The following is a 72,089-nucleotide window of genomic DNA, read 5'->3' on the forward strand; positions in this document are numbered from 1 at the left end:
AACGCCTCGGCCAGTTCTTCCACAGTTAGGTCAGCCTCGGGGAACCACGAAAATTTTACACCCCAAAACTTTACAAAAAGCACACAGGTTGATGAATCAGAGACAGCGTTAAATCTCAATTTCATGAGAGAGTTTATCCCGAAGTAAGGTTCCTTCCAACACATCAAAATACAGTTAATTAAGTAACTCAATAATTGGTCTAGATCAGGGGGATAAATGCAAGAGTTTTATTACAAAAATTCTAAATTCTTGCAACACAGATTCAGCATGATCGTTTTTGCCATGAAGGAACTTATTAATCAGACCATTCAGAAATCAAATTCATAATAACTTTAAGTCCAAAATAAACAGCAAATCAATAGAGACACAGACAACATCCCAGTAAGAACTGGAAAGTCTTCTCACTTACCCCGAAAATCTATTGTTTATATGGGAAATCTTCCCACAAAATAGCATAGAAAGTGCAAATTCATCTTGGTATGAACAAAAGTATAATTGTATCAACAAATCAGAACACAATTGTATTAAATGTTGTTGTACCGGGCCCGCTCGGTATGGTCACCCCAAGACATTTTGCCTTCGGCACTCCTGTTTTACTGAATTCGTTTTTGTTGGCCTTAGGACTCTGCATACTTTACTACTGCTAACCAGTGCTAAAATACTTGTGCTCACTTCTCTATGTATGGTAAAGTTGGCTTACACCCACTTGGCACATTTAATTTACTTGTAAGTCCTTAGTAAAGTGGTTCTACATGTACTCAGGAACTGTAAATGTATGCTACCTTGGATCTGCAGCATCCATTGTGTCTCCCTTTTAGGCAGCCTTTCTAAACATGTCTTGGGCTTGCAATTGCAGCCTGTGAGCAGTTCTGAATTGCCATTTCACCTGGCAAATTAAATGTTTTGCCAAGGCTAAAATTTCTTTTTTGATACATATTAGTCAACACTAGGGTAGGACCAAAACAGCTCATAGAACAGGGTGCAGTGTATTTAAAAAGCTGGACATGTACTTTCAAGATTTACATGTCCTTTTAGTGAAAAGCTCCTAAATTTGTTTGTCACTACTGCAAGACCTACCCCTCTCATATAACAACATTGTGTTACCTTATTACATTAAGTAAGTGCTTGTATTTGTATTGGAAGCAGTTAGGAATGTCAAGTTTGGTCTCAAATTAATTTTAATTTAAAACCCTATTAACTGGTAAGTGGGATTTTGAGGCCCAATTCTGAAAATGCTGCTTTTAGAAGCCTGTTTCCTGGGTCACATGTCTATGTATAATTGGTAGTTGGCTTTTGTGTATTCCTCCCAGGCAGTGATAAAATGGGGGAACTAGTTGCTGTTAGGATGAGGAATATTGTCAAGATGGGAGAGGGAGAGCTGTCACCTATCACATTTGCACTTCAAAGGGGCTTCCTCAGGCCATTCATATAAGTCTTCACACTAGTTTGTTGTGACCCCAGACCCATTGGAGCCTTGAGCAGGCAAAGGAAGGACATTACATAACCAGATGTCTGGGAAGTCTAGAGGTTTCTTACACTTCAAAGTTGGGACCAGGTATAAATATTGGATCCAGAGACTCTTCAGTATACTCCAGGACCTGTGGATACTACAGAAGAAGGACTGCCCTGCTGCCAGAGGACTGCCCTGCATTCTGAGAAAGAAGACTGGTCCTGCTTCATTTGTCCCAGGCTACCTGAAGTGACTCAAAGAGTTTTATTAAATAAATTCAAAAATGTTGCGACACAGATTCAGCATAAAGTTAGTGCCATGAAGGCATTTCATATAGACCAAATAGAGCATACAGAAAAAGTGCACATTCAGAATAATTCTAAGTCCAAAATGAACTGCAAATCAATAGAGAAACTGCCGATAGAGAAACTGAGAGCCTCCCTAGTTTCTGACTGCCATCTTGTTCAGAGCTACAGGCACATAACAAGCTTCAGTCAGAGGCCTCCCTGCAACCATCCTCCTGACCTGCTGCAGCTCGACCTGTCTGGAGTTGCAACTGGGCCTGCCTGAGCCCTGAGAGGAGTCTCGCCAGGTCCTGGGCCCTTGGTTGGCATCAGGGTGCATTGCTCTGAAGACATAGGAGTAAACCGGAAGTTTGGGGGTCTTTTTAACCTCAAATGGGCCAGTTTGTGCTGAGACCTTGCTGTCCACAATGATTGCCAAAGCGAAGCTCTGGTGGGCCCGACTCCTTGAGCTACAGTTACTTGCAGTGACGACCGGCAATGCGAGATCTGCACTTTGTGCTACAGCACTGACAGCTCAGGTGGAGAGAAGTTCCTAGGCAGAGCACCGTACAACTCCTATGCCTAAGACTTTTTTTCTTTTCACACTTGGTGTGGATGGCACTGTGCTAATCCCATGCTTATAAACTTTGCTAGAAAAACAGATATTTGAGGTAAGCAAATGTACAGTGTCGCTGGTGTTGCAGGGTGCTCTATATAGATGCTATCCTCCACCTAAACCTGGGAACTACCCAGAGCTCTCTGCTTCTTTTTTGCATAATTTATGTTTCACTCTAAGAGGGCGGACCAGTAGAAACCATGATGTAAATGTAAATGTAAGTGTACTTGTAAAGCACACTGATACTCCGGAGTGTCCTGGCGCTGTACTCATACCGCTAGGGAACTCTTCCTTGTTTTTCCCCATGAAATGTCCACTCCTGGGCATCCCCAGGGTGCAACCAGGCATCACTAGCGCTGTAGGGGGCCGTTGTGGAGACTAAGCAAGCTATTGCCCAGAGTTGCAGCGTGGGACCCATGCTTAAAGTAGGCACTGAGGCGAGAAATCAGGTCCGAGGAATTATGAGCCGAAGATCCACCGAGACCAGCCGAGGCAGGAATTGAAACCTGGTCCCGGGCCAGACCTTTGCATCAGGGTCTGCCGCTCTAACCATTGAGCCACACTTCTCCACAATGGCAGGAAGAGATACAGAACAAGAACTAACAGTAATCAATTTGTCTGACCAGGAACTTATGCCTCTTAAAAATGATATAATTAGATTGGGGCTGTCTTTTTGCCCAAGTATACCTGATAATTATGCCCAGTTGCGGGATGATTTGTTTAAATTCATGCGCAATTTAAAACTGCACAAATACCACTTACTTATGATTTTTTTTTTTTAAATAGGGAGTCACTACCATTACCCAAAAATCTAATTTACTAATTGACTACATTGAGACTTTGTACTCATTGTATGATTTGAATAAAACTTTGGACATTGCTAGCATTACTGATATGGTGGTCACCATTGATCCCTGTGATACTACAATATTAGGGAATCTCCAGAGGGAGTTTGGTATCATTACTGACATATCTGTAGAGACTCATTTCAAGCCACCATCATAGTTTATTCCACAGACTTGACATATTGTGTGATCTGGTGGCTAAAGATTGTTAAATCACATAATTTGAGTCAGGAACAATGGAGGGCTAGCAAGAGTTTACAATGTGATGAGAGTATCATCATTGAACCCTCTAACAAAGGGGAAAATGTGGTACTGATGTCCAGAGTTGATTATGTAAATCAAGCCTTGCGTCAATTGGACAATACAGAATGTTATACTTGCATTGACATAATGTACTAATTGAATGTTCGAAAGAGGTTCGCTGAACAGTTGAATGAATGGTACATTGGGCAATTGCTGACATGGGAGGAAATGCAATTTTGAGGAATGGTTTTCCGGTGTTACCAACACTGTATTTACTTCCTAAAATTCATAAGGCAGGACACGACCTCCAGGTGGACCAATCATTTTGTCAAAAAAGAGCCTAATTGTAAATACCTCTGTGTATGTAGACCTTTTTTTTCTCTTTTCTTTGTGAACAGTTTAACATGATATGTACGTTACACCAAAGATGTACTTTTTTTAGTTCCAATATTCTTTATTGTCTTAATAAAGGAATACAGATAATTAAGGTTATATATAATACAATACAACAAGTCTTATAAACCATACCAATATGAGCAATTCATAAATAGAAGTATATTTCATGTAATAACTAAGTTAAATGTAATACCCAAATAATTAATTAAGAAGAAAAAACAATTTCATGAAAGTGGTTGTATTGCTTAGATAAATAAATAATGCGAATAAAGAAGAGAGAGAAAGAGGAAAGAGAGAAAACGAAAGTAAAGAAGAAGAAGAGGAAGGGAGGAGAATAATCAAGAGGATAAGCATGAGATGGGGATGCCTGCTTCTTTGAGAGAAATAGCTTAAGAGGAAGACACAAAAGAAAATTGAGCCACCAGCCCTTGCGAAGCCAAATCCATGTATCTATCCAAAGACCTCCAAACCACACTAGAAATAGACGGCGTATAGTGCCCATCTTCAATCAAGGTAAGAGCCCCTCGAAGAAATTATACCCAAGCCCACCAAGTATGGTACGATACTAAATTAAAAGATTTCCACTCTGTTAATATAATTTTAACAGTAATTGATATAAGCTAAGCTAGCAATTGCATATCCGTATCATCAAGCTGTAACGGGGTAGGTGCAGCCCATGGGCCTAATAAGATTAAAGCTATTGAGAGCTCAAAATGATTACCAAAAATTAGCAGTAAGTGTTTGTGGACCTACTTCCAAAAAGGTTGTAATATCGAGCAGTCAAAAAACAAACGTTGATGGGTTCCAGCAACTAGTTTGCAACTCCAACAAAGATCGTTATCTTTAAGTTTTAGTTTATGTAGACGAACCGGGGTCCAGATTAGGAGATTCAGAGTAAAACATTTTGTTTGAATAAGAGAAGGAGCAATCTTATTCCGCAGCGAAAACTTCCAGATGAGCTGCCAGGTTTCCTGAGAGATATGTTTAAAAGTATCATTTTCAAAATGGTGTAGCCATTTCTCCTGTGTAATAGTAGACTGTAAGGGTGGCGTAGCAGATAAAAACCTATAAATCTTGGAAGCAATATGACCTGATCTGTGAGGATGACGCCCTACTGGACCACAACACTTTTGTGCAGATCACTGGAGCTCCACCACGCCTATACTTGCTACATGCCACGGTGACACACTATATTAGGACCACTTGGGCACCACAATGAACCAAACCCACACAGCATGAACTAGTACACCTATTATATTACATGGGTCCGGGAGGCCATCTGGTGCGTTGGTTATATACAGGGATAAGGGCCCATGCAACGATCCCGCTTTTGACCCTTAGAACACGCTGGGCAGAGGACACAGACACTGAAATCACGGACAGAGCATGGAATACCATATTAGAACACCCCAAAAGAGTATCACGTAATGTCAGAATTAAATTTATTCAAACGATGGTGCTCCATAGGGCATATCTTACCCCCAAGAGAATGCATCGTATGTCCCCAGACTCTCCTCATTGTGGCCCTCGCTGTGGATGAAGCGGATTTTATCCATATGATGTGGTCCTGCCCTCGATTACGGGGAAACTGGGCCGAGGTCTGCCAAACCCTCATGACTCTGACACAACTGCTGGTCCCTTCCGAGGCATTGCCCTGCCTTGCTGGACTGCGGCACCGCTCGGTAAGGCAAAAAGTCAAGCTAAAATTCCTAGATCTGGCACTCGTTTTGGCCATAAGAGTCATTACGATGAAATGGAAGTCTCCCAGATCCCCTGCAGTGACTGCGTGGCAGGCGGGCTTAGTGCAGTGGGGTCGGGCAGAAGGGGCGGCCCTTCCGGAGGGAGGAGGAGAGAGGCCTACGAAAACACCCTATAGCACTGGAAAAGGAAGCCATGCTGATTGAACTAGAAACACTCGACTTAATCCCAACGCAGGCGGCTGGCTCCCAGTAATGTGCAGAGGCCCCCAGGCACTTTGGAGTTAATGACCCTTTCTGCTGACACAGGCGATTTCCTTCGGTCCCCTGTACCCTATAGTTTGAGAACTGCCCGGGATTATCCACGGGTAGTGAAAGGCCGGGAATGGGAAGACCAGGAGGGGGAGGGGGGCGGGTTGGGGTAGGATTGATTAGAAGAGTTTGTAGACTTTCTTGTTTAATTGTAAATATTGCACCGATAGTTGAATTGTACAGACAATGCTCCTTAAATGATAAGCTGGGTCATGGCTACGAAGTAATGATTTGCTTCTGACAAGAGATACACTGAATTGTACATGAGACAATGATACGATCTATGTGTCCAACAGATTAGGGAGGGGGAAAACTGAAAAGGACTGTATAATGCTTTCATGACTCTGTGATTCACCATGTCAATTTTGCAGTCAATAATAAAGTGTGTTAAAAAAATATACATATGACCTGATCTGTACCTCATAGAGAGAAGCGAAATGGTAGTTGACTCAGGATAAAAGGGTATTTTAGATAAAGCTACCTTCAGTTTCAGAAAGGAATAAAAATCCATATTACTGAGAGTATAGTCTTTAGCTGAAGAGGAAAAAGGAATTGTGTCTTGCTTAGAATCATAAAGGTCTTTGAGCAACGTAATACCCTTTCTCACCCAGGAAAACATCGTACCAGAGTCAATATCAGTCAAAATTTTAGGATGATGCCATAGAGAGGACCACCTGGATTTATGAATTGGTTTAGAAACCTTTTTGTCTATGCATTTTAATGCATTAATTGTATCTGAGATAATGCTAGTTGGGAACGGAGGGGTCAACGTAGATGCGGTCATAAAAGTAGAAGTGGGAAGAGGAGAGCACAACTCTCGTTCAATATAGATCCAAGGAGGGGTGTGGTTCGAATCCGGTGCAAACCAGAGAGCCCCTTGGGATACTAAAAAGGCAGTTTGATAAAAGTTCCAGTCCGTAAGATTGCATCCCCTCAGGGCATAGGGTTTCCTAAGATGTTTATATGCTGTTCTAGCTCGTTTATCACTCCATAAAAATGTTGAAGTAAGAACTTCAATCTCATGGAAAAAGGATGAGGATAGCTTCATAGGCAGCATAGACTAAACACAATTATAATGGGAGTAATCATCATCTTCATGGTTTGAAAGCGGCCCCATCAGGCAATGTATTTAGGCGACCAGTAGGTCTTCAACCTTGGCTATGATAAGAGATTCAATATATGAAATAGTATCTGACATATTTTTACAGAACCAAATCCCTAGATATTTAATACGCGTCGATTGCCATTTAAACCCTACATTCCCCATGTGAGAAGGGAAGCATAACGCGTTCAGGGGGAAATATCCGTCTTATCCTTATTCAGAGTATACCCTGAAACAAGAGAAACATTTTCAATAGTGTTGTAAACGGCACGGATCGCCTTCCCGATGTCTTCAGAAAAAATAAGCACGTCATCTGCATAAGCGGTCGTTTTAATGGTCTGCGAACCAAATTGAAAACCTCTAATGTCCTGATTGAGGTTAAGTAACCAAAGAAGTGGGTCTATAGACAGAAGAAAAAGAAGAGGAGACAATGGACAGCCTTGTCTAGTGCCCTGGCAGAGATCAAAAAAGGAATATGTAGCCCCATTGATCCTAATATTAGCTTTAGGTTGAGCATATAAGGACATTATCATATTAATAAATGAATCACCAAGATTATGAGAGTGAAGAACTGCTTGTAGGAAAGGCCAAGAGACTTTATCAAAAGCCTTCTCGGCGTCGAGGGCAATCGCTGCTGAAGGAAGGTTAGAAAGTTTCGCTTTTTCCAGAATATGACAAAAGGTTTGAACATTATCTCTAGCCAACCTTCCTTTAAGAAATCCAGTCTGGGAGGAATGGATAAGACTAGGGATATGGCCCTCCAAGCGTTTGGCAAAAATCTATATTTGGAAGGGAAATTCGTCGTACATTTTTAGGGCCTGAATGATCCTTTCCCTCCTTAGGAATTACAACAATAGTGGCCTCTGCAGCTGAGCCGGAGACCTTACCAGACGAGACAAAATTGTCAAAAACATCTTTGAGATCATTTATAAAAGAAGATAGAAAAGTCTTATAGTCGGGAAATAGGGAGCCCGTCAGGTCCTGGAGCTTTCCCTGACCTAGTAGCCCTAAAGGCCTGAATTATTTCTTCAGCATCAATTGGTTCCCCAAGTCAGCCATGTCTGAATCGGAAATAGTTTTTGTAGGAATAGAGCCCAAGAATTGTTCACATGTAGCTAGGTTACACTGAACTGTGGAGTATTTAATTTTGTATAAAAATCACTGAAAACCTCAAGAATGTCCTGAGTATGAAACTTCCTGGAACTAGAAATATCACCGATATAAGAGATCTGAGCCATTTTTAGACAGATAGTTTAGTGTAGCAGCTAGCATCTTACCTGCGCGGTTACATAGCATTAAATGTTTAGATTTTTGTGCCTGAACCCCAATGTGAGCCCTTTTGGTAACTATGGAGTGTAAGAATATTTTAGGTTCTAGATCTCTTGTAGGAGCGATTTGTCCTTAGAGCCTCTATATAAGATCCCTTTCCTTTTAATTTCATCACCCAAGGCAATGAGTGATCTTCTAATATCAGCGTTCCTTTTCGCCATTTTTTTTATAATATGACCTTTATAAGTACATTTAAAGGCATCCCACAAGACTACTGGGGAGCTTACTGAAGACACGTTGTCTTTGAAAAAATTATAAATATCCACATTCAATTGTTTAACCGCCTCATTATCATCTAAAATTTCTGTGTTCAGGCGCCAAGACCGCAATCTATGATTAGCTGTAAAGTTAAGAAGAGTAAACAAAACTGCCGCATGATCAGAGCAAGAATTGGATGGATCGTCACATTAGTAGTATGTTTCAAAAATGCTGCGTTCACTAAGAGATAATCAATGCAAGAAAAAGTAGAATGGGGGAGGAGAAATAGGTGAAATCACTACCATTGGGGTTATGCATTCTCCATAAATCCAGAAGATGATGAGAAGAGCACATATCCAGCAGTTGTTTTACACCAAAGACTTTTAGACTAAAATTGAGAACTTGAATTGGGAAGACTCTTACATTATCGCATGCTTTGATGTTGAATGTTTTTATACCAGTATTTGACACAAAGATGGTCTCGCAGCACACAGATATTTTTTAAGAGCTCATGGGATTAATCTCTGGCCCACACCCATATGCTCTTGGACATGGTCAACATTTGCCTTACTGAAAATATCTTTCTGTTTGACAAGGTGCTACACAAACAGAAACAAGGGTCGGTGATAGGCACCTTCTTCACCCCCAGCTTTGCCAATCCTTTGGGTAGCTGGTAGGAGGAGCAGGTTCTCTGGGAGGCAGGGATGCCCTGATGGACCAACAAGGTAGCTATGTGGCCTCGGTACATTAATGACATTTTTTGTGCCTGGAATGGTCAAGAGAAATGACCAATATGATTTTGCTAAGGCCCTAAATTCCAATAATCTGAATTTGTGTTTTACCATGACTTACAGCAGGAACACTGTTGAGTTTTTGGATCTCAAATTAATACTGCTAATTAATACTGCAATCTACTAATGCAATCTAAATTATTTAGATAAAATACTGCAGGCACTTAAATTCTTCATGCACTTAGTAGTCATTCCCCCAATTTCAGATGGATCATTCACTATGGAGAATTTCTCAGGGCAAAGAGTAGCTGCAGTTAGGAAGAAGATTACATTGAGATCTGTGAACAGATGAAAAGGAGGTTTACATTGAACTAACCTCTCAATGTAAACCTCCTTTTCATCTGAGGTGCCAACAAGCACCTCAGTATCACCCTCAAGAGGGCAGATCAGATCAGCAGGGAAAAAATTCAGTTTGAACCAATTAGAAAACCACATACCTGTTAGTACTCTATCCATTGTATTACAAAATACTCAAAAGGGTCACAGGAACTGTGTAAGATTTTGAAGAAATGGTGGGACATCATAAAACAACATCCATTTCTGAATATTAGTATTGGTACTCGCCCCGTGGTCACTTTTTCAGAGGAATACCTCACTCAAAGACATGCTAGGGCATAGTTTTTCTACATCCTAAGGTGGACATGGCTACTATGCCCAAAGGGTTTCAAAACCTGTGGTCGCTGTAAAGCCTGTAAACACAGCAATAATGTAGAGCAAGTGACATTAACTGTCATACACAAACTATGGAAAATCACAATTATTATGACTGGTAGCACTGACTATGTTGTATACTCCACTGTCTGCCCATGTGGGAAATCGTATTCTAGATCTACCACTTTTCCAGTAAAAAAGCATAGCCTTGAGCATTAGTTAGAAAAAAACAATAATTACATCATATTCAGCACTGCCAAACACTTAAATGTTTGGTGTGGAGTGGTGTGGCTCACTGGTTAGAGGTGGCAGACCCATAAGCAGAGAACGGCCTGGGACCAGGGTTCAATTCCCGACGCGGCAGGGTTGTGGACCAGGGTCAAAACGGACTCGATAATTCTCGCCTTGGTGCCTACTCTAACCAGGGAACACACTCGGCAACTCTGGGCATTAAGCTTGCCTCATCTCTACAATGGCCCCCCACAGATGCCGGGGATGCCCGGTTTCACCTTGGAGAAACCCAGAAAGGGACAATCTCACAGGGAAAACCAGGACGGGTTCCCCAGCGGTCTTCAGCGCCAGGATACTCCATGGAGTCGCAGTGCGCTTTACAAGTACACCCACATTTACATTAAATGGATATCATGCAGGTGACTGGAAGTTGGACAAACTCTTTTGCCTGGACACTGAACCCAAGCACACGAAGGGTGAAAACTGATAAGTCACTTTCAAAAGGTAGGAATCTCATTTAATTTAAAAAGCAGGCAGTATGGCCTTTACATGCATGAATATGGATAAGGAGTAGTCTGTACATTGGTTAAAACATGATTTGTAAAAATTGATTTCTCTGAGGATACGTGTCTCTCACCTGTGATGTGAACAGGGATTTTTAAGTGACTGTAGTTTGTTTCTAAATTAGTATAATTTTGGTGATTGTGGAATTATTCTTGTTCATCACATAATTTAATTTTTAATTGTTTGGGTTTTTCAACTATTTATGTACACACAGTACCCCCGGCAGATGGTCGGGAGTCCTGAATACATACGAAATTGTTGGATGGATACTCTGTTGGAAATGGGAATCTGTGAATTTTTGATGATATAGGGTAAAGTGTCTTTTGCATGATATGACGTGTGAATACAGCTACTGAAGCCAATTAATTGAGTATTGTTCTTTCTTCAACTGTGTGTAAGGAGAACATCAGTACTGATAGAGCGTGCAGGTTACCCGACTAAAATATTTTTACCATATGCACATTTGGGCCCATAAAATCAATTTACCATATTCATTAATCAGGTAACCTACACACTACTACCAGCAACCCAGTTCCTTCCTATTTCTTTACAATGTACCCGACTTACCAATCCTCATTACGGGTACCTAAGATCACAATGGATCAGGGAGCTAGCTGAAAAAGATAAGCAGTCACCAAAATACTATAACATTTATTATAGTTGCACTCTTTATAATAACCACAGACTCAGGAAGTTTTGAAAACCTTTATCTAGTTTTCGTCAAATTCAGAAAGCATAAAATTCACAGTTAGTAAACTATCAATAACCAAGATCATGAAAATCGTGTAGACATGCAGGAATAAAATAAGGCCAACCATTTAGAAGTCTAAAGGGAAGGTAAGAACAGGGAACATTCTATAATGAACTCATCGAATCTTTATTTAGAAAGGTGTTTCTAAAGGACGGGAACATAAGGAGCATGCTAGAATGTCACAGTTTATTGTTTCCTACAGGATGGGTAAGAAAAGGGAACACACTAATAATTCAGAATGACCACTTTAGTATAATAAAAGGAAGGGTAAAGAAAAGGAACATCTATTTATTCAGAGACAGTACCTTTTTGTATTCAACCTAAAAGGTAATGGAAAAATGGAACATGCTAATAATGGCACTTTCACGACTTCCGTAAAGTTGTCACAAGGGAAGGATAAAGAAGGAACATATGCAATTATAGCTTTTAGCACGATTTCAGGAAAAGGAAAAGATAAAGGACGTAAGTGTTTCCCTCACAGATTTATATTTACCTAGAACGGTGTGGAGACCAACCCTGGCCATGGGTCAGTTAAGGACAGAAGGAACCCCAAGGAATGCAGTCGCCAGTAGGCCAGCAGGTGCAGAATGGAAACCCAGGACAGGAAAACCAGATTAGGATCAGGACAGGACCACCAAAGTTGAGACCAGCACCCGCAGTTCAGTTGCAATGATGAAGCAAAGCTTCGCATATTTTGCGGCTTGCCGAAGTCAAGAACCTCGTTTATGTGTAATAAGGTAACAAATGTATGTTTTACTAACGTTTATGTTAAGTTTGAACATAGATAGTGAAGCTTGCACATGTGTTTTACTAAAATAATTTACCCAAGTCACCTAAAATGGCCGCCGCTTGTATTTAGTTACTGCGCATGCGTCAGCCACACTCACGTGTCCTGACGCGTCTGCAGAAGTGGAGGGAAAGTTATGCGCATGCGTAATTCATAGCTGTGCTTATCATGTGGTACTGCTCGTGCCACTGCTCTTGTGACTGTGTCAATGTAGCTAACATTTTAATGCAATAATTTTATTTCTTGATGATGAGTCAAAAGTACAAATCCTGTGATGTATTTTCATAATGACATTATTATGTATTAATTTGTTTTCGCTTACTTTTTATGTACCGCGGGGAATGGGGTTTGTCTGTGCCGAGAACCATTTTGGAGGTCCTTCTGCGCCTGCGCGACCTGCCAAGCCAGAGCAGACCTTGAATGATGGAATTCAGCCAGTTGGCAGTGATGAGCAAGATGCTCCTGAGAACGACCCGAAAACTCGGCTGAACCAATCACATGTGCTCACAGAGCAACAATGTTAAAGTTGCCATTGTATTTCTGCACCAGTTCTCATGAGAACCCCAATCTAGTTAGGCGGTACCCTATTATGCAAATGTAGGCTTGAAACTCTATGTCGTGATTGGTGTGCTACCCAAATCCTACCTTAGGACCAATCCAAATTGAAGGATTCTGACACTTTGCAACATTGGGGGGTGGTACACTGACCCCAAACTGTATATCTAACCTGGGTTCACCTAGTGAACCGTCCGACTTGTCTGGTTTAGCTGACCTGTCACTGACCCAACGCACTCAATAGGTGACTGAAGATACAGAGCGCTGCGAAGCACTCTGTCCGAATTTGACCATAGACTGAGGTTCTACTGAACCTTAAAGTGCTGGCAAGCACTTAGCTGGGAGTTCGCTGACCCAATCGGGGTCTTGATCGATGGCTGCAGAACGGGTGGAGCGCAGGCGTTGCTTCCGAACTGTGGGTTCCGGTCCTGTCCTGAAGAGGGTCCTGTCCTGAGGGTTTGCTGTCCTGTCCTGAGGGTTTGCTGTCCTGTCCTGAGGGTCCTGTCCTGATTCCTATTCCGAGGGTATCCTGTCCTGTCCTGGGTGTCCATTCTGCACCTGCTGTCCTTTGAGGGGTATCCTTCCTTGAGGGTTTCCTGTCCTTAACTAACCCGTGGCCAGGGTTTGGTTTCCACACCTTTCTAGGTAAATATTGCTCTGAAAACTCTTTAAATCTTGCACCTTCTGAATTTCTGACTTTTGCTTTAATAAAGTTCATCATTGCATATGTTATATTTTCCATGCCTTTCCGCAACTATTGAAAGTCAACTACATGTTTTCCATAAGGTTTTGTTCCTATGTCTTCTCACTGGTTAGAAATTATATTTTGCATTGCAGTCTGTAATTTTATGATATGGTCTAGAACTTCATTGCCTAGATTGTTCAAAGGCCCATTCACCTTAAGTGAAGCGTGTTACTCTTTATAGGCCCTCCCATAGTTATTCATGCATAAACTGTCCATGCTTAAACATTTCTGAGATTTTATAGTATTTTCCATCTGCATTTCATATTACATTTGAATGATTACCCTGTCATTATTTCTTTATGCCTATATAATTTACGTTATCTTGGTTATTGATTTGCCTTATTTTACTGTACCTCATGCAAGGAAATATTGAATTTAGATAAACATTTTAAAACTTCCAGTTGTCCGTGGTCATTTAAACAGTATTTGAATGATATTGTTTGGGTTTGCATTTTGCTGCCTTTCTTTTACAGCTAGCTCCCTGATTCATTGTGGTCATTAGGTACCCGCATCGGTGGATGGTAAGTCGGGTGCACTGAAAATTATTAGCAGGGAACACACACACATCAACTTGGTAGAGCTCGTGAAGTCACCCGATCGATGTATATGGTGGTTTGAAAGTATATGGGCCCTGAAGCCGGAAACGGCGAAAACTATTGGTCGGGTGGCCTCGCGCGCTCTATCAGTTTTTCTGGTAGCTAGAGGATGGTTAGGGACTAGTTGAGAGTAAGGCAGGGATTAGTTGGACTAGTTGAGTCGGAAGCTGCTATTATATTGATGCTGCTAGAAGAGCGGCTGTTCTAAGAGACCTGATCATTCTCTTGTGAATACGCCGCTGAAACTCATGAATTTTTGCATTTTATTATTCTTGTTCTTATATTGTTATATGTACTAATCCATGCATTTGTCAATCGTTTAGTTTCATGTTGTCCGAACTCCCCGGGGAATTGAAAGGGCAAGTGGTGAATAGAATCCATTGTCCTGAGGTCACAGGTTCGAGGAAAGTTAGGTGCAGGTTAAGATAACCGGGAAGCACTAACTAGGGTTTTCTGAATACATGTGTGAATAAATGACAGTAACGGGGTTCATTGGCAAAATTCCCATAGTGGCGTAACCTAGTAAGGGTCACATCGGAAGAGTAGCAGGTTCCTCGGAGCTAGCGTGAAAGCAGAGGGGTCCGCTGAGAAACCTTAAACTCGGAATATATCCCGGAAAGAAGTGGATGAGTTTAGGGGAATAACAGGTTCACCGATGCTAGAGTGAAGGGTAGGCGGAAGAGATCTGCCCGCAGCGAGTGAAAAGTAAATGGAAGTAGTTTACTTGCAGTAAAACAATTCTTTCTCTGTCTAGACACTTGAGCACTGTGGCGAATGTGTATTTGTTGTAAAATAACCAAGCACTGAGCACTTTAAAAGAAAGAAAGTTTCCGTTACCTTGTGAAGGGAGGGAGTCAGTCGCGAAGCGCCTCTGACGTCACTCTGTGCCGCGCTGGGATTGGTAGAAGCAGCGGGCGGGTAGCGGAGCTGGAATTGTAAAGGAGGGGTGAGCGCCGGAGCGTGGGAACTGTCTCACGAAGGGGCCGCGCACCCATTGGCGGAGCTTATTTAGTGTTGCGCACCCATTGGTTGCACGAATTTCTAAAGCGCGTTCTGATTGGAGGTAGTTTGTAAACAAAGTTTAGCGCAGAAGTCGTATGTGGCACTCGCAGACTACAGGAACTCGACCTGATCCAAGGCACCTAGGGTTTGAAAGGGATCAGTGGAAGACTAATAGATACGATAATATGTACGGAACAAAGAGAAAAATGTCACTTATAAGTAAGGTGAAAAATTATTTTAAAACGGACAAACCGATTAAATCTAGGGAAGGTGTTCTTGTCCCACCACCTAATACTCCTGCCTCATTCATGATGTTTGACCGAGGGTACAATACCTGTGTGTGGTTGGAGAATTGGGTGAAATACACAAAAGATGACGGAGTATTGGCTTTTCCGTTAGATGATACTTTCAATGGTAGGATCCTATTTAATTTAAGGACTCGGATGAACGAATTGCATCCCAGACCGAGACTAACGCAGTATGAGGCATTAGAGGAATGGGAGATTGAGGCTTTTGAAAGAGAAAGACCCCGAATGGACAAGGGTTTGACCAAGTGGTACCCCAGGCAGAAACAGGAGTCCAGGGACAAAAGGATGAAACAGTGGAGGCAGAGCATGATTGTTGAGGGTCTGTTTCCCATGATGCCGGCATGTCATAACATTGGAGCGGGTGAGAAAAGTACTGAAAAATGTAAGCATTGGGGGCCCTGGGGGAATCAGATGATGAACTAATAGATGACATCTGTACCAGAAGTCCGCCACCTTACAATGAGGGAACCCGACCTTCCAGTGTAGGAGATGTTCCCCGACGCCACTTCCTAAAGGAAGAAGACAGGTCCCTGGGACTGGGAGGGGGTGGTCAAGTATTGCCCTATCCTGAAAAACCCGAACCGACGGAAACAAGGGATATATATCCCAAAGTGCCCGCGAGCCAGGAAGAAAAATATTCACGTACGAAAATCTTTTTTCCCAGACCCTTGTATGAAAACGAAGAGAAACCATCGAATTCAGGACTGCCTTTTGTTCAACCTCCATATGGGGAAGAGCGCAGGTCCTTTAATACTGGAACTTTATTCCCGAAACCAAATTATGGGGGAGGACCAAGTGAAACGCATCCTACTGCCCCGAGTTTTACTCCTCCGTTGACCCCACAGATATTACATGACACAACTTTAAGAAGGGTACTAGTGGAAAAGGAGCAAGAGGCTCTAGCTAGACAAAGGACAGAAATAATTCAGAAAATTTCCCAGTTAAATACCAGTCCTGAGGCATTGACTATTCCAGTAACTATTGGACCGGTGGTCCCGTTATACGGAAATGGTCAGGGAAATCCGATTACTCCAGTTATGAACCCAGTCATGGCAACCCCGAGACAGGAACCGATCATCATAGATGATCAGTCCAGTGAGTGCGAGTCTGAAGTTGCGTTCTTGGAATTACCAAACAAACAGACTGGAAAGGGAATACAGCAGAGGCATAACCCTTTTAATACAAAAGAAATTAAATTAGAGACAGCAACAGGTACTAGGAATGTCTCTCTGGTAACTCCGGATGAAATTGAGAGTTGGAGTCGTGAATTAGAGAAACAGACTCCGCAAACAAAACCTTTAGACCTCTACAAGCTGAGGGTCGAAATAGAAGAATTAATGGCAGGAAATGTGGGGTTGGATCGATTGAATACCTACTCTGAAGAAGAATCGTCGTTCATATGTAAAAGCTTTACAAGGAACACCAGAGTGCTCCACGAAAAACTGACCGAAACAGCAGTTAGTATGGGGGTAGATATCTCAAAATCCAAGCCCTTACAGAAACCGTACAGAGCAGACTTCTCAGACAAAGATATAGAACACCTGAATGTGGCAGGGAAGAAGTTGCAGATTAAAGAATTAATGGGGGTACTGCAGAAATGGGGAGATGTGGAAAGATGGAGAAGCAGGTGGGCGAAAAAGAGGGAAGAGGTTCGCTCCCGACAAGTGACTCCTGAGTTTGCTTTAAGGGAGGTAGAAAAACCTGAGCAGTTATGCCCCATGCGCGAAGTTCCAGGAGGGAAATATGTGCATGTCCCCTGGTCTAGGCAGGATATTGTGTCCTTCACGAACGATTTTCCAAAATTACGAGAGAAACCAGTTGACTGGTACAGGCAGGTGGAGAGGTTCGTGAAGGTACAGAAATGTCTGTGGAAAGACCTGGATGGGTTTTTCGACATTGTGGTTCCAGTAGATTTATGGACCCAGTGTAAAATAGCCATAGACTGGCCCAGTGAGGAGTATCCCAGAAACAAGGAAACTGGGGAGCCATCAAAGGATGTCATGCGAAAATATGAGCAGGTAATTCAGCATTTGAAAGAAAAGGTGCCCGCAAAAGAAACTGATTGGACAAAAATAGATAGAACAACTCAGGAAAGGGACGAGACAGTGCACTCCTTCTATGAGAGGTTATTGCAGGTATTTAAAACATACAGTGGTATTGATAACATCGATTTGAAGGACATGACGCACTTTATTTACAGGTTTGTAAATGGTTTAAGACCTGAAATTTGTCAGTGGATAAAAGATAATAAAATCTGTTGGCATACTAAGAAAATGGATGAGGTCCTGCGGTACGCTAAGTACTGCGAGGACGAGATGGCAGAGAAGAAAAAGGCCCTCAAGGAAAAGGTGATGTGGGCTCAGGTGAAGCTCGCAGAACAGCAGGAAAAACAATTGAGTAACATGGTTAAGAATGCTGAGAACAAAAGTCCTGGGGGAGGGGGTGGAGGAAAGCCCCGGCCCAAATTTAGCAGGGAAGAGGCTATGAAGAAATTTCCCTGCCATCAGTGCGGCGAAATTGGACACTGGCGAAACGAGTGTCCCCAATTAGTAGATGCTAATGAAAAAACTCCTGATTTAACTCCACAGACGCAGAAAGAAAGACCAAGAAAGACTCAACCCCAGGTAAAAACAGTCCAGGTGCCTCGAGCACCCAAGCAGGTATACAGGGGAAGACAGGCAGAAGATGAAGAGATAGAGGTTTGGGAAAGCGGGGAGAACAGAAATACAGCAACTTCGCAGTATCTGCTAAATGATACCTTCCTTTGTAATGATCAGGACTGACGGGGCCTGAGAGGGGAGGACGAGGAGTGCGTACTTGGCGCTTCCTTGCCGGTAGACCAGTCTGGACCATATATTGAAGGAAAGGTTGACGGAAATGATGTCACCTTTCTGTTGGACACTGGCGCTACCCGTTCTACTGTAAGAACAGTGGACGTTCCAAACCTACCCCTCTCGGGAGAAAATATCCAAGTAGTGGGTGTATCTAATCAATTGATTAGTACTCCTGTTACCGAACCAATGGAGATTTCAATTGGAAATTTTAAACAGATGCATAGATTTGTTGTCTGTGACACCAGTCCAGTGAATCTACTGGGTCGTGATTTGCTGTGCAAAATGAACTGTACCATCTTTTGCACACCAAAAGGTGTTGAAATACAGACCCCAGATGAAGATGGCATTTATAAATTATTGTTACTTAGACCTGACTCAGAAATTAAAAGATTGACCCTGCAGGACTTGCCCCAAGAACTTCAGGAAGCCGTAAAGCCAGAGGTGTGGGATTTCACTGGAAAAGATGTGGGGTTGATGAAAGATGTGGACCCCATACAGATAGCCATCAAGGACAATGCAGTATATCCTAACACTAGGCCCTACCGAATGAATGCTGAAGTGAAAGCAGGTGTCACTCTGGAAATACAAAAATTATTAGAAGGAGACATCATACAGGAAGTGATGAGCAGCCCATGCAACTCACCGATTATGGGCATCAAAAAGCCTAGTGGCAAGTATAGGGTAGTGCAGGACCTGAGAAAGGTTAACAAAATTGTAGTCCCTTGCTGCCCTATTGTCCCGAACCCTGCAGTGATATTGTACCAGATTCCTTGGGATGCTGAATGGTTCACTGTGATTGATTTATGTCATGCATTCTTTTCGATACCTCTGCACCCCGACAGCAAATTTCTTTTCTCATTTGCCTTCGAAGGTCACGTGTATTGTTGGAACCGGGTCCCTCAAGGGTATACAGAGAGCCCCTCTATCTTTAATCAGATCTTGAAAAAATGTCTAGAGACTTTGATCTTACCTGGGAACTCTGTGTTAGTGCAGTACATAGACGACCTTCTACTGGCGTCTAAAAGTCATAGGGACTGTGTAGTTGACACCATTGCCCTCTTAAATCATCTGTGTGAGAAAGGGCATAAAGTGGCCCCTGACAAACTACAGTTCTGTGCGAAATCAGTGAAATATCTGGGACACCAAATAGAAAAGGGTGTCAGAAAAGTCACATCAGAGAGAGTGAGAATAATTCAAAAGATGCAGTTGCCCCGTACTCAAAAAGATTTCAGAATGTTCCTGGGTGTATTAGGGTACTGCAGGCAGTGGATTCTGGGATTTGCAGCCTTAGCCAGGCCCTTGATAAAAATGACCACGAGAGGAATGCCAGATGTTGTAGAGTGGGACGATGAAAGCCTAATGGCTTTCACAAGACTGAAAAACTGTCTGTGTACAGCCCCTGCGTTGGGAATGCCAGATTATTCCAAAGAGTTTGCCCTATTCTGTGACACTCGCGATAATTGTGCATTGTCAGTCCTGACTCAAGAACATGGCACGACCAGAAGGCCTGTGGCCTATTTCTCTGCCACTTTGGACCCAGTAGCTGCTGGGTTACCAGGCTGTCTGAAAGCAGTAGCTGCTACCTGCGCAAGTTTGGAACAGAGTGAGTCCATTGTCATGGGACATCCTGTGACCGTGTATGTTTCACATGGAATGGTAATTCTATTGACCAGAACTAAAACACAGTATCTCACCCCTAGTCGGCTGACTAAATACGAGAGGATTCTTGTGGGTGCAGCAAATGTAAGCATTGTTAGGTGCGGTATTCTGAACCCTGCCACTTTACTCCCCGACCCCTTGGAAATAGAAGGTGGGGATGATGATGAACATGATTGTATTGACCTGACAGAGTTCAGTACTAAACCACGCCCAGACATAAAAGAAGTGCCATTGCCTGAACATGATAAAGAACTATTTGTGGATGGTTCCTGTCTAAGACATGAACTCGGAGGCTTGAGTGCTGCTTATGCAGTAGTCTCTTTCACAAAAATTGAAGAAGCAGGTTACCTATATAACATCAAGTCTGCACAAGTAGCCGAATTAATAGCTATGATAAAAGCTTGCAAAATTGGGAAGGACTTACGCATAACAGTGTATACTGACAGTCAGTACTGTTATGGAGTTGTGCATGACTTTGGCCAATTGTGGCTGCAGAGGGAATTCATGACTTCCTCAGGTACTCCCATTCGGAATGCAAAGGTTGTTCATGACCTTTTAGAGGCCATCCAGTTGCCCAAAGAACTGGCAGTGGTAAAATGTGCTGCTCATAAAAAGAGCATGGACAAAGTATCACTGGGAAACGATTATGCTGATCGAGTGGCCCAATGGTGTGCCAAAGATCGGTATATTGTAAATCCAAAACGAGGGGGGCCAGGAACCAGCTGCCAGCTTCAGGTGTTTGAAGAAGTGCCTACATGGGATGAAGTGAGAGAGTGGCAGGAATCGGCTCCTTGGCAAGAAAGAGAGAAATGGAAGGAGGATGGGTGTAGACCGAGGCGTGTGGATGGTGTGATTTTGGGCCCAACTGGTATGCCTGTGTTACCCCGACACTTGCTTGGCGCAATGGCAAGATTAATACACGAAGGATCACACATTGGTAGGGATGCCATGATTCTGGTATTTCAACAGACTTGGTACAGTAAAAAGTTCAGGAAGGTAGCAGAGTCCCTCTGCCAGAGGTGCCTGTCATGTCAACAGATGAACCCAGGCAAGAGGACAATGGTTGAACTGAGCAAGATTGGGAGATCAGGGGGTCCCTTTATAAAAATACAGATTGATTTCATCACCATGCCCCGTTGTGAAGGAAAGCGATATGTCCTTGTCATTGTTTGTGTATTTTCAAAATGGGTAGAAGCGTACCCTACTCCCAAAAGTGACGCACTGACAGTAGCGAAGTGTTTACTAAAAGAACTGATACCTAGATTCGGCATACCATACATTATTGAATCAGATAAGGGTGGACATTTCCAGAATGAGATACTGGCTGAATTATGTAAGGCCTTCGGAATAAGGCAAAAATTGCATTGTGCATACCACCCAGAGGCTTCTGGAATAGTGGAACAAGTAAATGGAACTATCAAAAACAGACTAGCAAAGCTGACAAATGCTACTGGCATGACCTGGGTGAAGGCCCTGCCCCTGGTCCTGATGGGACTGAGAAGTGTTCCTGACCGCAAGACAGGCCTAAGTCCCCATGAAATCATTATGGGAAGAGTGATGAGACAAGCATGGGTGCCAGGAAGCAAACTGTTGAATATTACTGATGATTTGGTGCTTGAATACTGCAGAAGATTGGGTGATCAAGTGCGTTCTATCTCTCGCCAGATTGGAGACGACGGCATCCTCAATCCAACGACTCCTCTCCACAGCTTGGTTCCAGGAGATTGGGTCAAAATAAAGAAGCACACTCGATCAAGCTGTCTGGCACCAAGGTGGGGAAAGAAACGCCAAGTAATCCTGGTAACAACCACTGCAGTGAAAGTCGCAGGTGTTCCCCAGTGGATCCACGCTGGACACACCCAGAAGGTATTACCAGACAGAGGATTTGAAGAAGAAGGGCAACCAGCAGAGGACCCTGAAGGAGCCAGACCAGAAGCAACTGACAACGAGCAGCCCAGCACCAGTCAGGTTGCAGGAACAGCAGACGTTGGCCCAGGAGTAGTTGACTACGAACTGCCAAGAATCCAGCCTGCTGAAGGGGTCCAGGAAACTGAGCCAGGAGTAGCTGAAGACGAGCTGCCAAGCATATGGCCAGAAGAATGGATACCGATGATTGATCTGACCGAAGATCCTATCAGAACAAGAGAGCGACTTAGTGAAGGTAGAGAGTGGACTAGTCAGGAAAAGCAAGGCACAGGCGAAGAACCTCAGCCGCTTGAGATTCACATCAAAACTGAGGAAGGAGAAGGTCAGACAGGGACAGAGCAGGTGTTCGATACACCACCGCTAACACCTGATGCAGATAAAGGAGAGACTAGAAATAGAGTGATAGTTCGAGCAGAAGAAAATCAAGAGATCGAAGTGCTTGAACAGGATCAGAGAGGGTTAGAAGAACGGGTTCAGGAAACAGAAACAGAAACAAAGACAATCGAAAGCCAAAAACAAAATATTCCTGAACAAGGCCAGATTAGCAACCAGGAAGAAGAATTTGATGCTAGCCCTGGAACTAGCCAGATAGGGGAAATAGAAGAAGAAAGTGGAGAAGAATTACCACAAGATAAAGAGAACAAGAGAATAAGAGAAGAAAGTGAAGTCCAAGTACCGACTAAGAGACTAAAGAAAAGAAACAACCTTGAGCCTAGGTTTGTAAAAAGATTGAGACTAAGGATAAAGACAGTGGAAGAAAAACGTGCAGAAGCAAGAAGAAGTGCTCGGATAGCAGAGCAAGAAGAAGACTCTTCCAAAAGAAGGAGTGAACGAATAAAAAGACAAAACAAAAAGTACAAGTCTCCTGAATGGACACTGGTTTTGGAAGAACTTGAAGATCTTGATATAACTGACGTGAGCGACGGAGAGCCCGTCCCTGAGTACTCAGCTGAAGAAGAAGACGAACCACCGTGAATTTGCACAAAGTAAGCTAGTTGTGTAAAGCCAAAAAGAGGGGTTCGAGAAACTCCTTCTGAGCCAAAATGTCTGATTCAACAGTGAATGGTAGACCTAGTTACAGCCGTTTTAAGACGTGTTGCAAGGTGTGTATATGTAGTGTAGTAGTACTGATAGTTATCTGGATAGGATTAACAATTTTCATTCCCTTTGCTGTAAGTAAAGATACTAACATTGTCCCTACTGAAGTTGTAAATACTGACAGTGAGGAGCTAACAACACAGATTGTAGCACGACATGAAAGAGCCCTGAGACAAACAAAACAGAACTTAGAAGCATCAGATGAGGGAGGACTACATTATCATGGAGTTAAGAACAAGACACACTTAAATGTTTTCGCAAACTTATTAATACACTATGTAGAGACTATGGAAATTGAAGATTGCTATGTCTGCATGAAGCTACCTACTTCTGTGGCTGAAGGCGTGACATACCATCACCTGCCATTGACATATGGAATCTCCTGTAGCATTTTAGCTAGTTTATTTTACAAAAGGGGACCGTTACAGTATTATTACTCTAACAATGACGTGATCTTTTCTGAACTTCCTATACGTGGGAACTTGAATCCTGTACATACCAAAAGTGACACCATAAGATATATGGGAGACTACTTTCTGACTATAGGTAACATTGACATAGCAGATGCACACAGAGATAACTTGACTTGTTCTTTGCGTGAGCAGGAAAAGATGTTCCTGAACATGGCAGAGAAAAGAAGAATTAAAATTCAAAAGAAGGCTAATGACGAAAGTCAGAAAAAGCCAAAGTGGGCAGAGAACATGGAAGGCACCTCATCTGGTGGAGCGGGTCCTGCTCTGTTGCTGGATTTTGAAAAGAAAGGCAAGCTATGTCTTCACCGCGAGAAGACTAGCTATTATAATAATGTTTTCATTGGTTCCAGTGAATGCGAACATAATTACAAGGTAATTGGAGGTTGGGGTTTCAAAAATGGGTCAGAGCCTGTGTTTCCTGGAATTTATTATATTTGTGGGGACAAGGCTTATTTCAAATTGCCGGATCACTGGTATGGAAGCTGCTACTTTGGCATTGTCTTCCCGAAAATATACCATGTGAATGGGAAAGCTGGAAGCAATGAAGATACTAATGGCTTAGTGCGTAGTAAAAGAGAAAGCATAGGTGAAATTATGGGTAGTATTTTCAGTGCACTGATACCTGGAGTGGGAGTGGTTCTGAACACTCACAGAATTTGCAAATTGTCTACTATAGTAGATGTACTGTCTACTGAAACAGCTCATGGATTTCTGCTGGTCAATACTGAAATGGTTGCGATCAGATCAATGGTTTTGCAGAATCGACTTGCTCTTGACACCTTATTAGCGAAAGAGGGCGGAGTCTGCCGGATGTTGAAGGCGCAACATTGTTGCACTTATATTCCGGATAAAAGTGTACAGATCAAAAGATATGTGAAAAACATTACTAATTTGGCAAAGGAACTCAAACCACTCGAGGTTGATAGTGCCTGGAAGAGACTGGTAGATGGTCTCTCAAATGTAGGTCATTGGCTTGCTAGCATAGGTAAAAGCTTATTGTTCAAAATTCTGATGCCAATTGGTATTATAGGTCTTATTATACTTTCCATTTTCTTATGCTGTAAATGCCGCAAGCGCACCAAAAAGCACGAGGTAAATGCAAGAGGAGTGAAACGAAGTGTGGATGAGATTGAATTAGAGGAAGTGAATGATCAGATATACAAAAAGGTGAAGACTTCTCACCCTACTAAAACTGAGAGAGAAAAGTTAGAACGGTTGCTGGAAGAAATAGAACTTTATAAAGTGTGAAAGAAAGTTGGCATCTGGTTCCATTATAATTTGTGATGATAGTAAATATCATCAAAGAGGGGATTGATGAAGCAAAGCTTCGCATATTTTGCGGCTTGCCGAAGTCAAGAACCTCGTTTATGTGTAATAAGGTAACAAATGTATGTTTTACTAACGTTTATGTTAAGTTTGAACATAGATAGTGAAGCTTGCACATGTGTTTTACTAAAATAATTTACCCAAGTCACCTAAAATGGCCGCCGCTTGTATTTAGTTACTGCGCATGCGTCAGCCACACTCACGTGTCCTGACGCGTCTGCAGAAGTGGAGGGAAAGTTATGCGCATGCGTAATTCATAGCTGTGCTTATCATGTGGTACTGCTCGTGCCACTGCTCTTGTGACTGTGTCAATGTAGCTAACATTTTAATGCAATAGTTTTATTTCTTGATGATGAGTCAAAAGTACAAATCCTGTGATGTATTTTCATAATGACATTATTATGTATTAATTTGTTTTCGCTTACTTTTTATGTACCGCGGGGAATGGGGTTTGTCTGTGCCGAGAACCATTTTGGAGGTCCTTCTGCGCCTGCGCGACCTGCCAAGCCAGAGCAGACCTTGAATGATGGAATTCAGCCAGTTGGCAGTGATGAGCAAGATGCTCCTGAGAACGACCCGAAAACTCGGCTGAACCAATCACATGTGCTCACAGAGCAACAATGTTAAAGTTGCCATTGTATTTCTGCACCAGTTCTCATGAGAACCCCAATCTAGTTAGGCGGTACCCTATTATGCAAATGTAGGCTTGAAACTCTATGTCGTGATTGGTGTGCTACCCAAATCCTACCTTAGGACCAATCCAAATTGAAGGATTCTGACACTTTGCAACATTGGGGGGTGGTACACTGACCCCAAACTGTATATCTACCCTGGGTTCACCTAGTGAACCGTCCGACTTGTCTGGTTTAGCTGACCTGTCACTGACCCAACGCACTCAATAGGTGACTGAAGATACAGAGCGCTGCGAAGCACTCTGTCCGAATTTGACCATAGACTGAGGTTCTACTGAACCTTAAAGTGCTGGCAAGCACTTAGCTGGGAGTTCGCTGACCCAATCGGGGTCTTGATCGATGGCTGCAGAACGGGTGGAGCGCAGGCATTGCTTCCGAACTGTGGGTTCCGGTCCTGTCCTGAAGAGGGTCCTGTCCTGAGGGTTTGCTGTCCTGTCCTGAGGGTTTGCTGTCCTGTCCTGAGGGTCCTGTCCTGATTCCTATTCCGAGGGTATCCTGTCCTGTCCTGGGTGTCCATTTTGCACCTGCTGTCCTTTGAGGGGTATCCTTCCTTGAGGGTTTCCTGTCCTTAACTAACCCGTGGCCAGGGTTTGGTTTCCACACCTTTCTAGGTAAATATTGCTCTGAAAACTCTTTAAATCTTGCACCTTCTGAATTTCTGACTTTTGCTTTAATAAAGTTCATCATTGCATATGTTATATTTTCCATGCCTTTCCGCAACTATTGAAAGTCAACTACATGTTTTCCATAAGGTTTTGTTCCTATGTCTTCTCACTGGTTAGAAATTATATTTTGCATTGCAGTCTGTAATTTTATGATATGGTCTAGAACTTCATTGCCTAGATTGTTCAAAGGCCCATTCACCTTAAGTGAAGCGTGTTACTCTTTATAGGCCCTCCCATAGTTATTCATGCATAAACTGTCCATGCTTAAACATTTCTGAGATTTTATAGTATTTTCCATCTGCATTTCATATTACATTTGAATGATTACCCTGTCATTATTTCTTTATGCCTATATAATTTACGTTATCTTGGTTATTGATTTGCCTTATTTTACTGTACCTCATGCAAGGAAATATTGAATTTAGATAAACATTTTAAAACTTCCAGTTGTCCGTGGTCATTTAAACAGTATTTGAATGATATTGTTTGGGTTTGCATTTTGCTGCCTTTCTTTTACAGCTAGCTCCCTGATTCATTGTGGTCATTAGGTACCCGCATCGGTGGATGGTAAGTCGGGTGCACTGAAAATTATTAGCAGGGAACACACACACATCAACTTGGTAGAGCTCGTGAAGTCACCCGATCGATGTATATGGTGGTTTGAAAGTATATGGGCCCTGAAGCCGGAAACGGCGAAAACTATTGGTCGGGTGGCCTCGCGCGCTCTATCAGCAACGCCTGCGCTACACCCTCTCTGCAGCTATCAGTCAAAACCCCGATTGGGTTCTCGAATTTCCCCAGCAAAGTGCTTTGCCAGCACTTAAGGTTCTCAAAACCCCGAATGGGTCTGTGAGTCTGTCTGACAGAGTGCTCCGCAGCACCTCTGTTTCTCGATCAGCTATTGAGTGCGTTGGGTCAGTGACAGGTCAGCTATTCGGACAAGTCGGACAATTTCTCTAGCTAAACCTAGGCTAGTTATACTGTTTTCGGGTCAGTGTTACACCCCCCATATATTGCAAGTGTAAGGATCCCCAATTTCGATTGGACTAGACAGAGGACAGGTCATCACACTTCCTAGGATTTGACTTTCTCAAGCCCATAATTTACATTTTTATACACGCCCATCGAACTCGAGGTTCACATGACATATGCTCTACACATAACAATGAAGAATTTATCTTCAAATACATTGTATTACATTGGGTACAACTCTGCTTCTTCAACTAGGTGAGAAAACTTCTTCCCAGGCGCATCTTGGCTTGGACTTCTGTGTTGGCTCGGGTTCAATGTCACAGAGTTCATCTTCTGGCTGAAAACTGTCATGCGCATTAGGGATTTCAACATGGCGTATTCCTGTCCCTCATGCCCAAGGATTTATGATACATGAAAAGTAAATAGAAACAGTTTTAAAACATATGAAAAATTATTTCACTGTATACCATGAATCTCTATACTACTCCCCTTACTTTATAATAACTATAGCATTAGGATTAATGCAGAACAAACAGCATAGCAAAAGCGGCAGTGCAAGCTTCAGGCATGTGAGAACATAAAGCAGCCATTTTAACTCTACTGCGCAAGTGCAAAAGGTTTCCCACCAGAACTGCGAGTACGTCATGTCACATGAGTATGACCGACGCATGCGCAGAAGAAATTCCCGCTTAGCAGCAGCCTTCTTAATAGCAAGCGTATTACGATTTAGAAAACACATAGGCAAGCGTCACTGGGATACTCCGTGTAAAGAGAAAATATGCAAATTTAGTAAAACAAACATGTTGGTTACATTTTTAACGTTATTCGAGGTTCATGAATTCACGCAAGGCGCTGTACGTGCGAATCCTTGCCCCATCAATCCCCTCTTTGATGATATTTTATATCATCACAAATTAATGGAACCAGATGCCAACTTTTCATAATTTACCCAGTTCAATCTCTTCAAACATTTGGTTCAACTTTTTCTCAGTATCTTTATCAGGGTGAGAATTATTCACCCTTTTATAAATGTGATTATTTTTTTCTTCTAATTCAAGCTCATCAACATTTCTTTTCACTCCTCGCTTATTCACAGTATATTTCTTGTTGTGTTTTCGACATTTGCAGCAAATTATTATTATGAAGACTACTAAACCTATTCCTGCAATTGGCATCAGTATTTTGCTTACAAGACTTTTACCTAAGTTAGAAAACCAACTACCTACAGCGGAGAGACCATCAGTAAGTCTCTTCCAGGCACTGTCAACCTCAAGTGGTTTAAGCTCTCTTTCCAAATTAGTAATGTTCCTCACATACCCTTTGATCTCCACACTTTTGTCAGGTATGTAAGTGCAACAATGTTGCGCTTTCAACATTCTGCAGACTCCGCCCTCTTTTGCCAATAAGGTGTCAAGAGCAAGTCGATTTTGTAAAACCATAGATCTGACCGCAACCAATTCGGTATTGACCATCAGGAACACTCCAGCAGTGTCAGTAGATAACCGATCCACTACTGTTGACAATTTGCAAGTTCTGTGTGTGTTCAGAGCCACTCCCACTGTAGGTATCATTGCACTAAAAATATCACCTACTATTTCAGCAACACTTTCTCTTTTACTACGTACTAATTCATTCTTCGGACAGGAAGTTCAGAAAAAGTCACATCAAGGTTTGAATAATAATACTGTAAAGGTCCTCTTCTATAAAATAAACTAGTTAGAATGCTACAGGAAATTCCATAGGTTAAGGGCAAGTGGTGGTAAGTCACACCTTCAGCTACTGAAGTGGGCAGCTTCATACAGACATAACAGTCATCTATTTCCATAGCTTCTACATAATGTACTAACAGGTTTGCGAAAACATTTAAATGAGTTTTGTTCTTGATCTTATTGAAATGTAGTCCTTCCTCATCTGGTGCTTCTAAATCTAACTTTGTTTGCTTAAGGCTAAGTGGTTTTTCTGGTGCATCTACTCTTCGTGGTGTATTTCTAGTGTGTGATTCTACAGTGTCTTCTGGTAAGTGATTATTTGGGTACAGGTTCGGGTCTTTACTCATCATCGAAGGAATAGCTATTGTTAGTCCTATCCAAAGTATTAGTACTATTGCTACACTACATAAACATACTTGGCAGCATGTTTTAAAACAACCTCGTCTTGGTCTTCCATTCACAGAAGAATCAGACATTTTGACTTAAAAGAAGCTTCAACCCCTCTTTGTAACTCTGCACAGCTTGCTTACTCGAGGTAACTTTTCAGGTTGGTTTCGCTTCTTCGCTGGTCTGGTCTGTAATCAATTCTTCATCACTCTCGTCACTTATTTCCAAATTTTCAAATTCCTCCAATAAGAAGTAAGTCCATTCAGGACTCTGATACTCATTATTCAATTTCTTTATACGAGCACTTCTTCTTTTGGCTTTTATCACAGTTGGGTCAGTGTGACTTGAGACCTCATTTATCTGTTCAGGTTCTTCGTTTATTGTCTTTAATCTCAATCTCAGTCTTTTCACAAATCTAGGTACTGAGTCACCTTTTCTGAGTCTTTTAACTGGCACTGTGTCTTGACTTTCTTCAAACACTCTTTTATTTTCGTTCAGTTGTGGCACATTTGGATCAAGTTCGTCTTCTGTATTTTCCCCTAACTGGCTAGGTCCACGTCTTTCATCAGTTTCTTCTGCCTGGCCACTAAACTGGCCTTGTTCAGGTGTATGCTGATTTTGGCTTTGACTTGTTTCGATTTCTTCTTCCTGAACACAATTGTCTATTTCTATCTGATCCTGTTCAAGCACTTCGAATCCTTGATTTTCTTCCGCTTGAACCTCCGCCCTAATTTCTATCTGTCCCTATTCTGGCTCAGGAGTTCTTGGTGGAGTGTCCTTTACCTGTTCTCTCCCTATCTGGTCCTCCTCAGAATCAGATTTGACTTGGATTTCGATGATCTGAGTATCTTCCTCTTCACCTATCTCATCCTCACTATCCCACTGTCTATCTAGATACATTTTTCTTCTGGTTCTCACAGGATCTATAGTCAGGTCGACTATTGGGACCCAATCTTCTTGACTGGAGCTCGGTTGTTCTTCTTCAGCTACTTCAGGACTGATATCTTGGGACCCCTCAGCTGCACAACCTTCTGCCTCAGTTTCTTCAGGTTCAGTCACTTTCTTAGTATGGCTGGCATGAATCCAGCGAGGTACTCCTGCACGCTTCACAGCTGTGGTGGTTACTAGGATCACCTGTCATGGCTTTCCCCACATTGGTGCAAGGCAACTTTTCCGAGTATGTTTCTTTATTACAACCCAGTCACCTGGATTCAGGTCATGTGCTGGAGTCGTCGGCCTGGCGACGGCGTCTCCCCCAACCTGGTGAGAGAAAGAACGCACTTGGTCAGCCAGTTCTTTACAGTATTCTAGTACCAAATCATCAGATATGCTAATCAGTTTGTATCCTGGCACCCATGCTTGCCGTATTGCTCTTATCTTCAATATCTCATGGGGGCTCAAGCCCGTGTTCCGGTCTGGAATACTTCTGAGTCCCATCAACACAAGTGGCAAAGCATCAGGCCATTCCAATTGAGTGTATTCACACATCTTTCCCAATCTTGCTTTAATTGTGCCATTCAGTTGTTCTACCACTCCAGAAACCTACGGGCGATATGCACAGTGCAGTTTTTGCGTGATTTTGAATGCTTCACAAATCTGTTTTATTATTTCATTTTGGAAATGACTTCCTCTGTCTGATTCAATTGTGACAGGAAAACCGTACCTAGGTATGAGCTCTCTAAGTAATAATTTGGCTACTGTAATGCTGTCAATTCTACGTGCAGGGTAAGCTTCCACCCATTTTGAAAACAGGCAGACAATGACAAGTAGGTATTTCATTCCTCGACATGGGGGCAACTGAATGAAGTCAAGTTGTAGTCTAATAAAAGGGCCTTCTGCCTTTCCAATCTTTACTGGTAACACTACAGTTTTCTTTCCTGGGTTAAATTGCTGACAAACCAGGCACCTCTGGCAGAGTGCTTCTGCTACGTTTCTGAATTTCGAATTGAACCAGGTCTGACGAAACATGCGAATCATGGCGTCTCTGCCTAAATGTGTATCTCCGTGTATCAATCTAGCCATAGGAGCAAGCAGACAGTCTGGCAACACAGGCATACCATCCAAGTAAACAATGACACCATCTTCTGCCCTTCTCTAACAACCAAAGTTTTTCCACCTTTGTTTTTCCTGTGGCTCTGCTGTGTCCTGTAAGTCTCTCACTTCCTCCCATGTATTCACTCCCTCTAGCATCATTAGTTGGCAGCTGTTTCCGTTTCCCCCAACCTTTATATTGATTGCTATTCGGTATTTTGCACAATGTTGGGATAACTGGTCAGCATACCGATTAACTGCTGTCACTTTGTCATCGCCAGATTTGTGAGCAGCACACTTGACCACAGCCAATTCCTTTGGTAACTGGATTGATTCCAGTAAATCTTGTACGTATTTTCCATTTCTGAAAGGGGTGCCCGAGGAAGTCAGGAACTCCCTTTTCATCCACAATTGGCCAAAGTCATGCACAACCCCATAACCATACTGACTATCAGTATATATGGTTATCTTCGAGTTCCTCCCAAATTTACAGGTTTTTGTCAATGCAACCAATTCAGCTATTTGTGCAGACTTGACTCCATGTAAATAGGATGCTTCCACTGGACCTCCTAATGTACACACTGAGTAGGCAGCACATAGGCCACCTTCCTCATGTCTCATGCATGAGCCGTCTACAAACAACTCATAATCTTCATTAATTAAAGGGTTTTATTTTATGTCTGGGCGTGGTTTTGTACTAAACTCGGTCAAATCAATGCAATTATGTTCAGTTTCCTCCCTTACTTCTGCTGTGAATGAACTTGGCAGTAAGGTAGCTGGATTCAGAATATTACATCTAGCATTGGTTACGTTTCCTGCACCTACAAGGATTCTCATACTTAGTCAGCCGACTAGGTGTGAGATACTGAGTTTTTGTTCTCGACAGCAAAATTACAACAGAATGTGGACCGTACACAGTTACTGGATGTCCCAAACCTATGGACTCACTCTGTTCAAAACTCGTGCAAGTTGCAGCTACAGCTTTCAAACATCCAGGTAATCCAGCTGCGACTGAGTCCAACGTGGAAGAAAAATATGCCACTGGACGTCGAGTCAAACCATAAATTTGGGCAAGACTGAAAGTGCACAATTATCTCGCGTGTCACAGAAAAGTGCAAAATCTTTTGAATAGTCAGGCATTCCTAATGCAGGAGCTGTACATAGACACTCTCGCAGTTTCACAAAAGCAGTCATGCTTTCGTCATCCCACTCCACTGGGTCCTTTGTCATCTTTGTCATCTTTATCAATGGTCTTGCTAGGACTGCAAATCCCACAATCCACTGCCTACAGTATCCTACAACTCCAAGGAACATTCTAATTTCTTTCTGGGTATTGGGCAATTCCATGTTACGAATTATTCTGTTTCTTTCTGTGGTAACTTTCCTGATACCGCTCTCTATCTGGTGCCCCAGATATTTCACAGATGAGGTACAGAACTGCAGTTTGTCTGGTGATACTTTATGTCCTCCTTCACCTAAATGGTTCAGCAAGGCAATTGTGTCAGTCACACAGTCTTTTCGACTTTTAGACGCCATCAAGAGGTCGTCTATGTATTGCGCTAGAACTGATTTTCCGGGCAATACCAGCGTTTCAAGGCACTTTTTCAGTATCTGAATAAAAATCGAAGGGCTCTCCGTGTACCCCAGAGGAACACGATTCCAGACATATACATGACTGTCGAATTCAAATGAGAAAAGAAATTTGCTGTCTGGATGCAGCGGAATTGAAAAGAATGCATGACATAGGTCAATGACGGTAAACCATCCAGCATTCCATGGTATTTGGTATAGAATCACTGCAGGGTTCGGCACGACAGGACAGCAAGGAACCACAATTTTATTAACCTTGCGCAAGTCCTGTAGGACCCTGTACTTACCACTAGGTTTTGTTATGCCAATTATTGGTGAGTTACAAGGACTGCTCAATACCTCCTGCAAAATACCTGCTTCTAGCAACCGTTTGATTTCAATAGCAACTCCAGCTTTCACTTCTGCACTCATTTTGTACTGTTTAGTATTTGGGTAAACTGCATCTTCTTTTATTGCTATTTTAATGGGGTCAACATTTACCATTAATCCTACATCTTTTCCAGTAAAATCCCATACTTCCGGTTTCACTGTCTCTTGAAGTTCTTCAGGTAAGTCTTGTACTGTCAGTCTTTTAATTTCTGAGTCAGGTCTTGCTAACATTAATTTGTAAATTCCATCTTCGTCTGGGGCCTGGATGTCGAAGCCATTTGGAGTGCAAAAGATAGTACAGTTCATTTTGCACAACAAATCTCGTCCTAGCAGGTTTACAGGACTGGAATCGCAAGCAACAAATCTATGCATCTCTAAAATTCCCAATTTTAATTTCCATGGGTTCTGTAACTGGGGTACTAATTAGCTGATTAGAAATGCCCACTACTTGGATCGCTTCTCCCGAGAGGGGTAGGTTTGGAACGTCTGCTGTTCTCACAGTAGAACGGGTAGCACCAGTGTCCAACAGAAAGGTGACGTCATTTCCTTCAACCTTTCCTTCAATGTATGGCCGGCCCTGACTGGTCCACCGGCAAGGAGGCGCCAAGCACGCACTCCTCATCCTCCCCCCTCAGGCACCGTCAGTAGGTGTCATCACAGAGAAATGTGTCATTTAACAGAAATTGTGAAGTTGCTGCATTTTATCCTCCCTTCCTTCCCAACTTTCAGTGTTTTCACCCTGTTGTGCTTTGCTCCTATAATTTGGCCTAGGTGCACGAGGCAACTGATTCTGTTTTAACTGCTGCTGGGTCTTCTGTGGTGTTTCATTCTGCGTTTGTGGATTTAAATAATTAATTTGCACATTACCATTCTGCACAGCCTTACACTCGTCTCTCCAGTGACCTATCTTTCCGCACCCATGACATGGAAATTTCTTTCGTGCCTCTTCTCGGCTCATTTTTACTCTGGGCTTTCCTCCACCCGCAGGGCCCTGATTCTGATTATTAGTCATTTTGTTTAACTGCTGTTCTTGGTGTTCTGCTAATTTTACCTGTGCCCACATGACTTTTTCTTTCAGTTCTTTTCGTTTGTCTACTAGCTCATCTTCGCAGTATTTTGCATACTTCAGGACTTCATCAATTGTTTTGCCTGCCAGCAGATTTTATTGTCTTTAATCCACTGTGAAATTTCAGGCCTTAACCCTAACACAAATCGATAAATGAAGTGGGTCATGTCCTTCATCTCAATGTTATCCAGTCCACTGTATGTCTTGAACACCTGTAACAGTCGTTCATAGTATGAATGCACAGTTTTGTCTCTATTCTGGGTAGTTCTATCTATTCGGGTCCAATCAGTCTCTTTTGCAGGTACCTTTCCTTTCAGATATAACATTACCTGGTTGTACTTTTTCATCACATCTCCTGAAGGAGCCCCTGTCTTCCGGTCTCCAGGGAACTCTTCACTAGGCCAATCAACAGCAATTTTGCATTCTGTCCATAAATCTACAGGAGCTACAATGTCAAAGAAGCCATCTAGATCTTTCAGGAGGCATTTTTGAACTTTCACAAATCTCTCGACCTGTCTGTACCATTCTACAGGTTTTTCTCGTAATTTTGGGAAGTCATTTGTAAAGGACACAATATCCTGTCGAGACCATGGAACATGTACATATCCTCCACCTGGCACTTCCCGCATAGGATATAATTTTTCCACCTGTTCTATTTCTTTTAAAATATACTCAGATGTCATTTGCTTTGATCTACTATCCTTCTTTTTCTTGGCCCACCTGGTTTTCCATTTTTCCAAATCTCCCCATTTCTGTAACAGGTTTAATAATTCTCTGATCTGTACCTTTTTCCCTGACACATTCATGTTTCTAAATCTTTGTCTGAGAATTCTGCTCTGTAAGGTTTTTGCAACACTTTAGATCGGCTAATGTCTATTCCCATGTTAGCTGCAGTGTCCATTAATTTCTCATGGTACACTCTGGTATTACGGGTGATACTTTTGCAAATGAACAACAATTCTTCTTCACTAAGGGTGTTCAGTCTGTCCAACCCCACATTCCTAGCCATCTCTTCCTCCAATTCTATTCTCAGTTTGTATATATCTAATGGTTGTGACTGAGGATTTGGTTTCTCTAATTCTCGGGTCCATCTGTCAATCTCTTCAGGAGTCACCACCGTGGCACTTCTCGTACCTGACGGTGACTCAATCTGAACCTCTCTTGAACTAAAAGGAGTGTTCTTTCTCTGTGAGCTCCCTTCTGGCTCCCTTATCGGTAAATCCATCAAGGAAATCACAGATTCACATTCACTTGCCTGATCATCTTCTATTAAGGGCTTTTTTCTCGGCTGTACTACAGATGGGGTTATAATTGGAGTTTTCGGACTCCCCTGCTTATCCCCGTACAAAGGAACAACTGGTCCAATAGTTACTGGAATTGTCAGAGCTTCAGGACTGGTATTCAGTTGGGAGATTTTCTGAATTAATTCTGTTCTTTGTTTAACTAAAGCCTCTAGTTCTCTATCCTGCTGTACTTTTTCCATGGTGGTTTCATGTACTACCTGCGGAATCAAAGGAGGGTTATAACTCGGGGCACTGGGATTTGTCATACTCGGTCCCTCACCATAATTAGGTTTCAGGAATGGATTTCTCGTACTTAGGGATCTAGGGTCCTCATTATAAGGTGGTGGATTTTTCATTAATAAGTCCTCCAGATAATCATCGTCTGAATCACCACTGGTCCTTAAGTGCTTTGTCTTCTCTGTCCTTTTCCCTCCCATGGGCTCTTCTACTGTTATTACAGGGTACAGTCCTTCTACCATCATGTTATGTCTCCAGTCTTTCATTCTTTTCTCTCGGGTCTCTTTCGGTACCTTCGGATAAAATTTAGCTAACCCTTTGTCCATTCTGGGTCTGTCTCGTTCAAAAGCCTATATTTTCCATTCTTCTAATGCCTCATGTTGCGTTAGTCTGGGTCTGGGATGTAAATCATTCATTCGGGTCCTCAGATTGAACAGAATTCTGCCATTAAATGTACCTTCCAAGGGAAATGCTAAAATTCCGTCATCTTTAGTATATTCCACCCAATTTTCCAACCATACGCAAGCATGGTAACCTCTGTCAAACATCATAAATGATGGGGTAGTATTAGGTGGGGGAATAATAACTCCTTCTCTAGTTTTGATGGGCTTGTCTTTCTTAAAATAATTCTTTACTTTGTCTACAAATGTCATTTTTCTCTTGCTTCCATACATAGGGGCCGATTATAATGGCGGACGGACCTGAGTCCGTCCGCCACCATAGAGTAGGGGGGAACATCCGCATGGGCAGCGGCGTTCCCCCCGTGAAAATTAGGATGTGACCGCCAGGGTGGCGGTCACATCCTCTATCCTTAACATTGCGGCGCCGCAATGTTAAAAATGCATACTTTGCATTTGTATGCAGAAAGCGGCAGGCACCGCGCGGTGCCTGCCGATCTCTGCATACAAATGCAGGGGGGTACCATGTGCACCCCCCGGCCCCCCTTCACCTAGGGGGCCCGCAACAGGCCCCCGCAGTGAAGTCCCACATGCTTTTCCACGGCGGAAAATCCGCCGCAGAAAAGCATCTTTTCAGGCATTTCCTAATATGTTGGACGGTGTCTGAGAGACACCGCCACCATATTAGAGCTTTTCCGCCGCGGTTGTAAGCCAACCGCGGCGGAATAGCTGCGGACGGAAACCAGGACCCACCAGCCATCCTAATGTGGCGGTGGGTCTCTGGTGGGTCCGCTGCGGTTTTTCCGCATCCTCTGGGCCAGCGGTGGCTTCTGCCGGGCCGGAGGATGCGGAAAAACCGCAATCCTAATAGGCCCCATAGTGTGTAGTCTACGGCCTTTCCACTGATCTCTCACAAACCCTTGATATCGTGGATCAGGTCGAGTCTGGAGATGAGTCGGATACCACATAAACCTTTTTCACTATTTTACTCTGTTTACAAAAATCACTTCCAATACAAATGCGTCTTTTTTTTTCTGCAACCAACCAAATGCGAGATTCTAAAACACTTCCAACCAATGGGTGCGCGGCATTTCTCGTAAACGAGTTCTCACGCTCCTGTGCTCACCCCTCCTTTACAATGCTGTCTCAGGTACACGCCCGCTGTCTTGACCAATACCAGCGTGGCACTGAGTGATGTCAGCGCAGCTCCGCAACTGACTCCCTCCTTCACAAGGTATCCTTTTAAAGTGCAAGTGCTCTGTTTAATTCACAACGCAAACACATTCGCCACTGTACTCGAGTGTCTAAAAAGAAAAGATTTGTTTCACTGCAAGTAAATTTCTTCCGTTTACTTTTCAAATACTGCGGATAGAACCCTTCTGCCTATCCTTCACACAAGCATTAGAGAACCTGCTACTCCTTCGACTCATCCACTCCGGGATATATACTGAGCCAAAAGTTTCACCAGCGAACCCCTTTGCTATCAATCAAGCTCAGATGAACCTGCTACTCCTTCCGTGTGACCCTTACTAGGTGATATCACAATAGAAGTTTTGCCAGCAAACTCTTTGCTATCATTTACTCATACATTTATACAGAAACCCTAATTAGTGCTTCCAGTTCTGCCCAACCCTGCACTAACTTTCCCTCAGGTAAGTGACCTCTATGCGACATGGCTTCTATTCTACCACTCGCTATTCTGCCCCCGGGGATTCCAGACAAACATGTAACAATTACTAACGAGTGTATTAGTACATAAATCAATATAGCAGCATATCAGAATTTTTTTTTAAAACATTTCATAACATTTCAAAGCAATAAAAACAACAATTTTACATTTGATCGATCAATACTTTTAGCAGCAATAACATTTTCACAGTTAGCAGCAGTTTATCTATCTACCTATCTTAACTAGTCCTACCGACCTTTAACTAGACCCTAACCATAGCTCTGCTACCAGAAAATTACTGATAGAGCGCGCAGGTTACCCAACTAAAATATTTTTACCATATGCACATTTGGGCCCATAAAATCAATTTCCCATATTCATTAATCAGGTAACCTACACACTACTACCAGCAACCCAGTTCCTTCCTATTTCTTTACAATGTACCCGACTTACCAATCCTCATTACGGGTACCTAAGATCACAATGGATCAGGGAGCTATCTGAAAAAGATAAGCAGTCACCAAAATACTATAACATTTATTATAGTTGCACTCTTTATAATAACCACAGACTCAGGAAGTTTTGAAAACCTTTATCTAGTTTTCATCAAATTCAGAAACCATAAAATTCACAGTTAGTAAACTATCAATAACCAAGATCATGAAAATCGTGTAGCCATGCAGGAATAAAATAAGGCCAACCATTTAGAAGTCTAAAGGGAAGGTAAGAACAGGGAACATTCTATAATGAACTCACAGAATCTTTATTCAGAAAGGTGTTTCTAAAGGACGGGAACATAAGGAGCATGCTAGAATGTCACAGTTTATTGTTTCCTACAGGATGGGTAAGAAAAGGGAACACGCTAATAATTCAGAATGACCACTTTAGTATAATAAAAGGAAGGGTAAAGAAAAGGAACGTCTATTTATTCAGAGACAGTACCTTTTTGTATTCAACCTAAAAGGTAAGGGAAAAATGGAACATGCTAATAATGGCACTTTCACGACTTCCGTAAAGTTGTCACAAGGGAAGGGTAAAGAAGGAACATATGCAATTATAGCTTTTAGCACGATTTCAGGAAAAGGTAAAGATAAAGGATGTAAGTGTTTCCCTCACAGATTTATATTTACCTAGAACGGTGTGGAGACCAACCCTGGCCATGGGTCAGTTAAGGACAGAAGGAACCCCAAGGAATGCAGTCGCCAGTAGGCCAGCAGGTGCAGAATGGAAACCCAGGACAGGAAAACCAGATTAGGATCAGGACAGGGCCACCAAAGTTGAGACCAGCACCCACAGTTCAGTTGCAACGCCTGCGCTACACCCTCTCTGCAGCTATCAGTCAAAACCCCGATTGGGTTCTCGAATTTCCCCAGCAAAGTGCTTCGCCAGCACTTAAGGTTCTCAAAACCCCGAATGGGTCTGTGAGTCTGTCTGACAGAGTGCTCCGCAGCACCTCTGTTTCTCGATCAGCTATTGAGTGCGTTGCATCAGTGACAGGTCAGCTATTCGGACATCGGACAATTTCTCTTGCTAAACCTAGGCTATTTATACTGTTTTCGAGTCAGTGTTACACCCCCCAAATGTTGCAAGTGTAAGGATCCCCAATTTCGATTGGACAAGACAGAGGACAGGTCATCACACTTCCTAGGATTTGACTTTCTCAAGCCCATAATTTACATTTTTATACACGCCCATCGAACTCTAGGTTCATATGACATATGCTCTACACATAACAATTGAGAATTTATCTTCAAATACATTGTATTTTATTGGGTACAACTCTACTTCTTCAACTAGGTGAGAAAACTTCTTCCCAGGTGCATCTTAGCTTGAACTTCTGTGTTGGCTCGGGTTCAATGTCACAGAGTTCATCTTCTGGCTGAAAACTGTCATGCGCAGTAGGGATTTCAACATGGCGTATTCCCGTCCCTCATGCCCAAGGATTTACGATACATGAAAAGTAAATAGAAACAGTTTTAAAACATAGAAAAAATGATTTTACTGTATACCATGAATCTCTATACTACTCCCCTTACTTTATAATAACTATAGCATTAGGATTAATGCAGAACAAACAGCATAGCAAAAGCGGCAGTGCAAGCTTCAGGCGTGTGAGAACATAAAGCAGCCAGTTTAACTCTACTGCGCAAGTGCATAAGGTTTCCCACCAGAACTGCGAGTACGTCATGTCACATGAGTATGACCGACGCATGCGCAGAAGAAATTCCCGCTTAGCAGCAGCCATCTTAATAGCAAGCGTATTAGAAAACACATAGGCAAGCGTCACTGGGATACCTCGTGTAAAGTGAAAATATGAAAATTTAGTAAAACAAACATGTTGGTTGCATTATTAACGTTATTCGAGGTTCATGAATTCAAGCAAGGCGCTGTACGTGCGAATCCTTGCTCCATCAGTACTGTACCTTGATCCAGGTCTATCACAATGAAGAATCACGCTTGACCAGTTTATATTACATTGCCAAAATAGAGGCTTTTCCCCTTTGATACAGCTTTAACTGGATGAATTATATATGCTGTTTATTTGCTTACTTTGTATGACTGCATGAGACACTGGGTTGGGGTTATTAATCTATAAATATGGCTACTGCAACCTATTATTAAAGTTTTGTTTCCCCTCAATGATAGGTGGAAAGTACATGAATATTCCATCTGGGCTTTCGAATGCATTCCCTAAAGATGTATAAATGTGCCCCGCCCCCACTGTTATTGACACACTCGGTAAATTGCACTGTGCCTTTCGTGTATTTATTTGCAATTATAATATTATCATTTGTTTCACAACAGTGAGGATTTCTCTTTACGTGCGAATCTTTGCTCCATCAGTACTGTACCTTGATCCAGGTCTATCACAATGAAGAATCACGCTTGACCAGTTTATATTACATTGCCAAAATAGAGGCTTTTCCCCTTTGATACAGCTTTATCTGGATGAATTATATATGCTGTTTATTTGCTTACTTTGTATGACTGCATGAGACACTGGGTTAGGGTTATTAATCTATAAATTTGGCTACTGCAACCTAGTATTGAAGTTTTGTTTCCCCTCAATGATAGGTGGAAATTACATGAATATTCCATCTGGGCTTTCGAATGCATTCCCTAAAGATGTATAAATGTGCCCCGCCCCCACTGTTATTGACACACTCGGTAAATTGCACTGTGCCTTTTGTGTATTTATTTGCAATTATAATATTATCATTTGTTTGACAACAGTGAGGATTTCTCTTTGGCACAAGGGGAGTTTCTGGTATTATATTTTATACTTTGCTGTTATGAATTGACATGTGTATCACTCTGTGGATAAGCAAGAGTCTTTGCTTCATGTATGTAGTGTTGGTAGCCCCTTAAATACTTGGTGATCGCAACTTCATGTCACGTGATCAAAACCGAGTCTGGTTGAAATCAGTTGTGTTTCCTGGTTTCTGCCAAGTAAAGCCTTATTAAGTAACCTCGTTGGTTTGGCTCGATCGTCTTTCCTAACCAGGGTGAGGAGTGGTTGGGAGCGGAGGAATACACATATATATATATATATATATATATATATATATATATATGTATATATATATATATATACATATAGATATTACCTACTGGCGGTCGCCAGTAGGTATATATAGTTAGGATTTTTTTTGAATAGGGATTTCTGAAAATTCTATGTTGAATAACTTTGGCGTTGATGGACGGAATTGGCTGAAATTTTCAGGAAAATGGCACATTTTGTTACTGAGCGCCCCCTGAAAGTTTGGGGAGGTTTCGTCAAGCGGGGGCCGAGAAAAAAGGGGGGTCCCAAAACGTGTTTTTAACATTGAGTTTTCCATAGGGCGGTTGGACTCACTTTTAGCTCGAACGGCTGAATGGATTTCCACAAAACTTGGCAAAATTGTAGCGACTGGTAGCCCGATGTGCCTTTGCTATGTCTCAAGATATATGCTCCAGTGGTTTTTACGAAAATTAACTTTGAAAAATATATATTGGGCTACATTGGCCTATATATATGTTAGAGGCCAAATGTTGCCCAGTGTAGCCCAATGTAGCCCAATGTAGCCCAAAGATGGCCACCAGAGACAAGAAAAAACAAATGTAGCCCAAATATCAGCCAGATGTAGCCCAACTATAGCCCAGTGACAGAATGCCCCAGAGTGTTCTAAAGAACAACTAGAGCGCTAACAGTCTTACTTATGACAAAAGTATGACACACCTGAAGTCATCTTGATTGGATTAAAGTGTTAACACTTAAAACATTTAATTTGCAAAGTAACAAAATGAGGGGGTTCATTTTGCCATAGAAATTATGATTAGTGCTGAAGAAAGAAAAATTAGGGCAAATTTTGAGTGACTTCTCAAATCCTCTTATATTTCATAAAAAAAATTCTGATATGCAGTCTCCCAAGATGGCCACCAGAGACAAAAGAGCCCAAATGTAGCCCAAATATCAGCCAGATGTAGCCCAACTATAGCCCAATGACAGAATGTCCCAGAGTGTTCTAAAGAACAACTAGAACGCTAACAGTCTTACTTATGACAAAAGTATGGCACACCTGAAGTCATCTTGATTGGAATAAAGTGGTAACACTTAATACATTTAATTTGAAAAGGAACAAAATGAGGGGTTTCATTTTGCCATAGAAATGTTATATATATACATATATATATATATACATATATATATATATATATATATATATATATATATATATATATATATATATATATATATATATATATATATATATATATATATATATATATATATATATATATATATATATATATATATATATTACCTACTGGTCACCAGTAGGTATATATAGTTAGGATTTTTTTGAATAGGGATTTCTGAAAATTCTATGTTGAATAACTTTGGCGTTGATGGACGGAATTGGCTGAAATGTTCAGGAAAATGGCACATTTTGTTTCTGAGCGTCAAGCGGGGGCCAAGAAAAAAGGGGGGTCCCAAAACGTGTTTTTAACATTGAGTTTTCCATAGGGCGGTTGGACTCATTTTTAGCTCGAACGGCTGAATGGATTTCTATGAAACTTGGCAAAATTGTAGAGACTGTTTGCCCGATGTGCCTTTGCTAGGTCTCAAGATATATGCTCCAGTGGATTTTGAGAAATTAACGTTCAAAAAAATATATATATCTGTGACAGCGTCCCGGTTAGCGCCCCGGTTCGCGTACCAGACGCGTAACGGAACATCGCGAGGAGAAGCGGATTGGCTCTCCGGTGACTGTCAACATTCTAAACAGTCCGGAGCGGCCGCCATCTTGTCTCTCGGTAGGATCGAGAGACAAGAGGTGGAAATAAACGAAGGGGGAAATGAATGAAAGGGGGCAAGGTAGACCCCTCCTGACCCCCTAGGATTGATGTGGGGGCTATTAAAGGGCCCCGCGGGGCAAAAAAATAAAATACATTTTTTTCAATTTTTCGCGGTGGAAGCGCTACCCGGTACGCGAACCGGGTAGCTCACCGGTAGCGTAACGGGAGTCCGCCATCTTGTGTTTCGGACGAATTTAATCACAAGATGGAGGATAAACAATGTTGGGAATGGGTATATGGGGGCACGGGAGACATATCCTGACCCCCTAGGTTTTCTGAGGGTGGCTGAGGAGGCCCATATATGTAAAAAAAAACCCTTTTTTTTTCAAATTTTCGCACGGTTAGCGCCCGGTCCGCGCACCGGGTAGCGTTCCGGAAAGCGTAAAAAGGGGAAAACCAAGGGATATATTAAAATAATATTTTAGAGTGCTTTGAGGTAGGGTAGCTCTGAATAGAGCTGTTGTGTTGTGTGGGTGATGTAAGTACCAACATGTAGGTACCAATGAAGAGTCTAAAATTCAATGTACACCGTCTCCTCTGTAGATATTTTGTATGTTCTAATATGGGTTATTTAAATGTAAATGTGTGGAAAAGCACTTCATGCTTTAAAGCAATTGTATTTTTGAACTGATTGTTCTTTCCTCTTAGTCCTCCTCGTTGTTTTTTTTTCCCCACACTCTTCTTCAGCATGATAGTTGATAAATTTGTTCCCTCAAAAAATTTATATACATAAAAAAATTATATTAAATACATATAAAATATATTTTTCCTTTAAAAGAAGAATACATTTTACAGCTTTTGATATTTGCTATTAAAAAACCATTGAAATTCACTGAAAAAACCATAGGTTATAGACCATATATAGTTAGGAATTAGCATTTACAAAACCTTGAAAATTCACTGAAAAAAACATAGGTTATAGACCATATATAGTTAGGAATTAGCATTTACAAAACCTTATTTTACTCACACAAAACCATTGAAATTCGCATATATAGTTAGTTGCACTAACTATATATCGCGCACCCGCAATCCACTGCTGATCATGTCACATATTACATCATTCATGACATGGTCAGTGACATCACTGATGACATCACTGATGACATCTCAAATGACATCACTGATGACATCACTGATGACAACATCCAGTGACTGTATGTTTCGGTAAAGTTAAAATATGTCTTACATATTGAAGAATGAGTGGATGTATAAGTGTCTGGATGAAGGATTTAGTAGGTGCATGACTGACTGTATGAGTGAGTGATTAAATGTGTCTCACTGAGTGCATGGGTTAGTGACTAAACTGTCTTAATTTGTGCATCATTATGTCTGTTGTTCTCTAAACTGCTGCGCATGTGTTGATCAGCAGCTATATGAGTAACTATATGGGTTATTGATTGGTTGCCCAAGTATTTGTATGGGAGACTGAGTGTGTGTGTGGGTGGCTGGGAGGTGTATGACTCTGTGCATAGATGTGTGAGCAGTTGATTCACTAGATGTATGGGTTCAAAAGTGCATGTGGAAACAGCTGTATGGGCGGTTGACTGTGTGCATGAGTGTATTGGTGAGTGAATGGATATCTCAGTGCTACATGTCAAAGTAAGTACATATGTAAAACACAGTACATGTGAGAGTTGACATATATAAATAACTGTGCATAAGAGCCAGTGAATGTGTGAGTGGCTGTATGGATCATTGTGAACTTGTATCAGGGATTGTATAAGAGAGTAAATATGTGTTAGTATATGTTTGAATAAGTAAGGTGTGTATAACTGTATAGTTGAGGAAATGGAGGTGTGATTGATTCTTTGCATGACTGACTAGGTGTGTGAGTAACTCCATGGATGAGTGACAGTCTGTGAGTGTCTGTTTACACTGAGTGTATCTAAGGTTATATTAGAGTCTGAAGAGGTTCATCATATTATCACATGAATGATGTCATCAGTGATGTGATCAGTAATGTCAAATGAGATGTCATCAGTGATGTCATCAGTGATGTCATTTGAGATGTCATCAGTGATGTCATCAGTGATGTCACCAGTGATGTCATTTGAGATGTCATCAGTGATGTCATTTGAGATGTCATCAGTGATGTCATCAGTGATGTCATTTGAGATGTCATCATTGATGTCATCAGTGATGTCACTGACCATGTCATGAATGATGTAATATGTGACATGATCAGCAGTGGATTGCGGTGTGTGTGAGTAAAATAAGGTTTTGTAAATGCTAATTCCTAACTATATATGGTCTATAACCTATGGTTTTTTCAGTGAATATATATATATACATACATACTTACATACATACATATATATATATATATATATATATATATATATATATATATATATATATATATATATATATATATATATATATATATATATATATATATATATATATATATGATTGATAAAGCTTTCTGCAAAGGCGAAACACGTCTCTAATCTCGGGGTCGAGGGAGACCCAAGAAAATAAAAAAGCTGTATCCTAACAGCCTTGTGTACGTGCCTTCTTCATTGGGAGCAGGACTGGGTATTCATATATATATATATATATATATATATGTTTCAGGCACGTTATAGCTAGGATAGTTAGGAATTAGTATTTAAAAAACCTTAGAAATTCACTGAAAAAAACCATAGGTTTCAGAGGTGTTATAGTTAGCTGGACATTTCACTCGTACAAAACCATTGAAATTCCTCCGTTATAGTTATTTGTACCAACTATAACTTGCGCGCCCGCAATCCACTGCTGATGATGTCACATATTACCTCATTTATGACATAGTCAGTAACATCACTGATGATATCACTGATGACATCTCAAATGACATCACTCAGTTTAAAAAAAAAAAACATTTTCTGGGCTCTAGGGGTCCTTGTGAGACCCCCTAAGCAGGCCTAGAGGGTCAAAATATTTCTAACCTGCCCCCTTTATACGTTTTGAACACTTGTTCCACTGATTTATAGACCTTCGCTTCTACAGAGGCACAAAATGGCTGCCAGCACTTCCTGGTTTCGAATGTTGACAACCACTTGACAGCCAATCAGCATTCAGCGCGTGATCAGGACAGTGCGCTTAGGGTGCGCTCAGAATGCAGGGATCCACCGAGGCCATAGATATATATGTACTTTTAATTGTGATTTTCACAGGAACTACTGAACAGATTTACACCATTTAAGCAAAAGGCACGAGTCTGAACCAAGGACTACCTCTTTGCCAAATTTGGTGCAATTTCGTTCAGCAGTTAGGGCTGTATCCGCGATGAATGGTTCCTATGAAAATTTGCATGGGTTCCCCCCTTTTTTCTCAGCCCCCGCTTCACGAATCGTTCCGAGACTTTCAGGATAGGAGCGGACCAGAGCGCCCATTAGTTTTGGACATTTTGCGAAGATTCATCAACCAGCGCCAAAGTTATTCCAAATAGAATGTTGCGGATTTCCTATGGACCGCCAGTAGGTAATATATATATTCACTCAAAAACCAAAGGTTAAAGCAATGTTATGGGTAGGTGTGATATAAAGATCTGTAACTTACATATTCACTGAAAAAATCATAGGTTGAAGTTACATTATAGCTAAGTGAATATGTCTGTGACATTATTAACATTTTGAATGAGAAGAACACAGGAATTCACCACTTATAGTAAGCATAGATAACTATAAATTGTGACCCTTCATGCACTGCTTATGACCTCATATATTACATAACTTATGACAAGTTCTATTACATCATTTATGATATCACTGATGAAATCTTAAAAGACGTAAATGATGACATCACTGATGACATGATTCAATGAGTGGGTTAGTTTTTATTTTAAGTTTCATAGTAACAGATAACTACCATATTATTTTTCTACCTAATTTTGTAAAGTCTGTGTTCAGCTAATCGGTATAAGAATTTACAAAAAAGGTTTTCCTAGTGCACCATAGATGTGTAAAGGTATTAAAAACATTTTAAATCTTTGTATTAAAGAGTAACTATGTGTGCTATTACATCTATAGCTCAGGACCCGCCATGCACAGTGTAATTATCAGTGATGTAATTTCAGATGTTGCAGTGATTTTATTAGTGGTGTCATAGAACATGTCATGAGTGATGTAGAATGGGATATTGATAGCAGTGCATAGCTCAGTCTTTTTAAGTGAATTTCTGTGTTTTTTCAGTAAAGTATGATGCCAATTGCCATGGGTGGTGTGGCCAGGATCCAAAAATGACTAATGAAAAGCATTTGCAAGGTATTATGGGGCACTCCATACCACACCAGTGAAGTGAATTTTAAATAGGCAGCTCCTATTGTTCATTTATTATTTTTTTTATTTTCATGTTTGGGTGCCTGGTGCCCACCCAAGAAATGCACAGCCTTATCATTTTTCTTAGTGGCCGTGGGTGAGCCCCATGGCTCCCACAGCCTGTGGGCTTCATGCAAGCTGCCTCATGGATCACGCAGGAGCCAACATGTGTTGCCTTAAAAAAAAAACAATGGTGTACTCTACAGCATTTTGTACATTGGGGCTGCAAAGAGATCCTAATCACCCACACAGCCCCACCAGGTGCCCTGTCAGACCAGCCCTTCTAGTACTGCCACATTGCCCTGCAGGCCAGTCCATCTCTGGTGCAGCCTGGAGCCTGTTCCATGACAATATGTGCAGACCCACGGACCAATCAGGTATTTCTCCATCAGCCAGGTGACAAGCCAACTGGATGCTGAAATACTACTAATGGATTAGGGTCAAATGAAGAAACAAAATAACAGAAATTGGAGTAGGGAGGTAGTGCAGGGAGATAGTGTATATGTCACCAAAAAGTACCACTCACTTCACCTTGCTTGTTGCAGGAGTTTTTAGGAGGTAGCCCTCGTCTGGTCTGTTTTGAGGGCTGGAGAGGCCTTCAGGTTGATGTGTCCTTGTCTCTCAACTCCTTGGGCAACCGTTGAATTCCTTGCAGGCAAGGTCAGCAGCAGACAGGGCATCAGAACTTCAACAGGGACCTTCAGGCCTGTTGTTAGTAAGATGGAAATTGACAGCACTCCATATTCTGGAAGCATCATCAGAAGTATGGCCTGAAGAGGTCTGTGTCTAAGAGGTTTTCCAAAAACCTTGAGGGAAGCTCTAGAATATATGTTGAAGTTCAGGCATTTGGTCTATGACCCTATTGGTATCAGAGACAATTGATCCTCCAAGTTCGAAGGGTTATACCAACAAGCCAAAATATTGAAGTGGTAAGTGCACAGAAAGAGGTATATATGTAATATCCTTAACTCCTTTCTATACAGTGAACATGTATAAATATATGTATTTATGTTATACGTACATATATATATATATTCACTGGAAAAAAAGGTTAAAATAAAGTTACGGTTACATGAAATGTTCAGTAAAAATGTAACATTTTAAACTCTGAAAACCGCATGTAGTCATCGGCTACTGTTATTACCATATGTAAATATGTCCCACCCCTACACTTGGTCTTTTGCCGTGTGCTTTGGGGGTTGGCTGCAAGCCAACACTCCCCTATAAAGCCAACCGTACACTGTGCATGGCCTTCAGCCATGCATTGTGAGGGGTTAGCCATAGCTGCTGGCCCTAAGGACCACAGGGCTTATTTTTTTTTAGCACAGGAAAGGGACACATGGCCCCGTCCCTGAGCCGTTATAGGCCCCAGGGACCCATCCCCCGAGGCCAATTATTAAAATAAAGGAGGGTAGTGTGGCCCCCCTCCCAAAGCCTTCCTAGGCCCTGGGTACCCCATCCCCTAGGGCCATTCTTTTATCCCCATCCCCAGTGGCCCAGTGTGCTCATTTGGGTGAGGGAGGCACATGCCCCCCTCCCGTTGCTGACTTTGGCCCCGGGTACCCCATCCCCCAGGGCTCTGTGGGCATGTCTTAAGGAGTAGGGAGCTCAGCCCCCCTTTGAACACAGCCTCTGAGGCACATCACAATTGTTATGGGGAAGTAGGCATGCATCCTCCCTTCCCAGGCCGATTTTGGCCCCGCAGACTCGCTCCCCCAGGGCCGGCTACATTTTGTAAAGGGGAGAAAGGCACATGGCACCCCTCCGTATGCTGATTTCCACCTTGGGGATCCTATCACCCATGGCCCAGTGATATTTTTAGGGAGAAGGGGACAAGTGGACCTCCTCCCCAGGCCAATTGTGCCCTCAGGGACCCCAACCCCCTGGGCCTGCTGCAATAGTTATAGGGAGGGGAGCACACTGCCCCCTTCCCAGGCCAATTTCACCCCCAGGGGCCCTATCCCATGGGACCCAGCACCATTATGAAAGGGGAAGGAAGGACACAAGGCCCCCATTCCTGGGCCGATTTTGGCCCCTGAGACCCCATCCCCTGGTTCCCGGCTCTGCAAAGAGTTTCCACTCTGGGCATCCACCACACTACTGATGTGGCCCCAAGGTTCTGGCAGCCCCAGACGACTCGCCACATCCCGCTAATAATGATGCTCCCTGCAGGTGGGAGCACTATTTAGATCTGTTTTCTACCCGCTTCACTGTGGGCAGGGAAACAGCTCTAAAGTCTACTCTCAGTGAGCAGGAACATTTTTAAATACCTCACTCACTGAGAGTGGACTTGATGTGCAGGAAGGGTCACCTTCTACACATAAATAATCCAAGGCGTTTTGCTTTTTCCATGTGTGCTGCCTCATGGAAAAAGCAAAAACAAGGAGCAATAACGCATTTCTCCTTGTTTCGCCAACTTAAGACCAGGTTTTCCTGGTCTTAATTTTGGCGCTGCTACCTATTTACGCTGCCCTTGTATATAGGTGGCAGCATCAAAAACAATGGATGATGCGGTGGAACACCCACCGCCACACCCACTGCCCACCCCTTTCAAGCTAACCATTGCATGAAAGGGGGCCTTATTTCCAAGGCATCGTTAAGCCACATTAAGTGGCTTAACGCTGCCTTGTAAATAAGGTAAGTCCCCTATCGCCCCAAAACATCACTAAAAGTGATGTTGTGGTAGCAATAGGGGCTTGTAAATATGCCCCTTAGAGTCCTATTTGGTAGGAATCACTGATCTTTGAAATTGCTTGTCTGTCCTTCAGAAAGCACTGGACAGTGAAAAATCCTGAGAATTCTGTTTTTCCAAAAAGCCATAAAGAGACCACCTTCCAAGGAAATGTTGGTAGAACATACATTTTTCAAATGCGGTCCTGGGGCCCCATTATATATGTGCCTCATTTCCTTCATTACACCAAGTGCACCTAAAAAACGTGCGCCCAGCGCAATGAAGGATTATGTGCCATATTATGATGAATGCGCTGCCTTCAGGGCAGCATTGAACTCACGGTGCCCTGGAGGCAGCGCATTCAGGTGAAAAATGGAGCGGCAGCTTTAAAGTCGCACCGTGTTTTCACAGTGCAGGCGGCAATCCGCCTGCACTTTAAAGGGGGGTTAGAGTTTCCCTTGCAGGCGGGTGCAGTCTTTGACTGCACCTGCCTGCAAGGGGAAGTCTGGGTGGTTCATGAGACCCCCTCCAGAGAGAGCTGCTCTCAAGGGGTGCACTGACAGTTCGCCTCCTGAGAGCTTCTTTGCCTCTGCGTCTGCATCTGTAATACGGCGCAGGCACAGAGGCAAAAGGAATCCCCCTATATACATGGGGCACGCCCCCATGCAAATGAGGGAATACCCCCTGAAGATAGCGTTGGCTAACGGTAGTACAGAAGGGGTCAAACAAGCATCTGAGACCCCTTCTGTAATACCAAAGTGCCCTGGGGACATGCAAAACGCGCAGAAACGTCCATTGCTCCCCCGGGTAATTTAGTGTAATATGGCCCCTGGTTGTTCATCTAATGAGTAGTCATTTCTGCCGGCGCTGCGTATCTCCTTCAGAACTGCCAAAGGAAATGCAGTTTTTGTTTAAAATACAGTATAACCTGGAATTCATATCTGAAAATCTAATGATGCCTACCGCTGACAAAACCAGCAGGCCATTCACATTGAACTATTCATCTGGAAGAAAAAGTCACCGCAAATGTGATGTTCACTTTCATCACATTTATCACAGGATGGCAAAATGTCAAAACTGCCACCATACCGAAAGCAGCCCCGTCACATACTTTTACTCACATTTTGAAACAAAAAGAAACCTTTCAGGACTCAGGGCCCTCTGCCATCACTGTATCTCAGTGAATTTAGCAAGAGCTCAGTGGCTTTCATCCCGCAGTGCTTTCTTTCCCACAATGCCCTGAGATCTGCCTTATATCGCTCAAATGGAAACGATTTCCTAAAGTTTAACACTGGAATTAAAATACCACAGTAAGTGTCGCCGGTGAATGTCAGGTCATCGATGGAATAAAAGGCCTCTGCTGAGCCATGTCACCAGCAATTTTAAGCATGCACGCTTGCATTCATATTGTGTGACATATATGTATTAAGTTTCTAGGCATTTAACAAATATAATTTAAAATGCTCCTTTTAAATATGAGAACATTTATTTATTTAGTATACCTAAATATAATGCACAATGACTCAACCAGGATTGCAAGAAACTGTGCCACACCATAACCATTACCCAGTGCTGCCTTCAACTCTACACATGAATTTGGCGATGTTTATGGTATGGCTGTAGTGTGCTGAGAGCTGTTCATGTAATCTTCTTTTTGTCGTGCAATTGCACAAGCAGGCACCTAAGCATTATTATCTGTGAGGACTTAGGGGTGTCTGCCATTGTCTATGGCTCCAATCCTGCTTTATTTTCATTCTCTCTCTCAGATCTACATCACTTGGTGGGCTATGTGTTCTCTTGCCCTACATCATGTTGCTAAAAGTTGTAGAACCCACATTGGTAATCAGGGCCAGCTTTAGAGCTGGTGGCGCCCAGTGCGACAATCACTTTTGGCGCCCCATGACAGCCTCCTCGGATTCTCTGATGACCACTGGGCAAAAATGCCCCTCATCTCTCCAATCATAAAATTGCAAAACACAGCGCCCCCCATGAGGTCAGCGCCCAGTGCGGCTGCACCAGTTGCAATGCCCTAAAGCCGGCCCTGTTGGTAATTGCTCTTTTGCACCCTCCACCCTAAGCTTATCTCGCGCAAATTCGCAAACGTTAGGATGATAAAGAGGGAGGCTGCCATTTTGAAATCAACAGGCCCTGGAGACAAAGCTGATGCCAGAGGAGTTAGTGGTGGAGATTTTCTTAGATGTGTTGAAGTGTGGTGTGCATGAGATAATGGATACCTGTAGGACACTGATATACTTTCACATTTTGTCACTTTGGTCTAGGGTAAATCATTTTTCTTTTATAGGTTGACATGGGTTCAGGCAGTGCTTAATGACTTTGAATAGTTTTCTGCTCCTTGTAATGCTTCTTTGATGAATGTCTAAAATGTGTGTTTAGTAGAGGGGACGTGGAACTGCCTGTTGAAAATGACTAAATCGTCTGAGAGTAAAGATTGACATTGTTTATTTTTCTGTTCCTCAATAAGGTTTTTCTTGTCAGCAAGTTATTGAGTGTATTAGGGGGAAAATGTTTTGAATTATGTGAATCAAAGCTACGGAGGGCTATTGCAAACAACATTTGACTGCAGGGTTAAGCGGAGATAATTCAGGCCTGTAGGGACATTGGTTAAGATCATAATGTGCTAGCTAAGTTGGTGATGCTAAAGTGATAAGATGCCATAGATCACAGCTTTCCAAACTTTTCATGTTGGTGACACACTTTTTAGACACGCATCTGTTTGCAACACAGTACTGTTTGCGACACAGTACTTCAGTTTCACTAGCAAATAACGAACTGTATGGGGATGCAACATCTCACAAAAACCTTTAACTGGTATATTTTTTAAATATGTGATTTGTAAGAACACACATACATTGGGTCTGCAGAAATTTGGCAAGCAAAGGGGTAGATACAGATAGGGATGCAATGAGTGTCTCATTGAAAGTATGTGTAAAAAATTTCCAACTATTGCGCTCGTTTTTTTTTTTATGTTTCTTTTTCATTTTTAGGTCAGGCCAGAGAGCCTATATTTGTATCTCCACTGTTCAGGGCCGCCCCATGCACAGCACTAAACAAGCTGCAATTTTATAAAAGTTAGGCCGGCAGTCTGTTTTTTGTATTTATTTTTTATGCATTTTTATATAGCGCAGACTTTACCGAAGGTGTCAGAGCGCTTCACAGTAAGAACAGAATTGATATGGATATGGATAGTGGAGAGGTGTGGCTCACTGGTTAGAGGCGGCAGACCTGTAATCAGAGAACGGCCCGGGACCAGGGTTCAATTCCCAACGCGGCAGGGTCTTGGACCAGGGTCAACGGACTCGATAATTCTCGCCTCAGTGCCTACTCTAACCAGGGAACACACTCGGTAACTCTGGGCATTAAGCTTGCCTCATCTCTACAACGGCCCCCCACAGACGCCGGGGATGCCTGGTTTCACCCTGGAGATACCCAGAATGGGACCATCTCACAGGGAAAACCAGGACGGGTTCCCCAGCGGTCTACAGCGCCAGGACACTCGGGTAGAGTAACAGTGTGCTTTACAAGTATCCCACATTATATATGAGGAGAAACATTACAAGTGAACAAATTACAAGAGCAAACGTTAAGCTACATGAGCAGGGCCGGACTGGGAACCAAAACCAGCCCTGGCAAAGTGCTCGGCCGCCCCCCCCGGTCCCCCCGCCGGGGGGGGGTCGACCGAGCTCTTTGCCAGGGCCGGTTTAGCTATGCTGCAAAAACGACCCTGTAACAAAAACGGCCCCAGGGGCCCAAAACCGGCCCCCACCCTTGCGGCGCACCGGGGGATTGCCCGGTGCCCGCAACGGCCAGTCCGGGCCTGTACATGAGGCAAAAATGACAATTGTGCGCAAACAAAATACAAGAGGTAGCAAACGGTGCATTAATGGGGGGAAAAGTGGCAGGTGCCCCACAGTGGTGCAGACATTAGGTACCGCAGTTTACAGGGCTCTCTTAGGGGGGTCTCCTCCATAACTCCCGCTCTGTGGCTAACTCCTGCTGCCCAGGCCACGGATCTCTACAGCAGCAGTGCTCTTCCCTCTTCCCTCACAGCGACGTGCCATGTGGTATGGCAGGCGACGGCTGATCATGCCCACACCTCCATCAGGCGCGCAATGCCACTTGGACTCAAAAGACTTCAGCCCCCCCTCTTCCCCCATCATGTGTGTCAGCCCGGGGTGAGGCACCTTCCCGTGCACACACATAACCGCACCCGAGTACTCCACAGGTCTTTTAAAGACCTTTTGCTAGTTAATGAGGCTTTGATGTCTTCCCTACCCTGCTTAGAGCCCCTGCAGCTCCACTCTGGCTTTTGTTTGAAACTTGACTCTAGTTGCGCCTCTGACCTCTATACACCATGTGGCGCAGCACCGTCCTGCATGATTAGTCGTTTCGTCATAATTTTACATAATACAAAAGAATGGACACAAGCGCGACACACCCACTCATGGCAAGCGACACAGTGGAGTGTCGCGACACATAGTTTGGAAAGCTATGCCATAGATGGATGGTAGAAAAGGGAAGGGAATGTCTTCAGGTGTAGGCAAGGATTTTTTTTGTGACCCTTGGGAGCTTGGGTCCTACCAGATACTGTTGATAAGAATGAAAACAAAAGTATGTACACAGCAAGTAATGGTATTGCTTGCTGAGCTGCAGATCTTATGTAAAAGACCTCCAGGTAATTGGTCAGCTTGCTGCAGCCAATCGAGTTGAAGGCATCTTTTGCCGGTGAAAATCCCAACCAACCAGGTTGGCAAACGTTCACCTCCACAGACGGGTGTCTGAGAGGGACACCCCTTTCTGTTTTTCAGAATACACTGTGATGTACACTGTCTACATGCAGGTAATTTACACTCTCTAGATGAGTAGTCTGGCAGCAAACACTGTGTATTCCCCTTCCACGGGTCGGGGGCACCAAGGAACAGGAGAGGAACAGAACAGGTGGAGGGTCTGGGTTGTTCTCTATGGGCTGCTGCCGCTGGCTATCTTATTTCACCAATATGAAGGTAATCCTATTGGCAAGTGTACTACATGAGCACCACTAGTAATCCTAAACTATATCCAATGGACACATATTCCTATGTTCTCAATCATCAATGCAAAACCTATGCCCATAATGTTTGCAAATATTTCCATTCATTAATAAAACATAAAGACTTAAGTCCTCATTATAAGTTACTCGGAAAAGGGCTGGGTATGTATCACACAAGATAAATACCATTACTCCAGGATGAAAAGTCACCAAATGTGGTAATACCTCTATTCCGAGTGCTGATTAGGAAAATGAGCATAACATATAGAACTGTTTTTTGAGGCCCCAAATTCTATGTTGTGTCTTTTTTCCAGGCATTTTCCCCTGAATTGATTGCCAGAATTTATCAGAGGAAAACTACGAGGGTGTGGTAACTGGGCTTTAACAACTGCATCACAAAACGATATAATGCTACAACCTATCATGCCTCAAGCAGCTCATTTAAGCAGTGGAGGCTGGTGATCTGTGAAAGTTGTGAGTGTGATAGTTGCCACGAATTCGATCAAGAAAGCATAGCATACAAACCAGAAGTGTTTGTGGTACTTTCAGGGGTTCCCTAAGGAGACATAAAAATAAAAAATCGGTTTAAATATTGCACTTTAAAGCACAACTGTCACCTGAATTTAATTTAAAAAAGCTTTAGACTGAATAGAAACTAATGGAATATTCCAGGGCTTGTATGGTGTGCAAATGAAGCCAATAATTCCTTGAAGTTGATCCTTTTAAAAAAAAGAATTGGTATTGGGTGTTTTCTGTGTGGTATGAATTATCCACGCCTGGGGAGGAGCAAAAGGGAGTGGGAAGACAATATAAACATACAAATTAGGGGTCAAGAAAAAAAAATACGTTGAGAATATGGAGTTTAAAACTGGCTCGGGAATGTCCACATTGATACTTTATTCTAGGACTTCCTGGTCAGGATTAAAAGAGAATATAGGATGGTGGTGATCGGGCTGTTTAGTGGCCCTTCACCCCTCCTGTCTGCAATTCCGTCAACATATTTCAGCCAGTAACTGTGTCTTCACAGCTTTCATCAGGACCAAAAGATCCCCTATACTAACCTTCCTTTCCTACCTTGCTCTTGTAGTTCGAGGACAGACCCTCTTTGGTCAAGGTGCAGGGAGAGGATTACTATGGGCGGCCGACTCCCCTTGACAAATGTGTGACTAAAGGGATCAGCCACCGCTCCTGTGTTCTTTCGAGCTTCAACAGCTGTGAAACTCGGTACTACTGCAGTGTGACAAAACAACTTTAGACCAAAGAGGGTCTGTCTTCGAACTACAAAAGCGAGGTAGGAAAGGAGGGTTAGTACAGGGGATCTTTTGGTCCTGACAAAAGCCTTAAAGACATGGGGTGATATTAGCAACAACTTGCGATAATAATCGCAAAACGCGTTTTGTTTTTATCGCCGCCTGTCGCTGGATATTATTACCGAGATGACACGATATTAGCAAAGTTTATCTCTAATGCAATGAAATATCCAGCAATAGTGGCTAAATGCTTGAATATCGCTGGAAATCCAGCAATATTCAAGCATTAACGCCATGGTGGGCTTAGCCTGACAATACACCTCCCATTGAAGAAACAGGTAAGTCATGTTTATAGCAGGTGTTACATTCTAACGATAATCGTGCTTAGCGCGACTTATTTCATCACTTCGCCTGCGTTGTCAATAGGGGGAAGTTATGTTAGCAACTGTTTTCAGTCGCTTTTAGTTGGGAATGCCTACCTTGCATGTCATTAGCGATAATTATCGCTGACATGCAAGACGACAGGAAAACCAGCCGCTATTGCCAGAAAGCTGTTGCTAACGCCTGATAGGGCAATAAAAAAAATCATCACTTTAGCAGCAAAAAGTGCTGCTAAAGCAGTGATAAGGCCCTTGGTAATATGTCCCATAGTTACTGGCTGAACATGTTGACATAGCCAGGGAGAAGGTTTATTCAGGGTGGCCCAGATTTTGGGCAGTGCCGTCTTGGAAAAGAAAATTCTTTTCTTGAGTCCCCTCACTCACCCAAGGTTGCCCTTAGGTGACATGCTTCATCATTGGGGCCATCCCAAGCATCTACTTCTTGGGGCGTGCTACGACTTGCGAGGCATACGTAGGAGCACTATTAGTGAAGCTATGTGTAGTGCAGTGTGTGGTGTGGAGTGGTGATGAGTGATAATTTAAAAATACCTAGCTAGTAAGCCAACTCTTTATTCTTGCCTCTAGTTTGCATGTTAAAAAGGGGGTTGGATAAAGGAAACAATAACTGTTATGTTGTCATAGTCCCTAGTATCCTGTCAACATGTTTCAAGGCGTCCCCTACACCTTTTCTTCAGGACAACATGAGGGCCAGCCCCATGTATGCCACTCCTTTGATTCATCCTAAATATTAAGGCATATTCATACAGACACACCTAATCTGTGTATCTGGTCAATATACATACGGTTAACGTTGTACCGACAGTATCTGTATAGTAGGAAAAAAAGAAGAATTCTTAGATTAATATACAGTGCCTGCCCATAGTGGGCCGGCCATTAAAGAACATTCATTGTAGTGCTTAGTGCCTGTGAAGTGAAAAAAGGTTGTTGTCCATGCTCCAGTGCTCCTATGACAAATGGACTATCAACATTAGTGGGTGGTATTCCATCCATACTAAGTGGTCCTGTTCATAAAGGATTAAAAACATATATACATAACATATACTTATTTTAAAACTGCACATTCACACCAGACCATACAAGACATGCAACAGGAGGGACCTGTAGACTCTGTGGGTTGAAAAACATGATTTGCCCGGTATAATATTCTATTCATTATGTTTTGGAACGAAGGTTGTGAATAATTAATAGTTGTTTCGTCTTTGTGAACAACAGGGTATTTCTTGTGCACCTGTGCTCGGTTATAAGAGTCTTCTTCACATAGAAGTCGAATGTAAAATGGACTGTTATTATCTCTTTCCGTTAGTAGCAGTTTTGTAAATGCAGGTAGTACTGTGTTCACTGTGCTTATAGAAAGTAAATTGTAAAGGGGAAAAAAACATATATATACATACATAGATCCTGTTGGGATTAGGATTGTCGATCTGGAAGAACTTTGAATGGACAAGAGGTTTTGGATGCCCAAAAGAAGTGAATGTGCACAGTATCGCTTTTGGTGTGGCGATGGTTAACTCGGTCTTTAAGAGAAAAGCTTTTGCCGATTAATGCTTTCCGTCTCCCGGGTAAATACCGAGTTCTCGGATACAGATAGTGGTGACCTCCATGTCGGTGCTCTTGTTTAAGGGTTCAGAATGGGCAAAAAAGAGGTTAGAAAGTCTTACTTGTCGTAGGCAACGCTCCTGTAATTCAACCTGATGTGTCCCTGGCTCGACCGCATCTTAGCGTGTACAAAGCCGGGGTCATCTTAAGTATTGCCAAAGCGTTTACCATCTCTGCTCAAACCCTGGAGCGGAGTTGGAAATTGATGCTGGTTTTTCGTGGGCGCCATCTTAGGGGTATTCGAGTCGTTCATCGCTATTTCCATTTCTATCCTTTGGAGTATCTTTGTTGAATCGACTTACTTATTTTTATATACATTGAGCAGTATTCCACTGCAAGAGATATCTATGAAAAAACCTTGGGTATTTTTCTGCCCGGATCCGGGATCGAACCAACTTGTTGGGAGGCTAAAGAGTGGCGGACATTTTGGATAGGTCAGCCACATCTATGTGGTTTTTTAGCGTTTTTTCTCCAATTTTAGTCGGATGCTATTTCATGGCGATAATTATCCATGGATGGTATTGGGCATACCAGTACCGGAAGGGAGAAATAGGTTGATGCTATTTAAATAATACCGGTTGGTAAACAAGTTTTTTTTTTAAATTAATAAAAATTACTGGAAAGCCAGAGAATATGTGTGATGTTTTTGAGTACATGTGGCTGTTATAGTCTTGAAGGACTATCGACCTATAGGTCAAGTAGAGAAAATATATTGAAAAACAATTTAAGGCAGGTTAAGGCGTTAAATGTTTGTATGTCAGTAAGGGGGGTGGGGGGTTTACTCTTCATAGATATTCCTATATCACGTCATTCTGTCAAGGTTAAATTACACATGCGATGATACGGTCGAATGCCTCAATATCCCATGTTTCTGTGTCAAGGTTTTTTCATACAAATGGGATGATACTTTTGTGGGTCTTATCGCATGAATTGTCCCCACTATATGTTTTCGTTCAGCCCTACATTATACGTCCCAAATTTAAACACCCATCTTTGTTCTTTTTCCAATAGTACTTGTTCTAGATTGTCACAATATTTTACATGTTCTAGGACCACCCACTTCAGGTCGTTTGGGGTATGCTGTTTTTCATTGAAGTGGGCTGCCATTTTTGTGCTTGCCCGGTGGCATCGGATGTTGCTGCGATGTTCGCAGACCCTTGTGCTTATTTTCCTAGTGGTCATGCCCACAAAGAGTAGGTCACATATGCATGTGATAAGGTAGACAACTCCTACTGTGTTGCAATTTGTGAACTTACGCAGTTCCCAGGTCTTGCCTGTATTGAATACCACTTTTTTGGTGGTGCTAGTCAGGTGGCAAACACTGCAAATAGCACAGGGGTGGTGGCTTGTAGGTAAGGTGCTGATTACTTGTTGATTGTTTCTGTCGTTTGGTTTTGGGCGGGTGTATACTAGTAGGTCTCTCAGATTTTTTGCTCGTCTATGGGAGAACATTGATGTTGGTATGCACAATTTGCCATTGTTAACTATTTGCCAATGTTTTTTTTACAAACTTTGCCACTTGGTCTGATGCAGTGCTGAATGTGGTTATACATATTGGTTTGTTTGCTCTTTTTCATTTGTCTCCAAAAGGGCTTTCCTGTGGTTGTTCCTTGCCCTTTTCTTTGCCTTCATTATGGTTTTTGTCGGGTATTGTCGTACATTGAGTCTGTCAGCTAGATTCTTGGCTTGGGCATCATAATCCGCAGTGTCTGAGCAATTCCTCCTCAGTCTCATAAATTGGCCAAAGGGGAGGTTTTCTTTTAGGTGACGCGGATGAAAACTGTTATACAGTAAGAGGCAATTTTTGGCAGTAGGTTTAAAGTGTGTTGTAGTTTTCAACATGCCGTCTTTTGCGTAGATGTTCAGGCCTAGAAATACCAGTTCTGACCTGCTCATTGAGTGGGTGAATTTAAGAAAGGGGTCTTGGTTGTTCAGCCAATTGATGAAAAGGTTAGCTTCTGTTTCCGCACCTTCCCAAATTACCAAGACATGGTCAATGTATCTTTTCCATTCTAAGATGTTGTGGCGATATGGGTTTAGCTGTGATAGAATTGTTTGAGCCTCCAAGTGGTGACGTACAGTCAGGCTACACTTGGAGCAAATGTGCTTCCCATGCTCGTGCCATGTTGTTGTCTAAATAGAAGGTCTTCAAATTGGAAGTAATTTTCGGTGAGGGCCCATTTGCAGCATTCAAGAACCACATGGGGTGGGGTGTGGTAAGGCCAGGTGGAGCTATACAGTCCTCTTCTAAGATGTCTAGAGTTTATTTGTGGGGTAAGCTGGTGTAGAGGCTTTCTACATCCAGCCCCATCATGATGTGTTTTGTTGGGTCAAAACTGAGATCGCTCAGTAGGCATAAAGCTGCCTTTGTGTCCTTTAGATAAGTGTTAATGGATTGTATTAGTGGACGCAGGAAAAGCGTCAGCGAATTTTGAGAGAGGTTCCAATATTGAATCAATCCCCAAGACAATTGGCCTCCCTGGTGGATTTTGTAATGATTTATGGATTTTTGGTATTGTATAAAAATAGGTTTTTTTTGGTTTCTTGCTGTCCAAGAATTCACCTTCTTTTTTGGTTATCCAATCGTGGGCAGTGCTTGCTCCACCATGCTAGTTATCCCAATTCTCAGTCTTTTGGTGGGGTCCTCTTTGACCCGTTTGTAGTTTCTCTCGTCCGAGATTAATCTGAGACATTCTTGTCGATATTTTTCTGTGTCCTGTATAACGATGCCTCCCCCTTTGTCCGCTGGTTTTATTGTGATGTTTCTGTTGTTAGCCAAATATGGAGCCAGAAAAGACAGTTGAAGCATAAGCAAGATCTGCCTCAAATCATCTCACTGCTTCTGACCATGTTTGAATCTAAACTCTATCAGAAGCTGCATCAGGACTTTGGATCCTATCCTTGCTTCTCATGTGGATTTTTGTTAGGCACAGGGATGTACGTATGTGTTGCCAGAAAGCCACATTTTAGTAGATCTATTAGGCTGCCTGAGTATGTCCGCTAAATAAAATATTCACTTAGGCTCCCCACACAAAAATCAGTTCAGATAGCCACCATCAGAGGGCCGTGTTCTTAAACAGTGCCATGTAGATGGATCATGGCACAATGCCTGAGCCCTCCTCATTTCCTGAATGCTGGAGAGTCAGAGAGCGCTTAATCTGTCCATTCCCTAAAGCGTAGAGACTGCATAATCCGATGGATGGTGTACCAATCTCAGGTTGCTCTGAGGGTGTCCCTGAGGAGTATAGATCTGCAGTTTGGTGGTGGGGGCCCATAAACAGGAACCCAACAACATGTTGCCAAAAATAACAGCTGCAAAAGATCTTCAGAGCAGAGGGGAAAATGTTCGGGATGGTGAAGCTGCTTAGATGGCGAGTGAAATCTGTCCGTACAGATGCTTTAGAATAAGTAAACAGAAAGCCTACTTGCAAGTATTCTGAGATATGTGTGAATTTGGGGCTGTATATGTAATTGTATTGTATTGTAAATGCATTTTTATAGCGTTTACTAGCCCTGAAGATATACTGAAGTTCTTTGCACCAGATAGCATGCTGCTCATGCAACTCAAGGTGAATGGTTAATCCAGCAGTTATTAGTTATAGGGATCAGTTTCGTGTTTTCAAGGAGACCATTCCATGCATTTGACCCACTTTCTTTGTTGTTGATTAGATGCATAGGATTAAATGCAATCATTAGGTGGGTAAGTAATTTAATTCAGATGACTGGTGTTATTAACAGATAGGTTAAATGAGATTAGGTATTGTTAGACTGCGGGAGTAAAGTTTTAAATAAGGAGAGGTTGTGGTCATATATGTATGCATGCATGGTCTAGGTCAAGTTGTGCATGGGTGTTGTGTGTCAATATGTGCAATCACTATGTAAAAGCCAAATCTTTTAGTTTTGTCAATGCTTGTTCTGCTTGCTATCCAGAATGAAATGCGTCCCCGCTTCTCTGCTACGTTTGTGTTTAAAAAGTTATACTACAGTTAATAGTGTAGCCCGAATTTAGGAATGAAGCAAATGCCAGTAATAATACCAACTTCACAATGCAACACAAGTCAAGAGACTTTATATTGCCGACAGCAGTACACCATGTGTTCGAAATTCTCAGTTGACGTGATGAATATTGTGTACCGAGCTCACTCAGATATTTGGTAATTGCATTTTCATTCCCTCAACAGTGTTAAAATTCGTAGCATAAGGTATTCCACGTTCCTTTGGCACTGATTATGACTGCGACATAGTGGTGCATTCTTGCTTGCATGCGCATATGGAACCGAGAGTATTCGAATTAAAATGTATCAATTAAGAATGTTATGTAGAGTGGAGCTTTGTTCCCGTCTCTATACACAACTGAACAAGTGGGTACGGCAGAGGAAGCCTTTGTCTCTCCACACAGCACATATGGTTATTTATTGCCGCGCTGTCTAAGTTCATCTACATTTTAATTTTGGCAAACTAGCAAGAAAAAAATCAATCTGTCATCACGAAGGGGCATATTTATGAGCTTTGTGAACTGCTGTAGCATCACTTTTTGTGACGTTTTGGCGGCGCAAATCACCAAATCATAGTTATGAGCTCACTAGAAGCCACATTGAGTAGCTTTCAATGGCCTCATAGATATGGGGCAAGGCAGCGCAAATGACTGCATTGCCTTATTCTGCACTAGGGAGGCATTCCATGGGTGTTGCTCTGGCTGTTCCAACGCAACACCCATGGATTTTGGCACTTAGCCAAATTTACAAAACCATGTAAACCCAGGGGAGGCGCAACAAGGAGAAATAACTTTTATTCTTATCGTCGTTTTTTTCCTCTTTCCATGTGTGCTGCATTCTGCAGCATACATAGAAAGAGGAAAACGCCTCTCAGGGTTGTTATTGTGCAGGAAGGTGCTCCTTCCTGCACAAAAACAATCCTGCTGACAATACAGGCACCATTGCACCATGGTGCAAGGAGGCCTACGTTGGTGTTAGGCCGCCGAAACGACACCAGTGCTCAGGGAAAGGACCGGAATTCACCATATTAGATAAATGTGGTGCATTCCTGCTCCTTCACTTTGATATAGGGCAGCACAACGCCAAATCTCCATAAATGATGCTCTTAGTAGCTGCAGTATTAAGAAACTCTTTTCTTTCTTCAGCCTACTCAGCAAGCTTTTACACGGGCGCTAGGGCTGAGGTGGTGGCCCCTTCCTGTCAGTGGAATGAAGTTGTCTGAGCAAAGTTTACCAATGATGTTTCCTATACAGTTGTTTTCATGTTTTATCTCCTTCAGTATAGTTGTACTGTGTCCGAAAGATAATTATTATTAGTGGAACAGGTGCAGTGGCACAATAGGGACAGGTGAGGTGCTGCACCTCACCACACATAAAACACAACCGTGGATAGGGGAACCCTTCCTGAAGGCTCAATGTAGACAGCTTCAGTATCCATAGAGGAGGTTTTGGGTCATGATTGGATGGGTCCATTCCAATTCCCACTCCATGTTTAATGGATTTTCTCCCTATTCTTGAGTGTGTCCCGACCTGAAGCATTTATGTTGCAACCTTGTTTTTGATTGGGTGAGTGCATTCATACAGTGCTGACATCAGGGAACTATTTTTTTTTATTTAACCCATGGCAATTGAAATTTAGCACTCCATACGAATGCACTTTCTTCTTTCTCTCTTATTTTCAAGAGCACTCTTGCTCTTTTCCTCATTCCCGGATCCAACACACCAACTTTCTACAGAGCCTCCTCTCATTTCTTTGTAGTCCCCACCCTCCGACACTAAAAAATGCTGCAGCTTGGTAGCTGGTTCTCTCTCGCACCCCCCCCCCATCTGTCTTAGACAATCAAAAGGTATGTTATATACTTCTAAGGTGGCACTACATTGCCTCTCCATGCAATATGACGACATCTTGGAAGCTTAAACAATACAATTCCAAGATGGCCGGCCGCTGCAATCAGCACAAAGGAGACATATTGACAAAGCCAATAGCAGCGAGATGACAGCATTGACAAGTGACACTGATCGGGTGCGCCAATGTTTGTTTCTTATTTGTCTACGGGGCCAGGTCACACTTGTTGCTTCACTGTACTATGCATTGGTATATAGCGGTCATAGTACTACTCTTTTATGTGGAAAGGAACAAAACATTTTACTGTTGTGTACGTTTTAGTCTAAAGCACATATAGCAGTTCCCCTCATTTCTCACTTCGAGTGTTGAGGCCAGTGCAGGGCAATCAGTAGCATAACCAAGGCAACCCATGCACATTGACTGGCAAGGAGTCACCAGTTGCATTGTCTTTTTTGATGACATATTATTTCCTGTACTTTATTCCCACACTTTTGTTATTTTCCTCCTGTTCGGTTCCCTTGGTATTCACTGTCCTTTGCTTCTTGTTAGTCTTTTTTCTGTGCCCCGTTTCTCCTGTTTAACCCTCACAGCTCAGACCACTGTGTTGTTATTAGCATCCTCAGGTGTCCAGGCAGTTTCCATGATGGCTCCTGCTCAATGAAGCTAAACCTGCGGCTAAGACTGGCAAGTCTACCGCTTCTGTGACAGCATTTATATCAGACTCCTTGTACTTACATATTCCCTCTTGTTATGCAGCTGTATCTATTTCGAATATCGTATCAACAAATACCTGTGAGGTGCCAACCCCTGAGAGCGTATCTGTGTTGTCGGAGAGTGAGTCCAGTCTTGTGTTTACATTGCTCTCTATCTCCTTGTCTGTTTCCCTACTTTTCTATTGCAGACAGCAAGTTTCACTCTGCTGACAGCTTGAGGACTTATGTGGCAAGCGCTTCTAGCAGATCCACAATTACGGGACCTGATTGTCTGCCAAGTCCACCCAACGGACCTGTTGGAAAACCCTATTTAGGCGATGATGAGTGCCATCACTAAAACTCATGAAGAATTAGAATCCAGGAGCTAGCTTTTATACTGGCTTGTACAAATCAGATAATGCCAAGTTCATCATTTCCCACTCATACCTCTTTGCAAACCACAGAGACAGTTTTCAGTAGTAGCCATGTTTCCAAAAGTAACATTTCCTCAGAGACTCAGATAGAATGCACAGGCTTTCCCAAAAATGTGTTAAACGTGATGCCACCTGAAAAATTTTGTGATGATCTCCATAAATTTCAGTATCTTCCAACTCAATGTCATATGCACTTTTTTGGGAAAACTATACAGTTTGTGACACATACAGCAGTAATAATCTTTAGCTTCTCACAGCTAAGTAGAGAAGCACTTGTTTGGGCCACTCCTCTAATTTTAAATCAAAGTTCATGGCTGAAAGATTGGGATCAGTTTTTACTTCAATTCATAGCACTCTTCAGAGGCTGACATTTCACCCAGTCAGCTCACATTGGATTGTTCACTCTCGTTCAAAGTAATTATGACCTAGTGAGATATATCAGCCAATGCCTAAAAATCATGTTCGAAACTGGTTAGACAGACACATCTACTGCTGCAATCTTTTATAAAGCTTTGAGGGAGGATTTTAAAAAAGGCCATCTTGCTTGTGATCATTCAAACTACTATGTCCGCTGCAGTAATTGATTTATTTTGCAAGTTGATTCCCAATTAAGCTCTTGAGGTGTTGAGAGGAAATGTTTTCACTAAGGAAGCTGGGCTTCTGACAATGGCAAGAGTAGTAGTTCTTCCAATGAACCTATGTAAATTGGGGAGACTTTGCTTATAATGTGATTGGTTAGGTCACTTTGTTCAAATTTGCCCTCATGTGCAGCGAACCTTGTCCCTGAATAATGAGCCTTAGATGGGCATGCAGATCACAGAAATGCCTGTTATGAAGAGAGCCCACTATTCCTGGAAAGTGTTGATCGCTTGCTCTGGCCCATTCTGAAGCTTATGGTTATTTCATGGATAATGTTTTCAAACCCTGAGCTCAAATTTCTATCCAAGTGAATAGATAGATGGAACAGCACTCACCCCTAGGTTGACAAAGCTAGACACCCTTTACTTGCTGATGGAGAGAGAATGCATTTTGACCTTCTCGACATGCCTTCTTTCTATTATTCTTGGAGCATCTTGGTTGAGACAGCACAATCCCTCAGATTACATGGGAAGAATGCAACATGATGGGGGCTATTCACAAAATTAACTTACACTTGTGAGTAATTTACCTGTGTAATTTACTGTTAGAGTTTAAAGTAAATGCACTACTTTTGGCTATTTACTAAATCTGAGTGTAAAGTTATTTAAAAGTGTAGACCTACATGTCTCCAGCCCCTCAGTTTAGAAGGTGGAGTCAGAATAATCACAATTTATGTCTATTTACCACACATAAATTACGAACATTCCACTAGGGGCAGAAACTCCAACCTCCTAGCAGAGACTCTGCTTGGTAGTAAATTGGAGACCTCCACATATGGAGTGGAATCTTTGCACACGGGGAGGAGGCTTCCATATAGCAGTGAAAAGGAGCCCTCTGCATGAAACATTATGCAGGAAAATGATATAAACCCGATAGAAATCAGAAACACCTGGTGCACATTCTCTTGCACCCAGATCAATACTGTCCACTCCATTGGAGAGGAGACCGCCCTTGAAGTAAAATCTGTGGTTTAATACTACAAATAACTACATGGGACTACGTGGGCTGCCTCCTTTCTCCCTCAGTGGAACCCAGAATGCAGCTTGATGACAGGAGGTCACAGACTCTGTTTATGCATAGGGTGAGGAGGTCTGCACAGTGAGGGACATTAAGAAAAAATGGCATTATTTGGAAGGGGTATTGAGGGAATCTAGTAAATTTGAGTTAGTTGGGGGCTATAAACTAAATTCAAATATAACCGAAGTCCTTATTTTAAACTCCAATTTGAACTTTCTTCGACCCTGTCTCAGGGCACAAGTGGCAAGGACAGATCCAATTAGATATTTGGGGATATTTGTTATACAATCTGAATTATGTAAGAACATTAAAAAAAATAAGGAGATTATTAGATCAGTGGCTTTTACTTCCCCTAACATTAGTGGGACGGGTCTCTCTTATTAAGATGTCCATATTGCCGCTGGTTACGTTTCTATTTATTAATATTCCTATTAAAATCAATATGTGTTTTTTTAAGAAATGGAAACTCTAATCAGACAGTTTGTTTGGGGAAAAAAACTCGAAGGGTGAAACTAACATCACTCCAATTAACGATCCAACAAGGAGGTTTGGCTTTACCTCATTTAAATTTTTTTTACGATGCTGCTTTCTTGGACCTATTGGCAGGTTTAATGGGCTCAAATGGTGCTAGAGATAATTTCTTCATTGACAAAATGGTACAGGAAACCAGCTCCCAGATTTCAATATTCTTAAAAACCTCCAATTTGCCGAAAAGAACAAGGTATAAGACACTCAAGGATTATTCTTTTAGACTCCAGGAATTTTTTTAAATGACGGGTTCCTCTGGGTTTCAATATTTAAAATGACAAGAATGTAAGATCCTCGGCCTCCAAATTCAAGCAGGTCACTTGAAACACTGGGAGGGTTGCGGGCTTGGAACACTAAGAGATTTTTCAATACAGAATAGGATCATCTCCTGGCAGGGAGTGGCACTGAGGGATGGAGTCAAAGGAGGCCTACCTTTTTTGAGTACTTACAAATTGTGTATTTTGTTAAGAATATGAAAGGAATCTTTGATAACCCGAATAAACTGGTAATAGCACTTTTTGGGGCCAAATTGAATGGGGTAGGGAACTGGTATCGTGTATTGTGAAATCAGGGCCAACATTTATTGATCGAAAACCATCTGGAAAAGGTAGCCCGTGAAACACAATGTACTTTCTGCATCCCTGAATGGGAAACCTTATGCCTTCGTGGAAGTAAGTCTGTGAGAACTGCTAACTATAAAAGGATGACCTTCTTATCTCGGTGGCTGGCCTATCTTACCCCGAATGTACTTAAGAAAAGATATCCGGAGGCAGAAAATACGTGTCTTCGATGTCAGGTGGAAGGAGAAGGGGGTTGGCTCCATACTTTCTTCTCATGTCGAAGCCTGAGGGTTTTTTGGGAGGACATTTTTTCAGCCTTGAATCGGGCATTCAAGAAGAGGCTATTGCCGGAGGCCGGAGCTGCCCTGTTTGGAGTGTGTAAAAACAGAACATTCGTAACGGAGGCCGAAGCAACCTTTCTTTCTATTACGTGTTTAGTGGCAAGCTCCCGAATTTTACAAAATTGGAGGTCTGGGGAGGGTCCCACGTATGATAAATGGCTGAACAAAATTAAAAGGACGCGGGCTTTTGAAGAAGCTTACGCAAAGCGGTGGGAGCTTCTAGAAAATTTGAAAGGAATTGGAAGTTTTTAAACAAGGTGGAAAACCCAATCAAGGGTTAGCTCTATTTGGAATTCAGAACTGAATCGACAGTCTTCAGGGTCTAGGGGATTTTGAGGAATTAAGAATATATGCTGCTAAGCACTTTTGCACTTTTATACTGTGATTGTGTTATGAATTTTGTACTAGTATTTGCATTTATGCACTCTTCACACTTGTTTTTCTTGTATTTCTTGCACTTTGATATTAGAGAAGCTGTAAGTTACTTTGCTTTCAGGTCTTCTGATAGCTGTGTTTTAAAAGAAAACAGTAATAGCTCTATTGAGCCATGGGTTGTATCTTTGGAAAAAGGAAGTCAATGATCTTTATTTATATATTATTTAATATTTATTGCCCTTATGCTCTGCTCAATAAAAAAAATTAAAAAGAAAAAATGGCAAGATAAGAGGAGGATGGTTAAGGAGAAGTTCTCCTGGATTTAGCTCATCAGTGTCTGTCTCACCCCCCTAAAGAAGGACATCCTCTCTACAATGCACTTCCACCTGCATTATGGACTGCCACTTTAGAACAACACTTATATTGTGTCAGGTAAGTTCACAACACTCCTGCTCTTTCCAACTCTCAATAGCTACCAAGTTTCCAAAATCCATGCCTGACTAAACACCCCAGTACCATGTTTTTATTTGAATTATGGAACATTCACTCCTGGTTTGATTAAAGAAGAATACAAGTCCCAGAATTCTAAATAAAAAACAGTACTGTCCTCACTAGTCATACATGGACCTAGAAAACGTGCTTGCTGCCAATTATTTCATTTGCTCTAAAACCAGACCTTCAAACACTCTTCCATATCAGTCCTTTACTGATACCCAGATTGTTAGTCACACATTTCATATATACACCACCCTGTAACACACACTCTAAAATTCATACATGTTGTGTTAGTATTGATTTTATTACTCTTTCATGTAGCTGGTTGTGGTTGTATCAGCTGGAAAAAAAGACATTGTAGCTTCAGCAGTACAACACACATGGCAGGTCTTGCAACATAAACCACCTAAAAAGAGAGGTATTTCCTTATGTGCTAATAAGTAGACTAATGCACTACGGGATTGTGGCACTGTTTTTTTTAATCCAAAACAAAACAGTTACTGTGTTTTGCCATGCCATTTAATTGAACTCACATCTAACCTTGTCATATGTACTGATACACTGTTATGTACTACTACTTGTATTAGTTCTTTTTGAGGCCCTGTGTAGTCCCATCTACCACCAGACACAAGACCAATCTTAACTTCTACATTTCTTCTTAAGTCCTTTCGTAAACTCATTTTTCTCTTTTTTTGTAAAGAATATGAAACGTTAAAAATATTACTTCATGGTGGTGTACAAGCTCTGACGTGTCTCTCTAATGTATCTGCATTTGTGGTCAAGGTGACTTATATAAACTGACATCTATTGAACATACATCTCATCTCTTTAGCTGCTAGAACTTGAAATACTTTAGAAACACCAACTGCAAGGACGCAGGTTCCCCAGTCAACCTCACTGGGGTTCTCCAATAAGTAATCCCTGTGGCTGAAGTTGGTACTCTCATGCTGTTTTGGTAAAATAAACAGCAACAGCGCCTGTGTTGGCCCATAAGACAAGGGTAGGCTCTAGTAGCATGTGCGGCAGAGTGAGGTGAAGGAGGGTCAAATTTTTGGAACATGGCCAATCACTGTATGACTTTATTATGAAGCCATGCAGTTATTGGCCATTTCAGTCCCTGCTTGCTTTCTCTTCCCTCTGAGCGCAGGCAGCGCCAATAGTGGGACTGCGCAGAATGAGGGAGTGACGGAAAGTACGAGACGACAAGAGAGTATTCCTGGCCACATTCCACTTCTAGATTAGGATCTGAAACTTTAAAAGGTAAGGCAGGGCTGGGATTATTTTAGCTTGCTTGTGGGCGAAATACAAGGCGAACAGATAATTTGTTAACTCGGAGACCAATAGAATTAATTGGCCCCTTCACTTCTGGAACAATGTTAACTCGGACTGAATGGTGTCTTTAAACTAAGATAGGTTTGAAGCCCAGTTGGTCATGGGGCAATGATTTTGCCAACAAGTTCATACTTTAGTTAAACAGATGCAACCAACACTTGTTAGCAGAAGCAATGTGTCCCATGTGTGCGTCTCTCAGCAGAACTGGCACGTGTCATGCACCAGTAGCTGAAAATGTACAGACAGGAGCCCCGTGGTCTTATGCTGCCTCGAACCAGGAATCTGCGATATGAACGCTGATAGTGGCACAAGCCAGAATGCAGACCCCAAGCAGATGCTATCTGGAACTTTAGAGCATTTAGCCAGTCTGGAGCAGGCCGTGGCATCAGCCTAGTTCAAGATAAGATTACGGGCGCACATATCGGTGACATGGCAAACTCTCCAGATTGAACATGCATACATTGGGCCTGAGTGGCAAAGGCCATAAGAAACAACAAGGAAAGAGCAAGTTGATGGAGTATTGATTGCAAGAGAAAACGTGTTTTTTAAATTGTTTTCCACACACACTAGTGCAACATTGAAAAAGGATATGTTTTTATAATGGCAACGATATTTGCACCGTAGATCAGGTAATATATTTGCAAACACGCATTTAAATCACTGAAATGAAAAGCATGCAGTTTCTTTTTCCCAATATAAGTTTTGTAGAATTTTCACTTTTTTAAATTGTGTTTTAGATGTTGGTGAAATCTCTTCCTAGCACATCCTTCTCTCATCACTAAACCCATTTTTATTGTTGGCTAGTGTAATTGTTCTGTATACTTTCAGTGGAGGTAGAATGAAGTGATTATAGTTTTAGCTCTGTGTTTAAGTTCCTGTGTTTATGCCCTGACAAATGGCTTGCAGCGAGAATAAAATAGTGGTTTTCTAAAGCTGACACTTCGGCATCTTCGAAATTCGAGTAATAAATACAAACAAATTGTCACAACCAAACACTGCTGCATTCGAAAGGACAGGTATCAATAGTGCTGGTGATCATGATGATCTCTGGTTGTATGTAGTCTGTAAACATGGGGAAAAGAAATCCCAGCCTTGCCTTTGAAACACACTCTGGTCTTGTGCCCTGGGATTTAGCAGATGTGCTGTGCAGCTTGATCTGCAGCACAGATTCCCCAGCCATCCTCTGTATAACTTATAGGTTTTACAGATGGATTTAAGATGCTGGAATTGAAACTTACAAGTACAAGTGGTTGGTGCCTATTCAGTGCTTGTACAGAATGGCATGGCAATAAACTGTTGTTTTGGCTCCAGCACTGCAGCAGCCCTAGTGATGGTGGGTTTAGCGTTGCTGCTTCAGCAATATTACCTTATACTCAAATGTTAATTGTTG

The sequence above is a fragment of the Lissotriton helveticus genome, chromosome 6 (assembly GCF_964261635.1).
Source record: "Lissotriton helveticus chromosome 6, aLisHel1.1, whole genome shotgun sequence".
Lineage (NCBI taxonomy): Eukaryota > Metazoa > Chordata > Amphibia > Caudata > Salamandridae > Lissotriton > Lissotriton helveticus.